Below are 66,944 nucleotides of genomic sequence, written 5' to 3'. Positions count from 1 at the left end.
AGTGGGAAATCATATTTCTGGTGGGAAAAGTGCCGTGTGTTCCAACTGGAGGACAGGGATGGGACCAGAGCTGCTGGGGCAGGGCTGGGTGAAGAGAAAGGGGACAGAGGAGGAGGCACAGTGAGGTGAGGACCATGGATGGGAGGCCCCAGGCCACCAACGCGCTGTGAGAATTTGGGTCTCTGGAGAACACGATGAGATGGGGTTAGGAGAGAGGATACCTCTCCAGGCTTGCCTTTTAAAAGCATCCCCTGTCATGGGTCCGGGAGATGCTGGGTGAAGGCGTTTTTGTTCCCGCACGGTAAAGCTGGTGAAGGCAGGAGCAGTCCCTCCAGCGCCGCCTTTGCCCTCGCTGCCGTGTTTGTGAGGTGCAGGCACGTGCCTCTTCTCAGTCACAGACTGCCTGTCCTGTCCAAAAAGCCCAGCTGTCTTTTGGAGGAAGGGAAAACTTCAGGACCTTCCCATAACCCACCTCGTGCGGGGTTGTTGCAACTAACTGAATGTGCGAGCGGCTAAAATGGGATGTACCTTGGCCGTTTGGGTTCCCTTTTTCATTTCCTCTGCATCCAACTGGCATGGAAATAGATGCCCTGAGCCAAAAGAGCAATCGCTGCACTCCGCAGCGAGCCCCTAGACCATGGTGTGATGGCTCAGAGGAGAAGTGCTCAGCAGCAGGGAGCCGGAGGTGCTCGCAGGTCCATCCTGACCTGTGTTGCTGTGACCGGAGGAGGCAGAAGCAGCGCGGGCTGTCACAAAGATGTGGTGGCTATCGTTTCTAGAGCTGGTTTCCCAGCACAAAGTGCCACCAGGCTAGACCCGAGGGAGCTTCTGTGCGCTGGGAGTGGGATGTCCAACGGAAAAACATTGTTTCTAGAGAAATGAGATGCCTGCCTTCTGTTTTGAAGGGCTTAATTGTCCTCCTCAGTGGTTTTTTTTTCCCTCCCTACAGCAATTGTGGGCCCCCCCAGGTTGTCCTGGCTGCTCCAGGGTGACGTCCTCAGTGTAAATATCACCATGCCGCTCACTCCCTACCAAAGCAAAACCGGCTCTTACAAGCCGGTCGAACAAGTGCTGCGGAAGCTGTGGTACTGGCTGAGCCTGTACGAAGGGGACGCGCTCGTCCAGCAGGTGCGCGGCCGGGTGGGCAAGGCTCAGAGCGCGCGGGGCCCGCGAGAGCTCTCCCGGCGCAGGGAGGCTGCCCGTGCCCAGTTGCATTGGTGCGGTGGTGCCTGTGCCCGCGGGGGGCCCCGGCCCTGCACACACCCAGCGGCGCAAGCGCGCGTGGGATGCTTTGCACAGCCAGTTCAGGGCTCGCAGCTGGGGGGCAGCAGGGGATCCCTTTCCTCTTCCAGACTGCAGGAATAAGAAAACCCCATAATGATTTCTGGGCAGTAGGTGTTTAAAGAGGTGCTCTGGGACCCGAACGCCTCCTGGGGCGAAGAAACAAGTGTTGGAGGTGCTGGGGAGCAGCGAGGGAGGTTCTGTGCTCCGCACCGAGGGGCAAGCGGGGCGCGGAGGCTGCACTGGGGAGTGGGGCACCGCACAGACCCCACCTCCAGCCGCCTTGGCCACACGCGCCCTCTGCTTCCAGGTGCCCTGCAAACGCGGCGGGGAGGAGGCACCGTGCACCTTCAGGTACCTGAAGCCCAGCACGCAGTACTGCGTCCGGACGACGGCCGTGGGCATGGCCGGGGAGCAGAGCCGGGAGGCCGAGCAGTGCCTGGTGACACCAGCGGGCCCCGCAGGTGGGAGCTCTCTTGCCGGCTCAGCCGCTGCGGTCACATCTCAGGTCCCGCTTGTGGCATGGACACGTGTGGAGGTGTGGGTCGCTCACCCCCTCACTGTTCTGGTCAGGGGTGGTGGCCCAGTAATGCCCTGTGGACACCTTTCCTGGGGAGGTGCTCTCTCACCATCCACCTTGGGCTTGCTCCACACCTCCTCCTTGAACGTCCCAGCCTGACACGGGGGCTCTGGGGAAGCACTGGTGTAGGGTGGGTTTGGGGGGGGACAGGGGGGATGCCGGCTGGGGTCCTTCCACCCCTAAGCCTCTGTGACCTCCTGGCAGGCGTTCCCTGGCTGCTCCTTGCCACGCTGAGTGCCACCTTCGTGCTGCTGCTGAGCGTGGCCGGGCTCTGCTTCATCCATCTCTACGTCTTCCCCAGCCCCTCGGAGACACACCTCCCGAAAACACTTGTGAGTGAACGATCCTCCCCCAGCCTCCTCCCCGCATGTGCCGCGGCCGAGCCGGCGTCCCCCACGTTTGCAGGGGGCTCAGCACCTCCTTCCCTCCACCTCTTGTGCCACCAAACCCCTCTCGATGCCCAGGTGCCCCCCCGTCACCCGACCCCCCGTATCCCCAGGCCTTGCTGCGGGGGAGAAGGTACTGGTGGGATGCGTCCATCAGCCATGGGTAGCGCTGGAGGAGGGTGTCTCGGGCAGCACGTAGCCCGCGAGCTCGGCCCCCGATGTTAGGAGCCTCCTGCTTTAGGCGGCAGGCTTTTGCTCGGCTGCATGTCCGCCTACAACAGCTTGAAGGGGAGAAGGAGGGGAGGAGAAGGGAGCAGTGGGGCTGCTGTCCGGGGGCAGTCTGGCCCGGGTGAGGTGCAGCCCCTCGCTGCTGCTCTGCCCTGGGATAAAGGCAGCCCCGAGGCTCAGGGAGGCTCTGCGGGCTGCAGCCCTGCCGAGCTGATCCAAAACACGTCCTGGTGGGCAGGGCTGAGCCCTGTGGGAACAGTCACCAGGACAGCCTTTCCCCTGAGTCCCAGTTTCCCCCCCTGCGTCCCAGTTTCCCAGTGCTGGGGGTGGCAGCAGCCTGGGCTGAGCAGCCCTTTGAGCTCTCTGGGGACAAAACCAACTTGCCCAGCCAACGCAGTCCCCTGTGCCGGCCCGGAGAGGGGGTGGCAGGCTGTCCGCTTGCCCTGGCCCCGCTCAGAGCCAGCGCCCTTTGCTTCCCGATTCTTCTGGGCTTCTGCACGGGGAGCGCTTGCATCTCTGAGCAGGCGAGAGCGCTTCCACCAGCCTCTGACAGCTTGAAAAGCAGCGGTGGGATAGCTCCCGCGACCGTCCCCCGCCTCCACAGCCCCATGCCGTAGTGAGCAGAGCCCTCCCTGCGTTCGTCCCGGGTGTGAGCGTGGCGGACGCACTGCCCAGGACCGTCCCCTTCCCCAGGACGCGCGGTTTATCACCTCAGGGCTGGCAGAGGTTTCGGCAAGCTGAGGCTGACTGCCTCCCTGCTGGTTTCCCCGCAGGCTCTCCTGAGCGGGGAACTGACTGTGACCATCAGGGTGCCCACCCTTGAGCTGGAGGAGGACTCGTTCGCCCGGCTCCTGCCGAGCGCGCTCCCCTCCCGCGGGCCGCCTGCAGCAGAGCAGACAGCCCCCGCGGTCCCACTGCTCCTCGGAGAAAGCCTTTCCCAGGACACAAATGGCTACTGCGCCAACGGGTTTGGGCCGGGCTGCCACCAGGGAAGTGACGCGTCCTGCACCCACAGCCGGCTGGGACATGCCTGGGGCTCCTGGGACCCATCGCGGCCGGAGGAGGATGGGGAGGCGCGTGACGGGGATGATGTGCTGGAGCAGCCGGTGCCGGTGGCACCGACCAGAGACAGCTACGCAGGGGACAGGGACTACCGGACATCCGAGACGTGGCTCTCCCTGCACCGCCAGCTCTATTCTAAATGCCAGAGCCCGGCCCTGGGAGCAGGCAGCTGCCTTCCTCTGCCCACACCGGGCAGGAGCTTCAGCCAGGAGGACCTGCGGGAGAGCCTCAAGGTGGCAGGGCGCTGGGTGCCACTCAGGTCTGTGAAGCTGCCGGCCAGCGAGGAGGAGGATGGAGGGCAGCTCCTCTGTGCTCTCCAGCCCCTGCACGGCCGTGGGACTGAGCCACAGCCGGGTGACAGCACGGTGCAGCAGGATGGCTCGGAGCGGGCAGCAGCGGGTGTCCCCAGCCCCTGCCAGCTGCCCCAACTGCCCCCCGACAGCCTGCGGGCAGCTGCCTTCTCCGGCTACGAGCTGCGTCCCCCGGCTGACGCTGGGCTGTAGCAGGCAGGAGGGGATGCGCCAGGAGCTCCCGGCACCCGGATCGCAGCATCCGTCAGAGCTGGATGTGCTCCTGGTGCTGCCCCGGCCACGGCGACGGCGTGCTGGGACCTGCCTGGGCCTTGCTGGGGACAGGACGGGGGCAGGCGCCCGTGCGGGCAGGCTCGGGCACGGCTGCCATGGCGGGGGGTGACATCAGTATCTTCAGAGCTTCCCGCTGTGGTTTTGGTGCTCTTGAACCAAAGCATAAGGAATACATACGAAAGTTGAAGCCCCAAAACTTTCTTCTATTTATCCACCTATATGTGTGTGTGTGTGTGTACAGTATATATACTAATGCAAACTTATGTATATACTCATAGATAGATATATAAAAACCTCTTTAATGAAAGAGGAGATTTATTTTTTATTTTAATTGTCTGGAAATACTGCACAGGAGCTGTTTTTTATATAACACTAATTTATTACGGAAAACTGCCTTCTGTGCTTATTCTTTCTGCGTTACAGAACCAGCGCTGCCGGGCAGCATCTGGGAACGGCATGAGGAAAACCTGGGGTTCCCCGGGAGAAAATTGCACCCGCCGCTGGTGGTGTGGGGAAAGGCTGGTTCTTTAGCCAGGGCTGCATAGTTCTGTTATCCCTTCCACCAGCCCCGGGGCTATTTACTGCTGGGGAGCCCGGCACCGCCCTTGTCTCTACCGGGTGTGTTTGTGAGGATGCGCCTGCGGCCACAGAGGCCAGGGGAAGCCCTCTCCCCCGGTGTCGGGCAGCGTTGTGCTTTGCGACGGGCGGGAATCGGTGGATTCCAGCTCTGGGAGACAAATCCAGGCTCCGGGACTCACGAGATTTAAGCCGGGATTGGGAACAGGTAAGGAATTGGTGTCCAGCATGCAGGCATGTGGTGGAGGGGACAGCGGGGGCAGCGCTGCCAGCCGTGGGGACTCTGTTGGGTAAAGCAGGGCTGCACGGGGCCACCCCGCGCGTCGTCCCCGACACCCTCGTCCCCGACACCCTCGTCCCCTGCCGCCATGGCTGACAGCCGGGGACCTGCAGCAACACCAGCTGCGGCTTTCTGGCAGCCCCGTTCGAGTGCTCCCGAGCAGGGCAAGGGGATGTCCCCGCGCCGGGCGGCGATGCCGCTGGGACAGCTTGGTCTCCGCTCCAAAGCAGGCGGCGGTGCGCCGTGCATCCCCTCAGCAAAAGCGCTCTTAGCGAAGGTGTGAGGATACGTGGACTGTTAAACAGGTGGAGCTGAATTCTTGAAAAAAGGAGAGAGATGGTCCCGAGAGCTGCTCGAAGGAACAGGCGTTACCCACGTGCTGTTGGCTGAGTTCCTCTCGGGCTCAGCTGGAACATGAGTCTGATTTTCTTTACGTTGTTTCACTTTCTCTTTTTGATAAGATGAAAATTAGGGGCACAAGTATCTGCCATCACTTTGGGACACGTGAAATGGCCTTTTTAATTTTCAGGTGTTTCTAAAGCGAACCAAAAGCCAAGCCGGAATAATTGCCCCATGCTAAAATCGGGCAGAATTCAGAGGATTTGCGGTTTGGAGGCAAACACAGGAGCCGACACACTGTGATCCGTAAGTCCTCGAGCAAAATGTTCCACACTGACCTTCCCTCCTGCCATCCCAATTCTAATTTTTTTTAAACTTGAAGCTTTTTGAGGCATTCAATCTATAGTTGTGACTGCTCTGCCAAAGCTCACGGAGCCAAAACCATGCGTCTGCTCTTCCTGGTCTGAGGCCCCGCGGCCACGCCATCCTTCTAGCAGGTGAGCAGGAACCTCAGGGTGATTGGTCTCCTTGAAAAGTGCCTGAGATGTGTGTCCTGCTGCTGTTTCAAGACCTCTGGGAGCGGACACCCCGCTCTTCCCCTGCAAATGGTCAACTTTCTCCACTAACTGTTTCCCCAGGGATGCGCGGCACTTTTCCATGTTGTGGTTTGTCATCCTGTTCCCCAGGGAACAGCTTATTGCCTTTCTCATCGCAGCTCTCTGCACCTTCCTTTGGTCTCTCTTCTGGCCTAACCTCTTGATCCTGCTGGTCTGGTCTCACGAGCTGTGTTTGTTATGAGCTGTATTGGAGCGCTGAGCTCTTTCCGAGCTGGACCACTGCGTTTCCTTTGGCCACACGTGTGCCCCCGCAACAGCCTCAGCGACGTGCGGGTTTGCAGCTGGCCAGCATCGCAGCTGCAGCCCGGGATGAGCCCGCAAAACCACTTTACATCTGCGCCGGGGAGTGCGCATCTGTGCGTCCCTCACCTGGAGGTGGGTAATGCCGAGCTGTCTCCTCGGGGGTGGTGGTCAGCAGATGTGGGCTTTGCGCTGTGAACTGAGGTTCGGAGCAGGGCGGTGCTGCGGCTGTGCAGGAGGGCAGGCGAGTTCCTACTGCCAGGACGCTGCCTGCGGGCAGCGAGCTCGGTAGAAGCAGTGCTGTGTCCCCTCGCAGCTGGTCATGGGGCAGTTCGGGTTGGAAGGAAGCCTTGAGAGCAACCTTGTACCTCCTCCTGCGCAGAGGAGGGTCAGCAACCTGAGGCCAGGCCAGGTTCATCAGGTCTTTTCCAGTCTGGCCTTGAAAACTCCTGAAGGTGGAGACCGCACAGCTCTGAGCATCCCGCGGCAGTCCTGGACTGCCCTCGGTGATGGGAGCGCTTGGCCAGCAAGACGAGGAGGTTGGGGCCGCAGTGCAGCAGCGGACAGAGATGATGTGCCGAGGGCTTGCGCTCTTCCCATCGCTCCTTGTGGCGCCCGGTGGCCATCCCCTTTGTGATTTATAGTCTCTGATGTGTCTCGAGGCCACAGTCAAAACCCGACACGGTGGCACTGGGCACTGGGCTGGCTCCCACGGCCGCCCTGGTGCTGGGTGCCGGGCTGCGCCGCCGCACAGCCCGTGCTTTTGTAACACCCCACCGGGTCTTTTTAAAGACGAAAACTAAACCAGCTCTTTTCTGAGTTTTTGGCAGGGCGGCCGTGCTAGGATCCCCGTGGGTGACTCGGGCGAGTCACTCACCAGCAGCGGGGACTCACCCTGGCCCAGGGGGTGATTGAAGCAGCTGAGATGTCCCCGTTCCGTATGAAACAGAGAGGTTCATGCAGAGTGGAAAAAGGCAAGAGGCTTGGTGACATTTCAAGATGGCATTTTAGCAGCTGAAGTTTCCGAGCGGATGGGAGAGGGTTTTTTTTGCTTCAGCTCAGAGGTGTGAGCAGCGTGCGGGGGGGCTCTGCAGAACCACAGCAAGAAGGTGCGATACTACTCGCTGCGGGGGCGAGGTCCCGGCGTGCCCCGATGGAGACCTGCCACCAGTGTGCACAGCTCAGGGTCTGGCGGCGCGTGTCTGGATCACTCCCTGCCCCAGGCTGCCTGGCCAGGCGTTACGCACTGAGCGGGACGGGGATGTGCCGGAGGACGGAGCTGGGTCCGGACCCCCGGCTTCAGCCAAACCCGAGCAGCAGGATGCCCTGCCAGGTCCCTCCATCGCTGCCGCAGCACTCGGGGGTCTGCAAGCATGCCGGCTCCCACCTCATGCCTGCAGGTGTCCCACGGTCCCTCCGCAGCCCGGGGACGGGTGAGCCAGTGATGGGTCCGACACCCAGCCCAGCCCCGCGGCGCCCATCACCTCGGCGTTCGGCCACTGTTTCTCATGCCGACCTCAGGCCCACAGCCACAGTGCCGTGCCCGGAGGTATTTGGTGCGGGGGTTTGCGAAAGCTCTGACTCACCGTGATCGATAGGCTCGTTCCTGGCTGCTCTCTGTGCTGTTGGCGGTGTTTTCAGCTTCTGCTCGTACCAGATCAAAGCAATGAGAGGAATGCAGCCGAAAACAGCTCTTTATTAGAAACAGCAGTTTTAGGACTATGCAAGAGGGTAATTTTTATTACTAATTCTCAGAGAATCGAGCTGCCAGCCTATAAAATATTGGGGAGTGGAAAATTGCTATGCGGGGGCTAATGGGACTTTTGCAGCTGCCACATAAAAAACATAGCACCTAACAAACACGAGGGAGATGGCGGCTCCTGAAATGACGGGGAGAAATTAAGGTCTGATATTTTGCAGGCTGCCAGGAGAAAGGAAGACCCCTATTTGCCTTTGAAAGCCATGGGAGGCAGAGACGCAGAGCATATTGCCCGGGGCTGCAGCGCATCCCCTGGATCTGCCGTGCCCCTGTGCCCACCCCGCTCTGCCCCGCTCTCCGTCCTGCCTGTCACCGCAGCCGCCCTGCCAGCGCTCCGGGACAGCCCAGAGCCACCCTAAATCCTTGCAGCCATCCCGAGCACTGTCCGGCATGTCCCTGGGACCGCGGGGCCCCAGACTCGCTGAGCCTGTGATCCAGCCACCCCGCACACCCAGCCTGTGATCGCACCCTGGCGATGGCTCTGTAGCTCCAGGTGGGTCCCCGGAGTGGCATGGGGCAGCAGCGTCAGAGCCGTCCTGCCAGACCCCCTCCTTCAGCCCAAAAAAGGCTTTGTGGTTTGATAGGTCTGAGCCACGACGTGACCCAGGCCACCGGCTCTCGCTGCATCTCTCCGTGGAGTGCTGGGCCAGCGGGTCAGGGGATGGCTGGTCATAGCTGCTTGGCGTGGCCAGCCCCAAAAGCTGGAGACTAAGCACAATATGTGTTTGGAGCACGAGCATGGAGAGGGCTGCAGGGCTGATAGAGATGGGAACTTGTTGGTCCAGAGCTGTGTGATTTCTCCCCAGGCAGGAGCTTTCCCGCGGCTCAGCAGGTTGGGACCCAAGGTGGGCAACAAGGATGCCCGGGTCACCCCAGGGCCGAGCTCTGGGGCTGGGAGGCCACAGAGCGAAACACCACTTCATGAGCAGGTCTGGGAGTGCCCTCGTCTGGGGGTGTGTGGCAAGTGTCTGCATCCAGGAGGTGCCATGGGCGCTCTGCTGAAGCCCAGCTGACGGAGCCGTGTGTCACCCAGCCCTGTCACCAGGTCCCCTTCCTCCACCGGGTGAAATCCCCTGAGTTGGATGGAGGACCCCAACAGCACACCCCTGCTCTTCCCAGAAACATAGAATCGTCTAGGTCAGAAGTGATCATCGAGTCCAACCATCGACCTAACGCTGCCAAACCCACCACTAACCCATGTCCCTCAGTGCTACGTCTGCCCATCTTTCAAACACCTCCAGGGACAGCAACTCCACCGCTGCCCTGGGCAGCCTGTGCCAGTGCTTGACAACCCTTTCAGTGAAGAAATTTTTCCTAATATCCATCCTAAACCTCCCCTGGCCCAGCAGCAGGCTCAGACAGGGTCTGTGAGATACAGCGAGTCCTTGTGCTCCCCATCCTCCTGATGCGTGTGTCAGGGGATTTCTGATCTGTGGACAAGGAATGGACCCGGTGGCTCAGCCCGATGCCTTCCCGCTCCCGTTGCGCTGCTCCGGGCACACCGGTCTGTAGCTCTCTGCCCACAAAGACCCCTCATGCTCCCAGTGGTACACGGCTCAGGCAGAGCTGCCCTCTGGGCTGCGCGCACATCCTTGGTGGCACGCAGAGGTGAGTCTGGAGGGGGTTTCCATGCTTTCTCCCCGTGGCCGCCGTCCCAGGGCTGTGCTTCCTACCCGTGTCCTGGCAGCAGAAGTGATGAGCCTGCCTCCAGGATTTTTCATTATATGGCATGAAACCTGGCATCCAGGGGATGGGAGCAGCTGGGAAATAGGCTAGATATGGATTTTTATCAGGAGACAAGTCCCAGCGGAGCGGTGTGCCCAGTCAGGATGGATGAAAGTTTCACCTCATCTGTCTCCCAGTCTGATCTGTGCCTGACAGACAGGGATTTGCAGACAGAAGTAATGATCTCTTGTGAAAGCACCTTCAACCACTTTATGAAAAATGAGAGCCCATACCTGGGCATGCAGACACTGTTTGCTCCCTGTTTTGTGGTCACCGGGTTCGTAGTCAGCCTCTTGGTTAAAAAAACAGAGGCTCAGTCTCCCAAGCATCGCGTCCAACCTTTCTCAGGAAAGGCTCCGTGACACCCCACCCCACAAGAGGAAAGGATGCAAGAGATTGAGAAACAGATCTGCCACTGAGATTTCAAAGGGACTTTCCTCGTGGCACCTCTGAAGCAGGTGCTGCTCAACCTGGCTGAGCCCCAGCGCTGGTAGGGGCAGGAAAGGGCACCAAACAAACCCTTCTGTCTCCTCTCCCCCACGAATAACACCCAAGGTTGATTTGCAGCTCTTTAAAATCTTCTCCTGTCCAACAAACTCTTCCTCGCTGCTCTCGGGAAGCATGGCACTGTATGAACAAGGGCACGAGCTGCTGTCACAGCCAAGATGGCCTGGCTGAGGTCACCAAAGGGACCAGGTTCAGATGGGTTTCTCTGAATTAAGCCTCCCAGGCAAAGAGATTTGGTTAGGAGCAATTCCAGCTGGCTGATACTATGGTAATTTGAAAGCGAAGTTTGTGAATAAGACGGGATCTCAAATGGGAACAGGAGAAACCTGGACATGGGAGAACTGGACCAGGTCCCTGCTGACACAGGGAACGGTCGGGGTCTGCCTCTGTACCTGCAGCTTTTGAGAAGAGAGTGCACCACCCCTGCATTATTCTCTCAGGAAAGCCACTTTTCATGACCCCGTCTCATGGATGCTGGTTTGGGACACTGGCTGCAAGGCCTCCATCACTGGCTACCTTTTTGTTCCAGACAGAAAAAAATGGGTATTTAACTCTAAGCCAAACCTACCCAGACTCCAGCGCTGGCTCTGAATTGCACCACACTCCTGTTGCTGTGAAACCCAACCTGAGGCCCTTCAGTCTGCAGTGACTTCCTGGCCTGGATGTCCACAGCCGAGCAGAGTTGGGACCCGCGTCAGTCGCCTGGAGCCCACAGACGCCTCCTCTAGAAGGGGAACTGCACTGCCAGCTCCTGGGATAAGGACAGAGGCTCTTCTGAACACCAGCAAGGTCAAATACCATTCCAGCAAGGAAGCTCCGGCTGCTGCCAGCTGCAGAGGATGAGCCTGGCCACTTGCTGAGTCCTGTCATTAGGGACCAGGACACCTACTGGGAATCATCTCGGGATGCCTGGGTGGCCGAAGGCTTTGCCACTGCCCACATCTTGCCATGAGATGCGAAAGAAGCAGAAGACGTGGTAACCCTTGGTGAGGAAGTTCATGCAAAAAGGAAGGGTGCATCCACATGTTTCATCCAAATGTTGGCCTCGTGTTGTCTTCCGATCCTCCTCCAGACCCACCAGAGGCCTGGTTAACCTGTCCAGCCTTCGGTATCTCTTCCTCCCCCCGCACAGCACAGCCACGGTGAACAGCAGAGCTTCTGAAAACCTAGCCAAGCATTTGTCAAGTATCCTCACTCAAGAGTGACAGAGATCGAACTGGGGGGAGAGCGGGGCCAGTCATCTCCTGTCATCAGGATGGATGGCCAACCCCGCAGAAAAGACAACCCACCTGATGAGAGCACATTGATCGCAGAGAGCTGGAGGACATAAAAGAGAACTGCCTCACACTCCCTCACCCACAGGCTCCAAGGAAATTGGTCAAGGCTAGGAGAAGGAGAGAAGATGCCTTCCCAGAGGATGGCCATCACCTTGGCGGTGCTGCTGGGCGCTTGCTGCATCAGCGCGTATCCTGTCTACCCTGAAAGAGACAGTGCCCGAGGTAAGGACAACTGACTTGGGTGTTTGTGCCTGAGAGCCAGGTGGGGTTTGTCCCTGTGCACCACTCTGTGACCAGCACTGAATGCCGGCTCAAACCATGTGGCTCTTGCCCGGTGTTTCACGGGGGCTTGGCTGCTGCAGATGTGCAGAGCAGCACAACTCCCCTCAGTTTCTCTTTGGGCAGAAAGACCTTCTGGCCTGGGGAGGGTTTTCCCCAGTATAAGAAAGACGTGGACCTGCTGGAGTAGGTCCACAGGAGGCCATGAAGATGCTGGGAGGGCTGGAACCCCTCTGCTGGGAGGACAGGTTGGGAGAGGTGGGGGGGGTCAGCCTGGAGAGGAGAAGGCTCCGGGGAGACCTCAGAGCCCCTTTCGGTGCCTAAAGGGGCTCCAGGAGAGCTGGGGAGGGGCTCTGGGTCAGGGAGGGGAGCGATGGGATGAGGGGGAACAGTTTTACACTGAAAGAGGGCAGATTTAGATGAGATATGAGGAAGAAATTTTTTCCTGTGGGGGCGGTGAGCCCCCGGCGCAGGGTGCCCCGAGGAGCTGTGGCTGCCCCATCCCTGGGGGTGTTCAAGGCCGGGATGGACAGGGCTTGGGGCGACCTGGGCTGGTGGGAGGTGTCCCTGCCTGGGGCAGGGGGTGGAACTAGGTGATCTTTAAGGTCCCTTCCAACCCAAACCATTCTGTGATTCTATGATTGTTAGGAGTAGTGTATGCCCAGCGGGGTTAAACCCATTCCTAGTGTGACCAGGTTGGACAAGAGAAGACCATTCTGTACCCAAGGGACTGCTTTGGCTGTTGTGATCTGCAGAGAGCAGAGTTTGGGTGACGTGTCCAGCTACTCTGGGATGACAGACAACGTTGCCCTGGGCGTCAGCCAGCCTCCCTCAAAACAAAGCATCCTTCTAGACTGGATATCCCTCTGACACCTTACCTGGAGATGAGGGAATTGCAGCTCACGTGCGGACGAGTGGTGTGCAATGGGTGGTCTGGGATGGGCTGAGCTCTGCTCATGGTCACAGGGCTGATACAAGCCTCGAGACTGGGTGCTGCTCCGCCGCCAAGTGCTGGTACCGACCAGCGGGGTAAGCACCAGTTTAGACCCTCTGGGCTTCCTGATGCTGGAGAAAAAGTCACTCGGGCAGAGCTTGAGCCCTGAAGGGGAGCATGACCCCAGCCCTGCGATGCGCCTGCGCAGCCCCTGCGAGCGGCCCCGGCACGGCACGCTGCCCGCTGCTTCTGGGAAGGGAGCCGGCACGAGGGCTCCTCTTGTCGCTCGCTGACTCACGGGGACTTCCAGAGCTTCAGCAGCTCAGCCGCGTGCCCGAGGGAAAGGAAATACAAGGCCAAGTGCTTGGGATTGTGCAGCGCCCAGAGCTTGGTGGGACCTTGCTGGCGGCTGTGCACAGGCAGGCACTGGGGGAGGGATGGGTCGCAGGGTGAGATGCTGGAAAGCCCCGGACACACCAGCTGGTTTCCAGTTAAACACAGTCAGACAGTGAGGGACTCGTTGCCTTAGCCGTAGCCATGTGCCTGACATTTGTTTTTGTGGTGACCTTAGACTACCCTTCCCTCAGAGCATGGCAGATCTGCCGTGGGACCGACGCACCCCAGCAAGATTTCGGGATAACAGGGGTCTGGACTTAACCCTTCGCAGCTCCCACTGGTGCCGCAGCCTGGCTAAGTGAGGCCGGGAAGGGGAGCTGCGGAGCTGCCCTCAGAAGGGTCTTTTGTGTCAGGGAGTACGCCGGTGGCTAATGGGGACCTTCGCCGCCGGCCTGTTGCAGTTATGCAGGCAGCAGAAGTCGTTTGCCCCGGCTTTTGGCACTGTCTCCCATAGCATCCTCATAGATGGGATGACAAAGTCCAGGATAGATAAGTGGGCAGTGAGGTGGGTTGAAAACCGGCTGAATAGAGGGCTGTGGTCTGCGGCACAAAGCCCAGTCACCAGTGGTGCATCCCACGGGTCGGTACTGGGGACGGCTCTGCTTAGCATCTTCATTAGTGACCTAGACGATGGGACACAGTGCACCCTCAGCAAGTTTGCAGTTGACGCAAAGCTGAGAGGAGTGGCTGATAATGCCAGAGGGTCGTGCTGCCATCCTGAGGGACCTGGGCAGGCTGGAGACATGGGCTGAGAGGGACCTTGTGCAGTTCAGCAAGAAGTGCTGAGTCCTGCCCCTGGGGAGGAACAACCCCAGGCACCAGGACATGCCAAGGCTGTCCTGGACAACACCACATTGACCGTGAGCCAGCAACATGTCCTTGTGGCAAAGGTGGCCAACAGTGTCCTGGGCTTCATGAGGAGGAGCATCACCGCAGGTGGAGGGGATCCTTCCCCTCTGCCCAGCGCTACTGAGGCCACACCTGCAGTGCCGTGGCCAGCGTTTTGACTCCTAGCCCAGGCTGGCACACATGGCCAGACGAGGAGACGCATTCTAGTCCCTCTCAAACAACCTGCCTGTCATTCACGGGGTCTGAGACCTTGCTCAGGCTCTGCGTCCCATCACCCAAGGAACAAGCGCACCTCGAATGAGCCGCTTTGTCCTTGTCACTGTCTCCCCATTCAACCCAGACCTCATGCCAACAGATTTTAACCTGGCTGACGGTGCAGTTGGCTTCGTGGCTGACAGCAAGCCTCTAGCAGGACTCCAGCCATCCAGGAACCTGGACCAGGCTCTGCCTGCACCGGGGGAAGGAGCGAGCCACGACCAGAAAGCAGCTCGTGGCAAGGGTGAGTCCCAGCGCTCACGGTGACCTGGACCCGAGGATGGGGCTGGTGTAGGGGCACGCATGGAGGGCGGCAGGCACTAGGGTGCTCTTGAAGAGGTGAAGGGTTGCATCCAGGACAAAGGGGTGCTGCAGGTTAGGTGCCCCCAGGGGAGCATGTAGAGAAGCAGGTGATGGTGCTGTGTTACCTCTCCTTCTGACATATCTTCCCTTGGCTCCTGACCCCACACTGGACCCATAGCCCCTGCATGCTCATGGCATTTCATTTTTATTTTTTTTTCCCAGGAAATAAAAACACTCTCCAGGAGGATGTCTCTGACCACTCGGTGAGTGGGGGTGCCTCTCTGGCCTAGGGGATGGCAGCCCAGGGAGACGCCGCTGTGCAGGAGACTCCCATGGGCCAAGTCCCTACGAGGCCCCAGCAAACCCCATCCCCGTTGGCCAGTAAATGGGGACTGAGACAGTCCCGCTCGGGTACCGACACTGCTTCCCTGCCTGGTCCAGCAGTGAGGGGAAGGGGGTTGGGGGCTGGTTTTACCAGATGGGCACTGCACAAGCGATGGGGCTGCTGTGCCACGGCAGGTGGAAGACCTTGATACAGTCCTCTGGAAGATGGTGGCAGTGGGTGACTTCCAGAGCCAGGGATTTACCCAGTCAGACCAGGACCCTCAGCAACCCCGCAAGAGAGGTGAGTGCCCAGCTCCCAACGGGTCCTGGGACCCGAACCACCACTGACCTGCAGAGGCCATGGCAAGCAGGGGCTGGGCTTCGGGTGGAGGATGCTCATGACTTGGGGTAGAGGATGCTCATGACTTGGGGTGGAGGGTGCCCATGGTTTGGGGTAGAGGGTGCCCATGGTCTGGACTAAGGCATTCAGCTCCCAGGCTGTGCTCCTAGAACTGACTTCAAAGCCGAAGGAGAGCCTGGGAGAAGAGATGGATATCTCCCTTCCTTTAAACTTTTCAGCTGTAGCTAAGCACTGCTGCAGCCCCTCACGTGGGTGTCTTTTCCTTTTTCTCCCAGCATGCTTCTGGAAATACTGTGTCAACAAATGAGGGGTACGGGAGGAGCTCTGCCTGCCGCCTGCCTGCCAGCCCGCTCCCTGCCACCGCTATCCCAGGGCCTCCTGGTGGCCCCATCCACGCGTGACCCCACACCGCGCTGTGGGCTGCTTTGCACAGAGCTTTGACAGGTCCCCGGTCCCTTGTGGGGAAAAGGGCAGAGGGTCTGCAGCAGAGGAGGGGTGTCATGGGGTAGGGGGAGAGTCCCATGAGGATCCGGGTGCAGAACAGCGTTTCTGCTGTACCAGGGGACCTCCAGGGCCCATGACAAGGCAGAGCTGCCACCAGGAGCTGAATAAACCCCTCACACTGGAGCAGAGTCCTGTGGTTACTCCATCGCCACACTGTGCAGGGTCCCGCATCTTCCCACCGCCGCGTGTGCGGTCTGGGCGGACCGCAGAGCACGTGCTCCGGGGAGGGGACATCTCTCCTGCGGGCAGGGCAGGAGCTGCCACGTGCACCCAGTGTTCCAGGGCAGCAGAGACTGGGGGCTACAGCTTCACTTATGCCAAGTCTCAAAAGGGTTTCCAGCGCTGGGAAGCCCCCTCCACCCCCTGCAGCACCCTCCGTGCCGGCGGCCGTGGCCCGTGCACTGACAGCACACAAGCGAGGCATATTAAAATATAGTTTATTGCTGTTCTTACTTTAAAAAACCCCAACAAACCAAAATCCATTAATAACAAAACCCGTCCCCAAACCCAGTGCTATCAGAGGCAGGCTTGCGAGGACACAGCTTTTAGTGCAAAGAGGGAAGTGGCAGTGAGGGCTGGAGGGGGGTCTGCCGCCGCCGTGTCCCCGCAGGACCCCCCACGCTCACTGTACAGTATTTTTCCGCCCGCGGGGGTTGGCTGGGGGGGGCTGGCTGAACTCGCAGGCACAGGCAGGAGCCCTTGGGGGAGCTGGGGGCATGGGACGGGGGAGGATGGGATGTCACAGCTGTGCAGAGCGGCTTTGACTCCTCTTGCACCAGCGGCACTGGACAGGAAGGCACAAGGCTGAGCCAGGGGGCACCAAACCTGCCCACGTATCTCCTGCAGACACAGCGCTTTGCAAAGCAGCTTTTGCGTGCTCTCTTAGGCTGCCCGGTACTGCGGTGTGGAAACCAGAAGGGTGCCCTACCCCGTGCCATCTCCCAGTCAGGCACCTGAAGTGTTGGTGGGGACCGGGGAGGGGTGGTGGAGCTGGAGCTGCACATGGCTGCACCTCCTGCAGTGTCCTGCGAGGCAGGGAGAGGTTTCTTCGCTCACAGGAGCCAGGCAGGACCTCGCAGGCAGCAGCACGTGGCCCTGGGTGCTGGCACGCGTGGGAGGGATGCCCTGACCCTCAGCCCTCCATCCTCAGCCCTTCACCAGCCCCCGCACCCCTCCTTCCCCCCAACAGCAGGTCCTGGCACTTTCCCGCCAGGCATCATCCCCACCCCCATTCTAATGGGGATTTAATGCACGTTACAGCTCTCTAGCAGTGAGAACAGTTTGTCACTGCAATAAACTACCGGGGCAAAGCCTTTCGGTGGCTTCAGGTGGAGCCTGGATGCCTTGGTGGCCAAGAGGGCTTGCTCAAACGCAGGCTGCGGGGTGCTGTGCAGAAGGGCGAATTCAAACAGCTCCATCCCAGGCGATGCGCTGGGAGCCCGGGATGGCTCTTCCCGAGCGTACGGGATGACTGGGACCGCGCAGCGCTGGCAGAGCAGAGCGGCTCCAGCAGCAGATGGGGCGGCAAGGCTGGTCCGGCTGTCCGGGGGGTCTCAGCTCTTCCATCCAAGCACCGCTGTGGAAGGCTAGTGCTCGGCTTTTCCCACGACGCGTGGTCACAGGCCGAGACCCGTTTTCGGGGAGCAGGGATGCAGTAGCCACCGCAGCCAGGCAGGGACAAGTCCGTAGAGGCGGTCAGCGCTGACGGCGCCGGGGCTGCAGCCGGCGGAGGAGGAGGGAGCAGCAGGGGGCTGGGAAGCAAGGCACTATTTCTGAAAGGCGGGGGGCAGCGCTGCTGTATACCCCCTCCAGTCCCTCCCTCATCCGGGGTTTGGTTGTGTCAGGACTGCGGAGGTGGGGGGCTCGGCCGGGGCAGTGCTGCCGGCGCACCCCGCAGCCGGGTTAGGTCATCTTCCTGGCGACGCTGGCGTAGGTGTGCTCTATCTCCTCGTCCGCGGGACACGTGTGGCTGAACTCATCGCAGGCATAGGCGTTGTTGAGGTAGCGCCAGACGCCTGTCATGTCCGCTGGGATCTCGAAGTCGCGGTACCTTTTGGCTGCGATCTAGGGAGGCGAGAGGAGGAGGAGGCTGAGACTTCCCAGACCTGGGGAAGATTCGCTCTCTGGCTTCGGGGGAGGGGGGGGGGGGGTGGGGGGGGTGGATGACGACAAACACAGGACCCCCAGCCCCCTGTTTGCATCCCCCCCACCCTGTCACCCCTCCCTTGGAGTGGGCGCCCCCACCCCGGCCCTGGGAGCCGGTGCCATTACCTTGATGATGTGCAGTTTGGGCAGGAGGTTGCAATCAGCCAACGTCAGGTGGTCTCCATCCAGGAATTTCCTCTTGGAGACAGTGATGTCCTCCACGCTGTCCTGGTCAATCTCCTCGGGGAGAGGCGTGTTTAGGTAGACATCCAGGCGCTGAAACTCCCGCAGCAGGGCCTTCTCGAAATCTGGGCGGGCAGGGAGATGAGTGCGCTTAGCCCGGTGCCGGGGGTGCCCGAGCCTCTCCCAGGCTTCCCACCCAGGGACCACACTGGTGGTGCGCAGCGCTGGACCCCGGCCAGCGTCTCTGCTCCCAGGGGGTCCCAGCAGCATCACCCCCATGCTCCCCTCCAGGACCCGCTCTCCCCAGCGCCGGCACCCGGGGCCGTCTGCCCCGTGGAGCACAGGACTGCCTTCCCCCGTCCTGCCCGCTCCTCCGCCCGCCAAGGAGGCTTTGGTGGGGAAGGCAGCAGGAACCCTAACCTGGTACCTCGATTTGCCCACAAGACGAAAGCATCTCTCCCCCAGCCCCAGCATGGCCGATCACAGCCCCACAGCCCCCACCCGCATTTCTTACTGATATTCGCTTCCTTGCGCGGGTTCTTGATGTACGCCGAGAACTTGGCAAAGATGTCGCTCCCCACGTCGAAGGACTCCTTGTACTTGGGGCTCAGGTGCGGATACCTTTAAAGAGACACACGTGTGAGCACAGGCAAGGATGGAGGCAGAGGTTCAGCTGCGTTATCCCCTGGGCCGCGGTGCCCAGGGCTGGTACTGGAGCACACAGTGATGTTCAGCTGGTTGTGGGAGAACGGTGACGCTTTAAATTACTGCAGCTGCCACCCTGGGAGCTGTATGATCTCGGGTGTTTGCTACAGGGGAAAATCACAGCGCAGGCACTCCATGCTTTGGGGACACTGGTGGCAGCAGAGCCCCCATGCAGAGGACACGGGAGGGGTGCGGGGAAGCCCGGGGCTCCTGTGACTTCCTCAGGAACAGTCTCTTGTCTGCTGAGGCGTCCCAGGGCGCACCGCGAGGGCAGACGCGTCCTAGGAGGCAGATGACGAATGCATTTGAAGCTTCCTCTTTTGGATGCAGCAGAGGGGGACATTGCAGCTGCACAGGGCACGGGGGGGCCGGCAGGGCAGGCACAAGCTCGGGGGGTCCGCTCCCCCCGCAGCCCCCGGGCCAGCTGCGCCGCTGCATTCCAGCAATGGCATTCGCTCGGGCTCAGCTGAGCGCCCGGGACAGGAGCGGGCACAGGGGGTCTCGGTTCCCCCTCTGCCTCGACACCGACTGCCGCGGGCAACAGCAAACCCCCCGCTCCCAGGGGGTCCCTGCGCCCGCGGGGCCCTCCCCACGCTCTCCCCCCCAGCCCTGCCTGTGCCAAGGGACTGGTGCGTTTCCTCCCATTGTTTTCCATCCTCGCCCGTCCCCGTCCCCTCGCAGCCCAACCCACCGCCTTCCCCGGGGGACGCAGCCCCTCAGCATCGCAACCCCTGACTGCGCCGAGCACAGCGCAGGGCGCTGGGTGGGCAGCCAGCCCCCTCCCCGAGCTGCTCTCGGGCACCTCCTGCCTCGGTTTCCCAACCTGCCGAGCCGTACGCAATGCTGCGGCGTGCCCGCCGGGCCCCAAAAGGGGGAAGGAGCGACATTGCAATTACATGGGTGGGCCCAGGGTCTGCTCCAGGAACTCCTCGATCTTAATGAAGTCCGTTTTCAGCTCCTTGTTGAACAGCAAGAAGGGCGGGTTGGTGCCCGGCGCCAAATCCTTCAACTCTTCGGGTTTCCTGTGGTGGAGAAAAACAGCGGGCTCAGAGCCTGTCTGCACCCACCAGCCGCCCCGGGGCCAAGGGACGAGGCCGAGGTGGTGTGTGGGAGCGGGGCGGGACCGGGAGCATCCCCATGTGTGCGCTCTGCTGGGTCTGGGGGGGCTGAGAAGTGCCCCCCAGCCTCTCGGTCTGCCCTGTGGTGCCTCGGACTCGACAGGGCAGGGGGTCCCTGTGCCCTGCACGCGTTGGCACGCGGCTGGAACTCCGTGCTGGCCCACCCCCTGCACCCCAGGGCGAGACGGGCAGTGTGCGGGCAGGGACGGTCACCCCGTCCCTCTCGCGGTGGCGCGCTGGCAGCGGTGCGGGTGGGAGGGAGGAAAGCGCTGACGGGGGGAGCCGAGCACAGGGCTGGGCCACGGTGCTGTCTCACCTGGTCATGTCCACTGTAGTGACGTTGAACTTGACCCCTTTGAGCCACAGCACCATGAAGAGGCGCTGGCAGAAGGGGCAGTTTCCGATGTTTTCTCCATCCAGACCAGCCTGCCGGGAAAGCAGAGACACGAGGACTTAACCCATCGTCTGGGCTCGCCCAGCCCAGAGGAGATGCCTGGAGGTGAAGAGCCACCAGAGCCCATCTCGGGAGGAAGGCACGCGGAGGGCTTGCCCCGGCAGCCCGGCGTTGCATGCGGCAGGGGGTCCCTGCTCGGCTGTAGGATCCCCTCCCCGAGGCGTGACCCTGCTGCCACTGGAAAGCATCGGAGAGCGTCCTCAGGATGTCCGGGGTCGGGTCCTTCCCAGAAATGTGAGATAAAGCCGGGAGGAAGAGGAGAAGGAGTCAGGGGAAGGAGGTGGAGGGTGATTGCTGATGGATGGGGAGGAAGGGAGGGCCCGCTTGGCTGGGAGACCAGGCTGGAGCGGGCGGCGAGAAGGGAAATGTGCTCATGTTTGCCAGGAAAAGAGCAGTTTGTTTTCGTGAGCTGTTAGTGTCTGCCTCCGGTTTTGTGTGCATTTAACGAACCCAGGCATGACTTCCCCGGGCTGATGAGGGCCAAGAACCACCCAAGCAGGATCCTCGGCCTCGGGGAGGAGACGGGGCGGGGGGTGTGCAGAGGTGGGCTCGCGCTGGCCTCCCACCCAGCATCGGTGGGCAACGGGGCCACACGTCAGCTGCTAAAGCTTGGATCATGTGCAGACAGGCCCTTTCAACCCCTCCGCATGGGCACAGCCACGGCGCCCCAGCACTCAGGGGGCTGCTCTGTCACCAGGATGGGGTCAAACGGCAATGGGGACACGGGAAAGCCAGGAGCTTGGACAACCTGCCCGAGTCCCAGCAGGGCTTCCTCATCTCACCCAGATGATGCCCATTCAGCAATCCCAGGGAAAGCAGCAGCAGGTGGAGGGAAGCTCGTTTCCTCGCTATGTAGCAGCTGAAAATATCCTTTGCAAAAAGGACTGAAACTCCTTATGAGGAGTTTGGCCAGGAGGAGTGGGGCAGGTTCCCCCCAGCGCATGAAAACTGGCACGGCTGCTGCTCAGAGAGGGAAGTTGCGCTGTGGTATGAGGGGTAAAATGGCTCACAGGAAACTCGACTTCTTTTAAGAGAATTAACTGGTTCCTCAGCTGCACGTGAACCATAGTCCTCCGGCGCGTGTGGCAGCCCTGCCGCTGCAGGGAGGAGCCGCACGGCTCACACCAGCTCCTTCACGGAAGGATGCTGCTCCGCGGAGCCGCTTGTGTCGGCGCGTGAGCCCCGGTGGGACGGCTTGTGCCCTGCGGCTCTGCACCAAGCCTTGATATCAGTGGGTGAGCTGAAGTCCAGAGGCTAAGCAGGAGGGTGATGAGATTTGGGAGGATCTGGTGGTGCACAAGTCAAATAGCAGCAGTAACACCCAGAGTTGGCAGCTGGAGGTGGCTCCAGAGCGCACACCTCACTGGGGCCCCAAAGACAGGATGGCTGAGGATGCTTCACTAGCGGAAGGTGCAGAGACCTGTGCCTGGCTCTCCTGGGCTGGAGGTAAGTGCTGTGAATCACCTGGTGCCCAGAAAGCTGTGGACTCTGGAGTGCTCAGCTTCTCCAGGAGAGACACACCAGCCTCAAGTTCACCCTAAGGGAGAGATAAACTGATCAAAACAAAACCCCTGCGCTCTGAGTGGTCAGCTGGAGGTGACGGTCTGCTTTTCCACTATGCCAACACCTTTTAGTCCTTCCAGAGGAACAAAAATTGCTTTTAATCAGTATTTCCTATGCTCAGCTGTCATGAAATGATGCTCCTGAGAAAGGAAACGGGAATTGAGAAATGTGTTGATTCTCTGGGGTATACCCAGAAGTGAAGCTGAATTCACTCGTGAGGCTTTTTTCCTGGCTATCAACAAGAAATGCTGCTGGGTAGCCGCTGCTCAGTGTCCCGTGTCAGCGTCTTTGGTAAAGGGTGAACCGGTGTATGGGATGTCCCGGGAGGGAGCAGGAGGGGAGTCAGAAAACAGCCACGAGGGCTCCCCGTTGGCATGAGGGCAGAGCATCTCGGCTCCCCTTCCCCTCTCCGTCACCACTGGCACCTACAAGCCAAAACTAATGCCATCCTTTGGAGCATCTCCAACACCAACAGCTCTGGTGGAGCCGCACGAGGGGCACCGGTGGAGATGGAGGGGACGGTTGGTGGGTGGGATGTCCCTTCCTGGGGCTGCTCTGGACTCAGGCTGTGCTGCTCCGTGCTGGCCTCTGAGCAGCCCAGGCTGGGTTTCCCCCTCACCTTTTAAAAACAGAGAACTGGGGAATTTTGGACCAGAGTGAAAGGAAAATCAGGATGGCCTTTGCGGGAGGAAGAAAAAAAAAATTAAGCCAGGCCCATCCAAGGATGCTCAGAGCCAAATCCTTATCTGGAGGAAGCGGAGAGCAGCTCCACCAGCGCCCGGGTGCTGCTGGGGGGGGCACCGGGCTCTGGCATGGCCCTGCTGGCAGCCGGGAGCGATGGGGAGAGCCCTCCAGGGCAGCCCAGGGGCAAGGGGCTTGGGGAGACTCGTAGCCACGTGCCCTCCCTCCCCTGCAGAAGCCACGCAGCACGGCGGGGAAGTCATCGCTCTTCACTTCCTTCTTCCCCTGCTCTCCCCGGGCTGCGGCGGGCACTGGGGCGGGGGGTGCAGTGACTTTCCTCACTCTTTTCCCCTCTGGATGGTGGAGGAACCCAGCGTGGGCGAGCACAGCATCTCCAGGGAGGTGCAGGGGTTTAGCCCCAACTCTCCGAGGCCTCACGGGGCTGCATGAGGCATTAAAACCCCAAAGTTACTGAGCAGTTCCTGTGGTTTCCCCCTCAGCATGAAACGAGTGGGAGGAGGGAGCAGCTCTGCATGCCTGGGGCACTGCTAAGTGCTCGACACCCACCAGGACCTGCCCACGGACCCTACAGCCACCCCGAAAGCCGGGACGCAGCCTCAGGGGCAGCTAAATGCTTTGTGGGGCTGAGGGCCCCCCCCAGCCGGTGGGATGATGCTCTCACTGGGGCCACGACAGGGTGAGGCATTGTCAGCCCTTTGGGCACCGTCCGCCCCAGCCCGAAGGTGATGCAGGAGCTGCTTCGCATCCTCCCCATCCTCACCAAGTGAACGTCAGCATTTCCCAATGTGAAAGCCGGGCAGGGGCAGCGTGACGGAGCACCAGCTCCCCCCGTGATTTACGGCTATCGCGGGTCACACCCTGTCCCCGGGCAGACCCCGGCCCCAGAGAGGTGCGAGGTGCCGCTGGCACGTCAGGGTGCCTGTCTGCAGCCAGGAGCTGCCGTGGTTTCAGTACAACTGGGTCCTGAATGGTGGGAGAAGGAGGCACAGCATGATGCAAAATTGAATTTGTCTGTTAACAGGCAAGACAGAAGGGTTTTTTCGCGCTAAATTAAGGCATAGGGGAAGTCCTGACGACGCTGCTGCTTTGTTTTCTGTTTCCCTTCCCTCTGAAAACCCCCTTGAACGTGCTGCCGCCATTGCAGTCACCTCATGTCTCGTTTTCCTTTTCTCCCCAGCCATCCCGGGGAAGAAGTGGAGCCAAGAAGGGAATTCAGGACCCGAATAACTTTCACCACAAAAATACACTTGCCTGGATTCAGCTCAGCCGAGCTCGGTGCCTGGCAAGCACCGCCGTGGCCACAGTTTTGGCAAAGGGATGGGGGAGATCCTTCCTGCGAAGGCTCAGATAATCCTTTCCCACACCTATTTCCAACTACGACCCGAGCAAGGAGCTGCGCGATTCCCGGCACTGCCGAGTGCCTGCGCCAGGGACGCCGCTGCCTCCGGCCAGGCACCGCGGTCCTTTGGGGCACCGAGCTGCCCGAGGAGGAGAGGAGTGAAGCCAGCGGGGCTGAGCGGCTGCGGGGAAACCGCCCTTAAAACCTCGACGTGGAGGCACAGGGAGGCATCTCTCTCCCTGGCCACTGTCACTTGACAGCGTGTCCCGGGGCCCCGCTGGCATCGCTGCTGGCATACACAGTTACCAGCCGACTGTTTCGGCTCCTCTCTTTCCACACCCCACATGTCCGCTGCAGATATTTAAAACTCAAGTGTTAAAATGTTCCAGGGGAAGTGTTTGGAAAGGAAAAAAAAAGACATTTCCAGCCAATAATCCCCCCGGGCGGCTCTGCGAAGCCGCCCCATCCCGCCCACACGCGGGCACCCGCGACGGCTCCCCGAGCCCGCTGCGCTCTCTTTCGCAACGCCGGCTCGCAGGAGCGGCTGAAGTGGCTGCTCTCAGCCCTTCCGCTTGCTGTTCCCAGGCTGCAGCTTGTCTTATCTGGGTTTCGAGAGCCACTTGTGTGCCCACTCCTTCGTTACACCAGCTGCCAGCAGCGCCGTTGCCCCGGGGTACGCGACCACCACGATACCAGGGCATCTCCTAGGATGCTGGGCGTGACACCCCTCCGGTCCCCTGCGCCACCACCCGCCCGGTCCCCTCCTCTGAGCACTCGCTTCGCCAGCGATCCCAAACTTGGTACCCATCTCCAGCCTCCCAAAACATGAAGACACCCACGAATTTCCACCGCCTCCACCCAGCTGGAGCCTGGTGAGGTTGAGCCCACGGAGCAATCGTGTCCCCTGAGACCCACCTTCACAAACAGCTCGATCTCAGGCTCCTTGGTGGCGTTGTGCTGCCGACTCTCCATCCCGGCAGCGTGGGGAGGGACCGCCGGCCGCTCACTGCTGTGGTGAGTTGGTCCGTCCTTTGTGGAGCTCCGACAGGAGAGGCTTTCGGAGGGCTGGCAGCTCAAGCACCTCGGCTGCGCTCGCGCCCCGCGGAGGGCTGGGGCTTGCCCTTTCCTTCCTTTTGAAGCGGGGAGGAGCGATGGGGTTTGTGCCGGGACCTGACGGCGGGGAGGGGGAAGCTGCGGGGCCTCCCAGCCGTGACTCAGCACGGGTCTATCTGGACGCGTTCACGGGTCCCCTTCCAGTCTATCGCACCCGCCCAGGCGCTGCTCCGCTGCCTCCGAGCAGCGGGCTGGTGGCCCAGGCGGCCGCGGAACCGCTGCCGTCACCTCCCGGCTGGGAGCATGGAGGGGGGGGCGGTTTGCAGAGGGAGCATCTCGCCTGCTGCTCCCTGTGCTGCTGCAGTCCGGTCTTGCCCCTTCGCCATCCTCCCACCCTTGCGCCCGGACACCGGTGCCCCGGGGATCGGCTGCTTCTTTATCTCTTTTGGGGTGAACCACCATGACCTTCCCGACACCTTCCCCCTCCTGCTGCAGCACCACCATGGGTCCAGCTCCTCTCCCTCCCACCGCCCCGGGGGTCCCCCCAGGCGGGCTCCTCCAAGCAGCCCCGTGCCGTGAGGAGCGGGGTCTGCAGGGGGGAGGGTGCCGGGGAGCCGAGCGGGGCAGCATGGCCGCCTGCCACCGGCTCCTCGCTGCCGGCCGAGCGCTGCTGGGGCGCAGACCTTGGGCGGGAAGGATTGCAAAACGGCCAAGGAGGGAAAGCAAAGTGGCTGGAGCGTGTCGGGGTGCAGCAGGGAACCCCGGAGCGCCGCTGGCAGCAGCCCAGCCGGGGCGGTGCGTGGCGGGGTGATGGGAAGGGATGTCTCTGGGGCTGACCCCCGGCAGGGCCCCCGTTCCTGGAATTTGGGCTGTTTCGCAGGAAGGATGACCAGCTTGCTCTCCTCCCCAGGATGGGAGGGAAACGTTCGCCGTCAGATCATCCTGGCTGCCGTCCCAGCAGAGACGGCTTCCCGGCACCCACGGGTTTAACTCCTCTCTTGGGCAAGTCCCGTCTCGCACCTTGGGACCCCATGGCTGGCACCCAGCTTTGCACAAAATGGGGATCCTGATTGCTTGAGTCAGCCCCACCCCAGCTCGGGTAAGCTCCGACTTTCCCAAAAATAATGCAGCCCTGATAAGAAAGCATCCACCCCAAGGCAATTAGGCTGGGAAATGGTTTTGCAGGCGCCCGGAGGACTCCCCCCAGGGAGGTGGTTCTCCTGGGTACTGCTGCACAGCCCAGAGCGGTGCTCACACCGGCGGCTGCACAGGAGGAGCTGGGGGCATTTTTCTTTCTGCCCCATCAAAGTTTTTGGAGAACTCAAAACTCCACCTGATGGGACGGGAGACTCTGCCTGAGCTGCTCATAAGCCAGAGGGATGAATTCATTGCGTTGTGGGTGCCAAGCGGGGCTGTGGCAGCACCCTCAGCACGAGCTCAGTGCCCGTCTTGCTCCCGCTGCGGACCCCCAGGTGATGTGTGCCGGTCCCTGCTGCCGCCCCGGCCCCCCCTTGCTGCGGCTCCCGCGGCGATGCCGAGCCCGGCCGGCTCCTGGCACTGCCGGCTGCCGCCCTCTCTGCTGACCTCAGCCCCGGGCACAGCGCGCAGCTCCTGCCCCTTGCGTTTCCCCCCAGCTGAAGCAGCAGGCAGGGATTTAACTCCTGCGGGGAGGGGGGCACGGGGGTGGCGCGGTGCCCTCCTCGTGAGAGGTCAGAGCACCCGATACCTGGCCCAGCAGAGGCTGTGGGGGCAGAAGGGCGGCAGCAAAGAGGTCTCTGTCCGCCGTGTTTGATGCAGGGACAGCGTTTGCCTTTTCTGCAGGAACAGCCGCCTTGGGAAGCTGCGCCGGCAGCCCTTCCCTTCCTCCTCAAACGGTGAATGGCCGGACATTTGCCGAGATGGAGATTACGGCACACGTGTATCCGGATTTCTGCCTCACCGTGTCCGTGAGAAACCAGGGGGCACGTTGGAAACCTCACCAAGCCCCGTCCCTCCGCTCGGGGGAATGGAGGTGGCAGGGAGGGGGCTGCCAGTTTCTCCGCCAGCGACGGCGATGCCAAGGCACAGCACCCACTCACCCGCCGTGGAGAGCCTTTGGAAACACGTCCGTCCCTCCCCGTGGGAGGTGTCCCTGCACTGAGAGTGTCCCAGCTGCCCAGAGCAGCCCCTGGCCCCGGGCAGCAGACAAAGAGCGGGTACGCAGGCGCCCCGGCGCTTTGGCAGGGCAGAGAAGTGAGCCATTGTCCCCGCACGCTGCCAGCCCCGGCGCCAGCCGCTGCCAAGGACCGTACCGGCGGAGGCTGCCTGGTGGGACGCAGCAGAGCCAGCAGCGGTCGCGCCATGGCCGGGCTGGTGGGGCCAGCAGCAGCCCTGGTCCTCCTCTGCCTGGCGGTGGGGCTGGAGGCCAGCCCGGAGCTCTCCGGTGAGTCGGGGCGCGCGCAGGGCGACGAGGGATGCCGGGGACCACTCCAGTGAGAGGGGAGGGTGAAGGGAGAGCCGGTTGGTGGGGTAGGGACAAGTGAGGCACAGACCAGGGCAGGCCAGAGGGAGTTTGCTAAAAAAAATGGGGGGAGTTTATCCCCACAGCAGGGCTGGGATCTGAAAACACCCCATGCATGACCCGCAGCCCCAGCGTGAGCGAGGGAGCAGCTTCCCTCGCTGCTGCTGCGCTCCCTTGGACAGTTTGGAGGCAGAAGTGCAAAGAACCAAACCTTAAGACAGTCCCTGAGCTTTCCTGAGACCCCCCTGGCCACGACGCTCATGCCCTTGGTGCTGGGCGGTGTGTGGAGCTGACGGCTCCCGGAGCACCCAGGGCTCTCCTGCGAGCCTGCGCTGCCCTGAGGAGGTGAGGGAAGAGCTGGGCTGAAACTCTGCCCAGTCCCTGGCCGGAGCCGGTGGCCGCTGTCCCCGGCCAGAGGCAGCCATGAGCAGGGCAGCTGCGGGTGCAGTGCCACGGGGCACAGCGAGGGCCGGACCCTCTCCCTGGCAGCAGCACCTTACAGATGTAGCCGAGGCAGGAATTTGGGACCCCTTGTGCCCCAGGGCTTGGGACAGTCAGGAGGGGTGCAGGCAGGCTGGGCTGCCGGGGGCTGCCCTTCCTCGGAGGCATCTTCTAGAAACAGCCACACGTACCCTCCACCCCGCTCTGCCGGGCCCGGGCGGTGCGAGAGCCCGGCACGATGCCGCTGAGCGCGGCAGGGCGGTCTGGGTGGGGAGGATGTGATTTCATCTGGGCAGAGCTAACTGCACGACTGCACCAGCGCGGACTGAGTCAGCGGCACCAGCAGGCGACCGGAATCACTCGCAAAATCTGCCCGCAGCCTCCTTGCCATGGTTTCACCCAAAAAAAAAAAAAAAAATCTTCGCAATTGCTCACTGCCCCAAAATGGTGTGATGGAGGAACCTCTGTCCCTGAGGTGCTGTTTGAGCCTCGGTTTTAAAATACAAACCGTCGGTGCTGCCGGCCGGCAGCGCAGCAGAGGAGGGTGCCTGCGGCAAGGCGGGCTGGGTTTGGGGAAACCCATTTCTCCCCCCGTTCCTCCCCCGTGTCCCCCAGCATCCCCAGGATTTGGCTCAGCCCTCTGTGCCCAGGGCCGGCCCGGCAGCGGGGGTTTGGGCAGCCCCACCGCCAGCTGTCTCGGGACGGGCAGGCGGGTTTGGAGTCGGTGCCGGGCAGACGCCGAGCCCCGGCGGCTCCGGAGCTGGCACGAGAGCCTGGCTGTGACAAACAAGCGCCCAGTGACACGGGACAACGGGAGGAGAGGGGCAGGACGGGGCTTGTCCTGCCCCCCTCTGTGTGGGCACTGCACCCCACGGGGCTGATCCAGCTCTGTGTCCTCCAAGCAGCATCCCTGCCTCTCACTGGAGCTTTGATCCGGCTAAAACAGCTCGTCCGCTCCCGTCCGCCCTCCTCCGCCTCCCTGTGCTCTCTCCCCGGCGCGCAGAGGAGCGAGGGCTCGCCTGCCCAGGCTGTGGCCCTCCCGCTCCTTCACCCCACGCTTGCACGGAGAAAGGAGCCGAGAAATGCCAGCGGCTGCCCGTGTCCGAGGGAAGGATTAACCCGGAGCAGGGGCAGCTCCCAGCGCGTCCGCGGATGTCTCCCGGGGAGGGATGCTGGCCGCGGGTGCCAAAGGGTTAGCGGCGGCAGGGAAGGTGAAAGGGGCCCTTTGTGCAGCTGAGCCTGGCACCGGTTTGCGGAGGGACAGAGGGAGAAGCACAGGGACAGGATCCGGCGCTACCGCCTTCTGGTCTCGGTTTGGGGGTGTGACATGCTGCGGGCTGGGGGACAGGGTGCAGGTCCTGCTCCGGCCCCCAGCTCTGGGCTGGGGCCAGGGTGCGAGTCCCTCCAAGGGCCCCAGAGCTGGGAACTGGGGTCCGCAACCCACTCGGCAGCCCACGCTCCTGCCTGGCAGGTACCGGGTTCCCCTGTCCCCACCTCCCAGCCTCAGAAGGATGCTTTCCCTCTGCTTTTGTTTTATTCAGAGGCCTGATGCAAACTGCTCTGTCCAGGGCCCTACGCATCGTTTTTTGTCAGCTTTTCCCGCTTCCTCATCCCCCTCCAGCAACCGGTGCCTGCTCAGAGCACCCCCGGCAGCCTGCAGAGCTTTTGCTCAAACAGCTTCGCTCACCCAGCACAGCTGGTACCAGTCAGGGCTGATGGCTGCGTGTTAAACCCTCTTAAAGGCTGGGCAGGACAGCCCCCCCTTACTGTCCCCTGTGGGGAAAACAACAATGTAAGTATTTTGGGACACAAACTGGGCAGGATTAAAAGAGAGGAATACCCCGCGCCAGGAATTCAGGGAGAGAAGGGCCAGTGCCCATCAGAAAGGCCGTGGGCTGGGAATGGCTCGCACTGATGCACCGGGCTTCTCCTGCAGAGAGACCCGGGTCGGCTGGGCTCAGGTGATGACTTGGTGGCTCACACCCATCCCTACCGACCCATCCATACCGACCCAGCCGGCTGCGGGAGCTCGCAGCAGCCTCTGGACCCTTCTCTCCTCCAGCTCATGGCTCGGCATCATGTCACAGAAATCATCGTCCTCTCCCCAGCTCCGGGGATCTTCCCTGGGGGATCATCTCTGGCTCGTCCTTGCTCTCTTCTCCCCATGTCTCCATAACAAGCCTGATCTTCTCTAAACGCTTGACTACTCCTCCTGGGATCCTTCCGTACGTGTTTTTTCTGACCTGTGGTCCTGCCCCCAGCTTTCGCTTCCCTTTGCTAACCAGCTCGGCTACTCCATGCTGCTTTCCAACCTCCTGGCTGCAATGCTGGATATAAGATTTGCTGCAAGCCTGCCTTCGCTGCTGCAGCCCTACTCTGGTCCCATTTGCCCCATAAATGCCCCAGCCCAGGATGTCCTCACTGCCACTGGCTGTCAGGATCCCATACACCGCCGCTGCCGTGGTCCCAGTGTCTCCTCTGGCCAACGCCGCCTGTGCTCTCCCCTTCCAGGGTACCTGCGCAAGGTGCTGAGGAACCATACTGTCCACACCTGCGACGGGGAGCAGCTCCTCATCGTCTGCCCTCGCAAGACCACCATCAGCATCCTCGGTGCCTTCTACGGGCGTCGCGTGCCCAGCCCCAACCTCTGCCCCAGCCCTGGCAACGCCTCCCAGGAGAGCACCGAGTGCATGTCCACCACTGCCCACCTGGTAAGGGCCCAAGGGACCGGGCTTCCCACCCCTCCTTCCCCAGGTCACTGGGCTGCCTGCTCAGGCTGGGCGGTGCAGGCAGCACAGCCCCATCGGCATTCACCCTTGGGGTCCTTTTCCCAGAGAGTTTTTGGGAGATAAGGGTGGGCGAGACCTTCTGCGGTGGGTCCCAGGGTGGGACGGCCCTCCAGAGGAGCCTGGCAGGAGGCACCCTGCGTCCTGAGCTGGCCTTTGGAGTAATCCCGCAGGACGCAGCAGGCTCGGAGAAAGCGCTGGCCGCTGGGGCTGGGTGCCGGGAGAGGGGCCGTGCAGCAGCCGGGGTGCCGGGCTCGGGGAGGGGGAGAGGGGCCCCGAGGGATGCTGCGCTCAGCCCCGCGGGGACATCCCCTGGGGGTAGCACAGCGCTCAGCTCTTCCCCAGCCAGAAGCACCCATCCGTGCTGGCAGCTCCCAAGAAGCGGATTAATGAAGCAGGCCCAAAGGAGGGTCTGCTGATGGCAGCAGCCAGCACAGGGAGAGGGGAGGGAGGCAGTGGCTGGCAGAAGGGAAGGGACCTTCCCAGAGCCGGTGCCTGGCTGGAGGAAGCGCTCGTCGGGCTGCTCCAAAAGCCCCACAGCCTGCGGCTGTGCTCAATTCCTCTTTGCGTTTGGGGGAAAACCCTGTGCCCAGTGAGGACATCGGCCTTCCACCAGCCCCACGCATGAGACATCATGAGCAGCTTGAGGAACGGGGCAGAGAGGAGCCGGGAGGGATGTCGTCCATTGGCGTCCTGCAGCTTTACCCTGGCTTCTGGCTCTCCGTGCCGGCACGGCTGGCCACAGCATCCATGGCTTTGGGATGCCCTGGAGCAGAGCGGCTGTCGCAGCTGGCAGCAGCCCCGTCCAGGCATCATAGTGGTCACCTGGGAGGGAGCAAGGAGAGCAATAACACTTGTTCTGCAGAGCCTCAAGCGTGTGTCCTTTGCCAGCCAAACTCCTCCAGTTCTCAGCAACTTCAACCTTGGCTGAACACTGGAGCCCGATCTCCCCGGGGCTGCTCTGGCCCGTGACCCCCTCCTCCCGCAGGAGCGCCTGGGGCTGCAGCTGGCCTTGTAGTCACCAGAGCCCAGTCACTGCCTTTTCCAGAGCCCTGCTCAGCCAGGGAACGCTCCTCGGCTGCAAGTCCCTGGTCCAGCTACTCAGCTCTAACCATGGCTGAGGAGACGCTGCACCCGCTGGCTGCAGGCCAGCGGGCGAGATGGGCAATGAGCCGTGCCAGACGCAGCATGCCCAAACCACACCTGCTTCTCCTTCCTGGTCACAGGGCTCTGACAAACCCAGGGCAGCCGGGACGTGTGGTGGGGGCCGGCAGGAGGGTCCTTCGGTGGGGACATGTGCTACTGTTCTATTCCTGTTCCAGCCCCGTGCTGGAGCTGGGGCAGAACCGCAGCAAACCCAGCTGCATGCAGCTGCCCATGGGGAAGGGGAACATGGAGCCGGAGAAGAGGAACAAGAGCTGAGAGGCCAGTTCCCTGCTCTGGGAGCTCGTGAGGCACTGCTGCTCAGTCCTGCCCCAGCCACAGATCCCTTCACAGCATCCTGCATGCCCCAGGAGCTCTGCCGGCACCACGCCGGACCGCGCTGGTGTGGCACCAACCCGACCCTGCAAACCACCCTGACACAGGTCAGGGTCCCCAGAGCTTGTGTGTTGAGCACAGGATGGAGGATACAGCCCGGCACAGACATTTGGAGACTGAAGGGCAGGTCTGCAAGCAGGATCGGTGCCGCTCAGGTTTGCAGCGTGATGGAGCCACTCCACCCAGGGGACGGTGATCGCACAGGGCTGGGTTCCCCACAGCCCGGAGGCTGCTGCGGGAGGAGAAGGGATGTTTGGAGATCAGAGAGCAATGCTGCTGCTGAGGCTCAGCTTGGTTTAGGCAAAACCTGGGGAGAGAGATTAGTTGCATTTCCTCCTCAAATCTCACCTGTAGCAGCCAGCGAAGACCAAGAGGAGGCTCAGCCCTGGGCTGGGGGGGGGGGGGGACAGGGACAGAGGAGGGGGAGGAGAGACGGAAAGGGGCTCCATCGCCTCAGGTGGTGGGATCCCAGGGCAATTTCCCAGAGGGGCGGCAGCGAGGGTCGGGAACACGCCATGGCCCCCCCCGCACCCCGCCAGCAGCCTCTGCCCAGGCTGGGGGTCTGCTGCCGCTGGGGCACCCCGCGGGCCCGGCAGTGCCGCCCCGGGGCCGGCGGGGACAGCGGCGAAGCCCCGCGGGGCGCGGAGGGACGCGGCGGTGCGACCCCGCGTCCCCATCTGGCGGCCGCGCCGGGGCGGTGCAGGGGGCGCGGGGCCGCGGCGGTGTGCGGGGTCGCACGGCTCCGCGCCAGCGTGTGCGGGTGTCGCATGGGGCCGTCATGGGGGGGGTGTTGTATGGGGCCGTGTCAGTGTGTGGGGGTGTTGCACAGAGCCGTGTCAGTGGGTGCAGATGTTGTATGGAGCTGCGTCAGTGTATGTGGGTGTTGCACGGAGCAGTGTCAGTGTGCACTCCTGCTCAGGTGTTGCACTGGGCCACGTGCACATGCATGCGCTCATGGCTGTTGCACAGAGCCATGTCAGTGTCCACCCCTACATGGGTGTTGTGCGGGGCTGTGTTAGTGTGTGTGCCTGCATGGGTGTTGCACACGCGTGGCGTGGTACGGTGCGGGCGTGCGTGCGGGCACAGGTACTGGCACACAGCTCTGTGTGAGTGCAGGGCAGGAACTGGCTCAGGAACCAGCACGTGAAGCGGGGTGACTACAGCAGGGGCGTGAGCAGCCATGGGACACCTCTGCGGGGTGAGAGGCCGTTTCCCTGAGCCCAGTGATGGTACCAAGGGAGAGGAGGTGAGAACAGCCTCAGGATTCCCTGCCCATCATCACATCCGTCCCACTTTGCTCTCCAGAAGCTGCTGGCTGAGTGTCAGGACCAGCAGTGGTGCCAGTTCTCCGTGCACAGCCAAGTCTTTGGGCCAGACCCGTGCCCTGGGACACACAAGTACCTCATCGCTTCCTACAAGTGCCGGCCAGGTGAGATGGAGTGGGACCCGGGCAATGCTCCGTGGGCTCTTCCCCAGCCTCGACTGCTCAGAAGGGGGCAGAGAGGGCAGCCGGGCTGCTCCTGTACCTCGGAGCCCTCCTCCAGCCCTGCCCTTGGCAGCTCGCAGACCCTTGGCTGGGCTAAGGGAGGAGGGGGCTGCAGGTGATTCGGGATGCCTTGTGATGCTCTGCGGTGTCACTCCCCAGGGAACCATCGGGTCAAGACTGTGTGTGAGAACGACAAGCTGAGGCTGCAGTGCCGACCAAAATCCATCCTGGCCATTTATTCTGCAAATTACGGACGGTTTCTGCGGGGCAAACCGGAGTGCGATGCCCTGAACACTGAGGGACCCCATATAGGTACGCCGAACAGTTCAAGCCAGAAATGGGGCCAGGGGCCGTGCAGAGAGCATGGCACAAGTATGCCATCGGGCTGTACCTGTGCCCTTGGCCGGTGCCTGGTGGGCAGGGTCAGGCAGGTCTGCCCGCGGGTCCATGCCCCGGCTCTTTGCAGAGTGCTTGGCTCCAGATGCCCTGCGGAGGGTCTCCAAGAAGTGCCACCGCAAGGGGAACTGCACTGTGGCTGCTGACAGGGCCACCTTCGGGGACCCGTGCCTCCCCGGCATGAAGAAACAGCTGCGAGTCTCCTACACTTGCGGTGAGAGCCACTTGCAGGGCTGGGGGCACGGGGGCCACTGGCTGAGCCCCCGCTGTGCCCACCCCTTGCCACACTGGCAGGGGTGCGGGGCACCCTGGGGAGGCAGAGGGCTGCTGGGGACGAGCAGAGTGGTGATGCTTGGCGTGCGCTCTCCTTGCAGTGCCCAAGCAGCTGCTGGAGGAGGTGGGCACTGACACCTCGGACCCCTTCCTGCTCTCGGACTACATGCACGGTAACGTGGGGGGCAGGCTATGCCAAAAGCAGCGCAGCATCGTGTCCGCAACCGGGTGACCCACCCCTTCCGTGGCCTGCCTGCATCCGTGGTACCCACCGCTGGCATGATCCCTGCAGCTCCATCTCAGCATCACTGCCTCACTGCCCCATGGCTGAAGCCACCCATCGGTCGGTGCCCATGCCTGAGGGGCTGGAGAGATGTGGTCTGCTGGGAGCAGAGGAGAGGAGGACCCGCAGGAGAGCATCCCCGCGGGCAGAGGAGCGCTTATGCAGGAAGGAAGGAGTGTGGCGTGGGGAAGGAGTGTGGCAGGGCAGGCAGCCGGGCAGCGGGGCGCTGGGGAGCACCTCATGTCTCAGCCCGCATCCCCTTGTTCGCTGCAGGTGGCTGGTACAAAGGGCCCAGGTTCTCCAGGCTCCGGGAAGACCGGATGATTTTTACTAGCTCTCTGGCAGCTTTTGCCCACCTTTGGGGTACGTGCCCTCCCCGGCTCTCACGCAGCACCCGGGGGAGCAGGATGGGCTTGGGAGGGTGGCTCAGGTCCCGTGATGGCCCCCGCTCAGCCCGGGGCTCAGCTCAGAGGCAGCCAGACCCCTCCGGCAGTGTCAGCAGGCACCGAGCACCCATGTCAGATTTGGGGGGAGCCACGTAGTGTGGGAGCTTGAACAAGCCCTGAGGTCCCACAGCATCGGCGGTCGCAGTGCTGCTGTGGTTCTGCCTGCAAACCTTCCTCCTCCGATGGGCTGAATTACGCGCTGGGTCTCTTTCCTTCCTGCCCTGTCTGCAGGGGCACTGACGGAGACCACACCTCTGTGAGCAAAAATTTCCCTTGCCAGGGGAAATTACTCATTTAAATCCCTGGCGAAATGATTCCTCCCCCTGCACTGCCTACCTTGCATCCCAGTGGGGGTTTCTTATGGGAAAAGGGGCATCTGGGGACACTGGTGGGTGCTGATCAAGCTCTGTGTGAAGTTCCCACAATCATCCACTGCAGTCTGGGTGCTGAGGACATCCCTGCTCCCCTCCCCTCCTCTCCCTCCCACGTGCCCGGCAGAGGGGGTTTTCCAGGCAGTGGTACCCCGCAGGCTGCGCAGGCGGTTTGTACCCTGGTGTCTCTCTTTGCTCTTCACCCCCCAGGTGTCCCAGAGAAAGTTGGCCTCTACTTCCTTTGCGGGGTCTCAGGAGGCCTCATGCTCCTGCTGTGCATCATCAGCCCCAAAACGACCTTCCTCCAGGAGGTGGGGAAGGCTCTCAAAGACCCGGAGCTGGGGAGCAGCTCAGAGCTGAGCAGGACCAAGCTGCGGGACGAGCAGGACGAAGACCTTCCTGATGACAGCTCCTCGGACTCCTCCTTCCGACGCCTCACCCGCACCTACCGGGCCACCGACAGCATCTTCGGCCCTGAGCTGACGGCAGCCATGGAGGGAGCAGTGGAGCACCAGGGCCGGGGCGGGGAGGAGATCTGGATGCCCAAGGAGTCGAGCCCATACGCCATCCAAAAGATCAAATCGGCCACCAAATAAGAACTGGAAGAAAATGGCCAGAGAGCAGCGGAGGGTGGAGACTAAGTGGGAACCAATATTGGAGAGACACAAGAGTTTGGGCTCCTCGGGGTGAGTGGGCATCCCGAGTGGCAGCAGGGCCACGGCAGCCCCAGTGTGGCCATCAACCCACTGCTCCACCAGCCTGGAAGCTTCTAGCACGGGGGTAAGATGATGTCCCTGGGTGTGATGAGGGGCTGCAGGATGGCTCGTAGGGCCGCTGGCTCCTTTGCCGCAAACACGCCGCTAACCCTAAGCTAACCTCCCCGTTCTCGGCTCACATCGGCTGGCTCTAGCACTTAATCCTGCCCAGCCACGCCGAGCCCACCCTCAGCCTTTCCAGGCTGTTTGCCCCTCTTTCTTCTTGGGCGATGGCTCCCACCCCTGGTGCTGCAAACATCCGCCGGCACTCAGGCAGCGTGCCGGCGGCGGAGACACAGAAACGGCCAGGACGTGGGGAGGATGCAGACGGAGCGGGTGGGAGAACGCTGCGAGCATCACCCAGTACAGCCCTGCCACACCGCGTGCCTTGCAGCCCTGCTGTCCCCGGGGGAGCTGCGCCCGGGGCTGGGGCAGGCACGGCGCTGGCTCTCACCTCCCTGCGGGCATTCGCGAGCTCTGCCACCCTGCGTGCCTCTGTGCTTTCCTTCGTGCTTCTCCCACTGGCAGGAGAGCCCCGGGGTTGACTTGCTTGGGGCTTTTTCCAGTAAATAAATGCAACATCTCGTAGATGCAACTGTCCCTCCCTGACCTCTGCCATTAGTAGTGAAAAGGGAGGAAAAAGGAGGCGGCAAAGTTCAGCCCTCCCTCTGCGGATGAGCTCCTTGCCTCCCACCGGTGTTTCTGGCGCTGGGCCATGGGGAGCAACAAGTTGGGCCTGTTTTAGCATGGGAAAGGATAAGGATTTAGCCTGGGGAAGGGAAAGGGGGGGAAAAGCAGTCTGTGTGAGTCCCATGAATGGCACTTCCCTGCCCTTGCTCCTTCTCTTAAGCCTGGGGCTCTCTGTCTGGTAAGCAATCCTGGGGCCAATGTCCCCAGATGCCATGCAGAGGGGCTTCTCGGCAGCCCCACGGTGCCAGGGAGCGGGGCTGGGGCTGGGGGTGCCCTGGCTCTGAAAGTGGCTCTGTAGTGCTGTGGGAAGGGGCTGATGGAAGCAGCGACCCAGCTCTTCTCACGACAGGGACACTGCAGGCACTGACGCTCTTGAGCTAGCACGTAGCAGGGTCTATTTTTGCATCCACCAACGCACGTGAAGTGCCTGGGCTGGGTGCAGCCAGAGAGGGCTGTGGGCTACGTCAGTGCACCCCTTAACCCAGCTGCTGGCGTTGGTGCTCTGCTGGGGCCCGGGGAGGCACTGGCCCCACCTCAGCAGCCAGAGCCAGGCTGTGGTCGGCGGTGGATGCTCTCCCAGTGCAGAGCCGAGTGCCACGGCAACGCTCCCCTGCTCCAGTGGGGGGGGGCAAGGACTGGTGTCCTGCCTGATTTGGGGGTTTGCTGAGGGATGCCAGAGCCCAAGGAGAGTTTTGGAGGCTCTCATCTCAAACCAGCCTCCAGCATCCTTAGATGATGGGCCGGACTGAGACCACAGACTTGCCTCCATGCTTGGACAGCTGGCACAGCTCCTGCTGCAGACACCTTGCAGGGTCCACTTCTTGCTCCCCCCATCTTTCCTCCAGTACCCCTTGATGGCCAGGTGGGATTTTTGGCATGTGTGGTGTGAGCTGCAGCCCCTGCAGAGGGGCCGGGCTTCCCGAGAGCCTCCCGACAAGCCCCAGCGCCACAGTGCCCTGGGGACTGGAAAAGCCGGCTTCCCCCTGCCAAGCCTGGGCAGGACGGGCAGACGTGGACCCGTCCCAAAGCGGGCAGCTTGCCCAAGCCCCCGCAGAGCCACAGGCAGTTTTGAATGGGGGTTTTTGGCTGGGGATCTTATCCCACAGGCTGATGCACCATGTTTCCACCAGCGGTGGGATGTGTCCCAGCTCTGCCTGGCAAGTATGCACCCAACTTGTATTGGAGTGTGCGCTGCCCCAACACGCGCAAGGAGAGGCAGACACCTGCATCCCACAGGGATCCCAGACCGACGGCGAGCAAACCTCAGGGACCTCCCAGGCCAGGGACGGCAGCGGTGGCACCAGGGGAGCCGGGGCTGGAGAGGACAAGTGGCCGAGGAGGAAACAAGATGTGCTGGAGGCACAGCAGCCCTGACTGGTTTTGGGGACCGAGATTTGTGGGACCTAGGTTTAAACCCCCACCAGCCCTGTGAGCACCCCTCAGCCGTGCCGCACCCCAAAGCCGTTCTGCTGCTCTTGGCTGTCAATGGCCCCAGGTCTTTCTGCTAGAGACACGGCAGAGCTGCCCGCACACAGCCCGAGCCGCCCTGCCTGGCAGCAAGGAGAAAGGACTGATCCTGCCCGCACAGCCCCTGGGCAGCAGGGTTAAGTCCCCTCGGAACCTGGCACTGGGATATTTCCCTAGCAAGCGGTTCATCAGCTCCACCGGCAACAGCGGTACGTGGGTATGGGATTATCCCAAAGGATTTCCTTGGGTTAAACTTAGGAATCGGAAAGGTTTTGCTGGGAATCTGCTGGCTGGGGGAGGGAATGTCTCCTCTGCTGCAGTGCTGAGTTCTGCCAAGCTTACCTCGACTTGGGGGGGCAGATGTCCTCTAAGCCTGAAGTTGGCGTGGTGCTAAAAGCCTCCAAGAGCTGGAGAGGAAAAGGGACCTCTGCATGGTAGGGAGCACACATGCCACCCGCCATCCCAGTCCCCAAGGCAGGAGGGGGGGAGGGGGGGCATGGGAGACAGACCCTTTCTCCCAACCATGTTCCAAGGGTTTTTTGGGGCAAGGGGCTTTCTCCTGGTCGGCACATTAAACAGCACCTGCTCACGCCCCGTTTGCAGCTGTGTCTGCAGCAGTGGGTTGTAGCCCTCCAAGCTCAACCAACAGGGATGAACTGGTGGCTACTGGTGCCAACCCCGCCTGGCCGGGTGTGACGGATGCCCTCAGCAGTGGTTTGGTGCTGGCTCTGGAGGAGGTAGTGGCCTGAGTCATAAACGAGCCAAAAACTCCTCTGGTTCCAATCTGTTCTCTGAAAACCCACAGAGGAGCAGAGTGACACCGTAAGCATCGATGCGTATGAGCTTAGAACACCGATCATGCAATTAACACATGAAAAGGGGGTGGCTTTTCCAAAACTCATTTGTCAAGGAACAAAGAAAGTCGTGGGTACACGGAGCCTCACGCCTACCTTTCCTGTCACATGTCATTTGGCTACAAGCCAACCACCTTATCCCATAAACGCGACAGGCTAGGCGAGGCGCAGCCGTGGGGCAGCGTGGCAGTGACCCCCCTCCAGCCGGGCCGCCCTCGCGGCAGAGGGACCTCTCACCAACGGTGGGGCTGTGGTGAGCGGCCGATGCCGCCCAGAACCCTCTGTTATGTTAACTCTTGATTTGTGCCCTGGTAACTTTGATTTTGCCTTGGTAACTTCGACGCTGCCCTGGTAGTTCTGAATCGTTGTTCAAACAATTGCGCAGCACACTAACAGAGCGAAACTTTTCATTGAACTTTGTTAAATCGCACAACATCACATTATAAAACACTTTTGCTGATACCTTTGATGGTGTCCTTGAAGCCACCTGAATGGCCCATTTGCGACACTGGGTGAGAGGAGCTGCCCGGCCAGCGCGGGGTACACACTGCCCCCCAACCCAGAGACCCCCAGCCCGGTGCCGGGGGGCCGCGGGGTGACCCACCACCCAGCGGAGGCAGGAGGCAGAGGGCAGCGGGCCAGGTCGAGGCCCCCGCGGGGCTGCCAGGGGCACAGGCCTGCGGTGGCCGCTCCATCCCCCCATGAAGGGCAGGAGAGCCGGGGCTGCTCCCCAGAGCCCAGCGTCCCACCAGGGCATGACGGGGGGTGGCGAGGAGCGCCCAGCACCGGGCCGGGCCCGATGGCCGCCATGACAGCCTTCTCAGCAGCCCCCGCGAGATGGATTTAAACGGCAACCCGTCCCCACCAATCACCGCCCGCCTCGGCCGCCCCGCCCCGCCCCCGCCGCAAATCCGCCCTTCCATTGGCCGCCGGGGCTGAATTTTAAAAGCTGCCTCCCCGCCCCTTAGCAACCGCATCCCGGACCACTCGCCGATTGGCCTTCGCCTGGCCCCGCCCCGCGTTCTGATTGGAGGACGCTCGGCCAGTGCCGGCCGGCCGCTACCGAACTGCTACTTTCAAAAGAGCCGGGGCCGGCAGCGGGGCGGCGGCGCAGGTGACCGGGTCTCGGGCCGTGGGGGTGGGGGGCAAGGGGCAACCGTCCGGGGGTTTATCCCTTCCTTCTCCCCGCCATAGGGTCATTCCCGTGGGTGGGCAGGGGCGCAGGCCCCTCTCCCGGGGGCTCCCCGGGGGTGCGGAGGTCCCCCCGAGCACGCTTGCCCCGCCTGCGGTAAGGGAGCGGGGCACCTTACATCCCTCTCCGGGATGCAGGGAGCCGGCAACGGCCCCCCTCCGTGCTCCTAGCAGGCGGCTCTTGGTGGGGGCCGCGGGGCGCCATGTCACCCGTTGCCTGGGGGAGCACACCGCCCCTTCCCGCACCCTCCCCCGGGCACCGTCCGCTGCCATGCTGAGGGCTGCGGTCTGTCCCCGCTGCCCCCCGGGAGGGAGAAGCACCCCCCGGCCCCCGGGGGCGTCGCTGGGGCGGGCAGCTCCCCGCATCAAGCCCTGCTCTGCCCCAGGCTTGCTCGTCGAGGCCGAGGGAGAAGATGCCGTTGCCACGCGCTGCCAAGATGCTGAGCACCAAACAGCCCCGCGCCGTCAGCCTGAGCGCTGCCGCGGAGAACGCCAACCCCGAGAAGGTGAGTCCCGATCCGGGCGAGGTGTGCGGGGGGTCCTGCGGGGCAGCTGCCCCCCCCATTTTCTAACAGCCTCTCTTGCAGGAGGAGAGCTCTCAGGCCAAGCGGTCTCCATCCTCACCCCAGGGAGGGCCCAAGAAGAGGTCGGCGTTCGGGGACATCACCAATGTGAGTGCTTCTGTGCACCCCCCCGGGAGTGGGGCTGGGTATCCCCCCCAGCAGGCAGAGTCCTGTGCCCCATCACAGGTCTCCCTGTGGGGCACACCTCACTTCCCTCCGTACACCCTTCTGTAAACCCCCCTTCTCACCCAAACAGGCTCACAAGAACCAGTTGGTGCCCGGGAAGAAGGAGGCTGTGAAAGTGGCACCACACAAAGCACAGAAGGCCCATGCTGGCCTGGAGGTGGCCAAGAACAATGAGATCAACCTGAAAAAGTGAGTAGTCAGGGGAGATGGGGACAGGGACTAGCACAGGGGGTTGTTGCAAGCCCAAACCTGTCTCACGGGGAAGAACAAGCAGTGGTGGGGGCTTCCTTTGGACAATGGAGACCATGACCCAGGTGGGGGGGGCAGCCAGTAGATAAAACAGCCTCAAGTTGCACGGGGGGGGGGGTTAGATTGCATATTAGGAAGAATTTCTTCACCAAAAGGGTTGCCAAGCACTGGAATAGGCTGCCCAGGGAAGTGGTGGAATCCCCATCCCTGCAGGTGTTTGAAAGACATGTAGATGTGGCACTTAGGGACATGGCTTAGTGGTGGGCTTGGCAGTGTCAGGTTTACAGTAGGACTCAATGATCTGAAAGGTCTTTTCCAGCCTAAATGATTCCAAGAGTCTCTGTGGGGATGTTTTAGGGGTGGTTTAGCCCCTTTCTGAAGCAGCAAGGGGCCCAGGAGAACCGCTTTCAGCCAGGAGATGTGGCCTCCTCCCAGCAATGACTTATACTTTTGTCCTGTCCAGGTCAATGAGGAAAACTACCCCAACAGAGCCTCCTGCAAAGACCAAGGAGGATCCTGTGCCAGAGGAACCAGCGCCTGCTCAGGTACCAAAACCCTCTGAGAGGGCAGGGGCCCTGGCCCCCAGTCTCGTCCTGATGGTGTTGGTCTGTGGCTGCCACTGGTCATACTGGGGCAGCAGGCAGTGCTTTGGACCTCAAGCCAGTGTGATGGGAAGCTGGGGAGGGGGGTAAGCCCCCCCACCTTCTTCCTACACAAGAACTCCCATTGGAAAGAGTGCTGTGAGGGCTGCGGGGTGATGGGGGTAGATGGGGAAGGGGGGGCAGAGGTGCAGCAGCCGTGCCCTGAAGGGGTGACCAGCACCCGCAGAGCTCAGGACCTCCCCCTTACCGCTGCCTCCCTCATCCCTGCAGGTACCAGCAGTGGAGGATGTAGACAAGGAGCAGCTGGGTGACCCCTACGCCAACGCAGAGTATGCCAAGGACATCTTTGAATACATGCGGGGAAGAGAGGTGGGTGATGCCTGGCCAGGGGGTGGCAGCCCAGTCTGGGGAAGGGGTGGCCATGTGGGTAGGGCCACCCACTGCCCAGAGGCTCCGAGCGCCTGGTGGGGGCCTGCATGGGGCAGGAGGGGGCTCGTTTGAGAGTGGTGGTGTCCAGTAAGTCCCTGACAGCTGGTACCTCAACAGGAGAAATTCATGCTCCCTGACTACATGGAGAAGCAGCCAGACATCAGTGGGGACATGCGCGCCATCCTGGTGGACTGGATGGTGGAGGTGCAGGTATGTGGGCATGGGGAGAGCACGTCAGCCTTCTGCAGAGCAGCTCCCACCCTGCCTTTGGCATGTGGGACCTCAGTGTGCCGGCAGAGGCTCCTGCAAGTGTCCCCAGTGCAGAGCTGATCTTCCTTTCCCCAACCTGGGGATGAGCCTGGTCCTGGGAGCACCTCTGGCCCCTACTGAGGGAACCTGGGGGGGCAGGCGGGCCTAGCTTCTTCTTAACACCCCCTTCTGTCCCCCTGCCCACATCCTTGCAGGAGAACTTTGAGCTGAACCATGAGACGTTGTACCTGGCTGTGAAGCTGGTGGACCACTACTTGGTGGAGGTGGTGAGCATGAGGGACAAGCTGCAGCTCATCGGCTCCACTGCCATCCTCATCGCCTCCAAATTTGAGGTGACTCCTCGTGCATTGTCTCGGGCTGCTGGGGCAGAGGGAGCTGTGCATTTTTGGTCCCCATGGGTGGCTGGAGAAGGCCAGGTCCCCGCAGTGCCAGGCCACTGCCCTGAGAGCTGCTGGGGCAGCATGTCTGTCCTTGTGTTCCCCTCATGCAAGAAAGGCTTGGAGTTAGAGCCGAGGGCTGGGGCAATACAGACAATACACAAGCCCCACTGGGTGTTGTAATAGTTCTTTTGGGGTCTGGCAGGCCACGAGGGCCTGCAGACTGGTAGGCTTTCCTGAGCGGGGCCAGGATGAGCCTCCATTAGGGTGCTGAGCAGTTGTGCCCCGGCAGGAGCGGTGCCCACCATGTGTGGATGACTTCCTCTACATCTGCGACGATGCTTACAAGCGGGAAGAGCTCATTGCCATGGAGATAAGCATCCTTAGCACCCTCAAGTTTGACATCAACATCCCTATCGCCTACCGGTTCCTGCGACGCTTTGCCAAGGTGGGCGCAGAAGGCAGGCGGGCCAGTGTCAAGGTGCCTCCAGGCACCCCTTGTGTTGGCTCCCTGGGGTGGCCACGTGCATCCCTGGGGCCCTGGGCTCCCAGCTGGCACCAAGGAGGCTTTGGCCAGGCTCTCCCGACAGGGCTAAGTGGTTAAGATGCTGGTCTGTGGCAGGCTGGGGGGGTGGGCAGTGTTGCTCAAAAGGCTGAGCCTTTCCCTGCCTGCCCGGCTGTAGTGTGCCCGTGCCACCATGGAGACTCTGACGCTGGCCCGATTCCTCTGTGAGATGACCCTGCAGGAGTACGACTACGCCCGGGAGAGTCCCTCCAAGCTGGCTGCCAGCTGCCTGCTGCTGGCACTCATCATGAAGAATCTTGGTGGCTGGGTAAGCGCCTTCCGAACCCCCTGTGTGTCCCCCCACCCCGAGGCACCCTGGGAGGCACCACGGAGGGGCAGGAGTGGATGGACTGTTGAGTGGGGGTGATGCTCTGGGGCCACGCTCGGATTTGGGAGGCCGGAGAGGGAAGATGATGGCTGTACCACTGCTGAGAGGACCCAGCTCAGCCCTGCTGTCCCTTTGCAGACCCCCACGCTGGAATACTACAGCGGGTACCACTCCCAGGACCTGCATCCCCTGGTGAAGAGGCTGAATTTCCTGCTCACGTACCAGCCCCACGACAAGCTGAAGGCCGTGCGGACCAAGTACTCACACAGGTGAGCGTCACGGGGCTTTGCCTCCTGCCTGTCCCCTCTGCAGAGCACCCTTGGGTGCTGCTGGGGGCCCCCCGTGGGTGGGTGTCAGGGCTGTGGCTGAACTCTAAGCCAACGTCCTTCCTTCCAGGGTTTTCTTTGAGGTTGCCAAAGTCACCCCCATGGACATGCTCAAGCTGGAGGAGATACTGAAGAGCTGCTAGCCCTGTCTCTGTAAATAGCCTGTAAATAGCTGGGTGCTCTCTGGCAGGGGAGCACTATGTACATAAATAATAGCAATTTTAACTGAAGGGGAGGGAGGGGGGAAAAAAAGTCATGTGAATCTGTTAATAAAGTGTTCTGTTTGTCTTAAGTGCTGGTGGTGGCTGCTGAGATGGGTAGGGAATGGTGGTGGAGATTGAACCGAGCCCCTGAGCTGTGATTCCCTTTGCTGTGTTGGGTGAGTGGGGGGGTTCTGCATGATGGGGAGCAGGATGGGGTGAGAGCAGGACACTGAGGGGTGAAAGCTGGAAGGGTCCAGGACTTCTTCACCCTCCCCGCACCCCTGGCCCTCCCCCAAGTAATGACACTACACGAGCAGCAGCAATGAGTATCTCTTCTCCAACTATTTACACAGCTTAAATACCCATGTGGGGAAGGGGGATCTCCGCTTTGGCCCCAGCCTGGGCACACACGGCAGCCCAAGCTCCTGTAGTGACCCTGCCGGGGCTGGGCTGGGCGTCACGCCACGCTGCCTACGGGGCTAGACCTCTGCTTTAGTGTTTCCAGCCCCACAGGCTTGGGGAGAAGCAGCAGCTCCAGGGACACTGGGGGGGACAAAGAGACAAAGCGAGGCAAGCAGAGGGGCTCCGCACACATGAGGCATGGTGGGGACCAGGAGCCCCCCCTGCCTGACCCCTGGTCCGAGGGGCAGCGCTGGCCTAGGGCGGGTTGCTGAGCTCCTTAATGGCCTGGAGGATTCTCTTCATGTGGCCCACTTTGGTGATCCCCAGGTCCTGCAGGGAGGAGAGAGGGAAGCCGAGGTGCTGGGGGGGGTCCAGCCCGCGGCTCTCGCTGGCAGGCAAGCTGTGGGGCAGGGGATGAGGCTGCAAAGCCCGGCTCCCCATGCTCTCCCTGCCAGGGCACGGCAAGCATGTCCCCGTGCCGGGGCTCAGGGGAGGGCATGGCGCTGTTGATCCCGCTTTGGGCAGGCATACGGAGCCTCGCAAGCCAGGGGGCCAGGGCCACCCCCCTCCCCTGCGTGCAAGCCAAGCGAGCGGGGCAAGCTCAGCCGGGGGGGCTGTGGATGGGTGCAGGGTCAGCACCTGACTTCTCCCCGCCACGAGGGATGGGGAGAGGAGGGATGGAGGACACCGTGTTCCCCAGGGCCGGGGGTCCCTCAGGGGGCACAAGGAGGGTTGTACCTTCAGGTCTCTCCTCTCCAGCAGGATCAACTCAGAGCCCTGGATGTCATGCCGGACAAAAATGTCTCTGTACTCCCCTAAACCGAGCGCTTCCAGCCAAGCTGCCACCTCCTCGGAGCCCCACTTGTCCGCTAGCAGGGAGGAAAACCACAGAGGTGGATGGGGCTGGGTGCAGGCAGCCAGGGGCGGCAGGGTAGGCAGCAGGCAGCCCAGGGCAGCGGTGGCGGCAGGCTGCAGCCAGCACCCCCCCTCCCACCCCCAGCTCCGGCAGGGCCCCAGAGGCCACAGCAGGCTCAGGCTGGAGACGTTTCTCCTCTCCTTAGCTTACTTACGGAGCATCCGAGCTTCTCCCCCTCGCCCAGACCCCCAGCCCTGAGGCAGGGACTTACCCAAAGGGCTGAGCGGTACCATAGCCCCCTTCTCCCCCTCGCAGTGGTGGTGGAGTTACAGGGCTGGGGGGGCTCCGTATGTCCGTTAGCAGAAAATATAAGCTCTAAGGGGCTGTTGGTGACAAAGGGGACATCCCCAGGCAGCCAGGACATGCCCTCTAGCCCTCCCAGAGGGTCCCTCCACAGCGTGCCCGGGGCAGGAGGCCGATGGATAGGTCAGCACGTGGGGGTCACTACCAGCGTGGGCTGTGCCTGTCTCCCTCCCTGCCATGCTGCACGCTTTACCTGGGAGCGCGCTGTTGGTCTTCTGCTTTTGCATCTTGTCCTTGTCCTTCCTGGGCTTGGGGATGTTGAGGCGAAGCTTGAAGCTGCCCTTGTTGGCGCTGCCGGAGCTTTCCTGCAAGAAGCCAGGCTGAGAGGGGTGCTGGGGCCCCCTGGTGGGTCATGCTCCCCCTCCCCAGGCCCTGGGCACCCACCTCCTCGGCAGGGTGGGCAATGGGCCCCAGCCAGTGGATGTCCAGCAGCCTCTGCAGCTCCTGGCCCAGCACGTTCAGGGGACCGTGCAGTGCCTCCTCCTCCTGTGGCGAGTCCAGCTGGAGGGGACAGGGACCATCCCCAGCCCTGCTGCCACCGGCGAAGGGCATGGGACCCTCTGGTGGGGGGTTTGGGGGGCTCTCCAGCCCCCCACTCACCGCTTTCCCATCCAGGAACGCCCTGGTCTCAGCGTACAGCTCCTTGATGCTCAGCACCACCTCCACAGCCGCATTCCTGCTGAGAAACTGGGGGGCACGGAGGGGTGACCCCTTGAGCGGTGGGGCCCCGGGGCAGCCGGGTGAAGGTTGCCTTGCACCCCCAGCCCCAGCTCACCTCCGAGGTGCCAGCGGCTTTGTTGGAGAGGGCTTCGCTCAGCGCCAGGGAGCTGGTGTTGACAGCGTGTGCCAGCTCCTGCTCCACAGCTTTGTGAGCCTTGGCTGCCTCATGGATCCTGCAGGCGAGAGGGGCTGGAGCTGCTGGGGCTCCCCCAGGACCAGGAGACCTCCGGAGCTCTGGGTGGCCACAGCAAAGCTCCCCCCCAGCCGTGCTCACCACATCCCCCATCCCGCAGCCTGACCTGGCGATGAGGGTCTCGGCGACCCGCGAGACCTGCTGCAAGAGGCTGCTCTCCTCCTCGGTCAGGTACTCCATGGACTGCTGAGAGCTGAGCCGTGGCCGGGCGGCCGCCCGGTAGCTCTCCCCCTTCTGCTTGTCCTCCCAGGACTTGAGGGTGCTTTCAAATGCCTGCGGGGACAGAGATGACCCCCTCCCTCAGCCTGTCACAGCTCCCCGTGCCCCAGAGTGGCCCCACTGCGCGGGCTGTGCAACCCCGAGCTCACCCGGTCCCGTGTCAGCATCTGGGCTCGGTTCTTGTGCTGGATCTTGATGATGCCGGGCGGCTGGATCCAGGCTTCTCCGTCCACCTGCACGGGGACGCCCTCGTCCCCCCGGATGGTGATCTTCACCACGCGGCACTATGGGGCAGAGAGCCTGGGGTTGGCATGGTAGCTGGCACTGCACCCGTGGCTTCAGCCGCAGCACTGGGGCCAAAGAGCCTCCCAGTGCCATGCCAGTGCCAGCCAGGAGACCCGCTGAGCCGCACTGCCCCAGGCTCCACTCACACCCCAAAACCTTTCCAGCACCACGCAGAGTCCCTTGCCCCTACCTGCGCGATGCGATGGTGCTGGAGGTTGATGACCCGTGACACAGCCATCTGGATGCTGCCAAAGACAGCCACCACCTCCAGCTTCTTGTCATCGAAGGATGGAGCCCCAAAGTTCTGTAGAGAACCAGTGAGACCCCCAAACTGGGCTCGTTTAGGGAACCAGCTTTTTTCCCCATGTGTGCCCAAGGCAGGGACACCTCAGACCCCTGATCGAGGGATCCTTGGGACCATGGGAAGGATGTCCTGCCCCCTCCCCACCCCGCGGCGCTGGCACTCACATTGTCCTCCTTGGTGCCTCCCCAGAAGTTGATGCCCCCGGCGTAGCTGGGGATGTTGAGGACAGCGATGCCCTGCAGGCTGGGCAGCGAGATGGGCACGCCATCGCACTGCAAGAGAGGGCTGAGCCTGGGGGGCCGCAGCACCGCCGCCCCCATGCCCCATCCCTGCTCCCTCCGGCCCCGTACCTCCAGCTGCACCCGCTGCTCCAGGTTCTTGTAGGTGCGCTGCAGGAGCTCCTTCGTGCCCAGCACCCCATACCACATCATGTTCTTGGTGCGGCTGCTGCAGGGCGAAGCGGGTCAGGTGAGGGGGGCTGCAGGTTCCCCCCTGCCTGCCGCAGGCTCTGCGCCCTCCCCAGGACACTGGGCTGAACCAGCCGGCCCGGACCGCTGGCCCTGCGCCTGCCTCAGTTTCCCCACTCCCAGAGCAGGGGGCTGCCTGCTGCCTCGCAAGAGATGCAGCCTGCAGCACGTGGTACCCAGCTGTGCACCCTTCCAGGCCGGCATGCCGTCTCCTCTATCCCGGTGCGGAGCGGGTAAATCCCACCAACCCCTCCCACACACCCGGGGGGCATCGGCAGCAGGAGACTCGCAGCAGCCTTCCCCCTTCCCCGGGGTGTTTGCAATCTGCCGCCCACCCAGGGGTGCTCACCCCAGCACCACAGCACTGGGCGCAGGCAGAAAACCTGCCATAGGAAGGGGTTCCTGGCCAGGCACGGCAGCCCCGAGCCAACCCCATGGCTCTCAGCATCCTGACGGTCCCTCCTGGTGCGGGCATCAGAGAGCCCGGGGTGGGGATGGGGGGAGGGTACATGTTTTCCCAGGGGAATCTGGTGGGGGGCGTTCAGCCAACCTGCACTTCTTGGGGTGCTCATCCCGTTTGTTGTTGAACTCCAGGGAGATCTTCGCATCCAGGCCGATGCCAAAGTAGTTATTCATGACACATTTCTCCGAGAAGAGGCTGAAAGCGGCAGACAGGGCGGGCGAGTTGGGAGGCAGCTGCACGCGGGCAACTGCTGGGCTGGAACCAGGGGACAGGGTATAAAACCCGCCGGAGCTGCGGTGTGAGCCCCCAGAGGGGCTGGGAAGCTGGCAGGGCTGGCTGCAGCCCCCTCAGTCCCCATGGTGGGACACCCGTGGCACAGCCGGGACCTGCCCATGCCGGGCAGGGGGGCAGCCCCCCGCTCCCGTGTGAGCACGGTGCTGGCCAAGGGGCTGGCAGCCACAGATCCTGCACCCCGCACATGCGGGCTTCCCCGGCATGGCCAGGCCAGGGAGGGCTGGGCACCAGGGATGCCACGCTGGTGGGCAGAGGATGCCCCAGCCACCATCTCCAAGAGGCAGCATGGTCCCAGCTCTGCTCCTGCTCCATGATGGTCAGAAAGGGTGGGCCAGGGGCCCCGGGGCAGGCAGGACCCCAGACTCACAGGGCACTGGGGTCTTCGGGGAACTGCAAGGTGCCGAAGGTGTCCGGCCGGTCCAGGATGATGGAGGAAGACGCGGAGGTCACCGTCTCCCGCCGGGAGCCTGGACAGCGGGGAGAGGAGGCAGCTGCTGAACTGGCTCTTACCCTTAGCCCATCCCACAGCTCAGCCCCATGCCCCCCCAAAAAGCCACATGCCCCATTGGCAGCTTACTGAGCCTCTCCTCCTCCTTGTTGAGCTCCTCCGAGCTGTCCTTCCTGCTGGGGCCCGCACTGCCCCGGTAGGCTTGGGTCTGCTTGTTCTGCTCATCCACAGCTGGATGCAAAGAAGGGCATGACAGCGCGTCCCGGGCAGCCCCGTGGCCTTGTGCCCCCTCCCCACGTCAGCCATGTGGGCTCATGCCAGGCACTGCCCAGGGCAGCACCTCTGCCCTGCGCTGGGGACCTCCCTCAGCCACACCACGCATCAAAGGCTGGTGCCCACAGCACTGCTGCCACCCCAAGGACTCAGATGGGGAAACCAAGGCACGGGTCCAGCACCAAGCTGCGGTGGCTCCGCAGCCCGTGCCAGGCTGCTGCAGCGCCATGCGAGCTGCCAGCCCCCACCACCCCCTCACCTTTCTCCGCCTGCTCGATGATTTGCCGCAGGGCTTTCTTCAGGCTGTTCGCCCGCAGCATGAGCTGCTCCTTGGATTTGAAGATGCGAGGCACGGGGCTGGGGTTGAAGCTGCCACCTTTCTCCTGGTCCTTGGTGTCGGCAGGGGTGGCCTGTGCCATTCCCTCGGGGACCACGATGGCCTGAGCCTCCTCATTCAGCTCCCGCACCAGTGAGTCCAGCTTCTCATTCAGCATGGCGCACTGCGGGACACCCACCACGCTCAGCACCCGCTGCCCGCTGGGTGCCTCCCTGGGCACCCCGTGCTTGCCTGGGCATCCCGAGCACAAGGGCACCCCGTCTTTGCCTCGACACCCCATGTTTGCCTGGGCACCCCAAGGGCGCGGGTACCCCAAGCACAGCACACCCTGGTGCACGTGTGGGCCACTGGCGCAGACCGCCCCACCCCTCCCCTGCCCGGGGGCTGCGCGACCCACCCCAGCCCCCACGGCATCCCACCTTCCGCGCCATCAGCTCGGCCTCCTGCTTGTTCTCTGTTGCCCTCTTGTAAGCCCGGCCAACTTCGGCCACGAAGTCGTTGACGGTGCCGCAGAGGAACCTGCCGAGGGAAGCAGCAGGCACGTGGAGACCAGCCGGGCACTGACGCCAGCCGGGGGGTGCTGAGATAAGGGCCCCCTGCACCGGGGCGGCAGTGCCGGGGTTATCTGCCAGGCACCAGCACAGCTGGCAGCCGCTGGCGGTCAGACAGGGAACAGCCTGACCTTGTGGGGGGCTCAGCACCCCTGGGGACATGCCCCCCACCCGGCAGAGGGGCTCCGGCACCCCCATGGCCAGCCGCCCCCTTACTTTGCAGATGAGATCACCACCGAGTGCTTGTCCGACTCCAGGATCTTGGCCAGGTGGAAGGCAACAGAGTCGGCGTAGTGGGAGATCTGGGCCTGGGGGGGGGACAGGGGAGGACAGCTGGAGCCGTGACACCCCCCCAGGTGCCCTGCTCCAGGATGGAGCCTTGCCCGGCCAGCCCTGGACCGGGGATGAAGCGTCCCCGAGGGCGGCCGTGCCCACGCCACTGGGCAGAGGGGATGCGCAGCCACAGCAGGAGGGAAACTGAGGCACGGGCTTGAGGGGGAGCACACGGCAGAGTCCAGAACAGCCTGCCGGTAGCATGCCAGCTCCACCCGCCCCCGCTGCCGCCTCCCAAGCGCACGTGCCAGGCTGAGACCTGCCAGACTCATTGCCTCGCACGCAGCCAGCTGCCAGCCCCCTCGCAGCCCCAGTCCCCAGGCACCCCCTGCGCCATCCCACCCTGCGTGACCCCCAACCAGCTGACGGGGTGAACGGAGACCAGGCCACCAGCCTCTCCATCCCCATCTCAAGCCCTCAGTCCCCAACAGTGCCCACCTGGATGTTGGAGTCCCCATTCTCCTCGTCCTTCAGGGCAGGGGGGGACTGCTTGGGGGCCTCGTAGGTCAGCACACTCCACCTGCCACGCAGAGACCTCGGCTGCCTGCCACCTCCAGGCACCCCGGCACGGGGACACAGGGGCAGGGGACGAGGACTGGCTGCCTGAGAGGTGCTGAGGTGGCGGGGGGGAGCAGAGAGGCTCGTGCCCCTGCCATGCTCACCGGTCCAGCATCTTGGTGGTGGCCCTTTCCAGCTTCTCCAGGATCTGCAGCAGCTGGGTGTCATCGTCACACAGGCTGCCCCAGCCCAGCACTCGCGCCAGGTCATTGCCGGTCCCCAGGGGCAGGACGCCCAGCTGGCACTGCGGGAGCGGGACAGGGTGGGGGGGTTAGAGCAGTGACACCCCACCATGCCCATCGCTTGCAGCAGACACGGGGCAGGTCCTTGCTGCGGCGGGTGCCGGTGCCGGTGCTGGGGACGCTGCCAGCCCCCGCCGGCAGTGCCAGGTGCTCTCACTCACCTGCTTGTGGAGACCCAGAGCATCGATCTCGGAGAGCACCCAGCCCACGCTGCCGTCCCCCCCACACACCAGGATCCGGAAGGTGGAGAACTTCTGGAAGAGGCGCAGCCTGGCAGGGGGACAGGAGACAGGGGCTGGGGGCTGTGCCGGGACCCCTCCAGGGCCACCCCACGGTGCCCAGGCCAGCGCTTACCCCAGGTGTGGGCCACCGTTCATGAGGTCAAAGACTTGGGCTGGGTTGAGGAACTGCTTGAACTTGCGCAGAAACTTGACGCCCTGGTTGTCCCCGCTCTTGGAGTTGACGAAGGCCAGGAGAGGGCTGGAGCAGGTCGAGGGGCAGGTGGCCTTCCAGAAACCTGCAGTGAGCCCAAGCGCATGAGCCTCCAGCCCCAGCTCCCACCCCCCAAGGATGCTGATGAAGACACCTCAGGACAGCAGAGGCCACGTGGACACCCTGACTGTGCCGTGCCTGACCCGGAGAGTGCTGGGGCCGGGCAGGAGGGACAGTGATCGGGGGGCCCAGAGGATGGTGAGGGGTGGGAGGAAGAGTAAGAGATGGCAATGGGGATGGGGATGGGCAAGGCCAACACTAGGGCAGATCCAAGTTAGGCTCCTGCTCCTTCACTGTCCCAGCAGGCACGAAGCGTGTCACCGAGCTGACTCCTGTTCCCGGCCTGCCACTCCAAAAGGGGCAGCGGTGGTGGGCGCACAGGAGGGTCTGTTCCTCGCAGCAACAGCCCAGCTGGGACCGACCAAGCCAAACCACACAGGAATGGAGCACGCTCCCACGCGGGGGTGCTCCCAGGGGTGGCACTGGCAGCCGGCGTGACCACAGGGGACCAGCCACAGCCGGGGGGGCTGCGCTGTCACCCCCAGCTCCTACCGGGGCTCCGGCGGGGTGGGTGCAAATGACACAGAAGCCTCGGGAGGCTTGGCAGCCAGCACCGTGCTTTTAAAGAAATGAGACGGGGAATGAAATGTGCCTGTGGCAGAGGAGGATCGATAGCTGGCCCACAGCCCGCACCCGCCTCAGGCACATCTTGGCCATCCCGGGCCACAGGCCACGGGCCGGTGCCCGCTGGCTCCTTCCTTTGGCAGTCGAGCGATGCTGCGGCAGGGGAAGCATCAGCCCTTGCCCCAGAGCCCCGCGGGGTGTGACTGGGAGCACGGGGAGCAGCATCCCCGCAGCCCACCGCTGCCGAGCCCCACATCGCTCGATCTCTGCTCCCAACACGGCTGAGTGGAGCGGATTGGCAAAGCAAAACACCGGGGGCTGCTGAGTCAGAGCGTGGGCTGCACGGAAGAACCCGCTGCCAGCGGCACCCGTCCGCCACGGGGGGACAGTGCGGCAGGAGGAGGGGGGCCGAGGCCTCGCCGGGCTGCTTCCCGTGGTAGCAGAGCCCAGTCAGGCTCAGCCGCGGTCACAGCCGCTGGCCCCACAGCCACGGCAGCGTCGGTTGTCTGGGGTGCCGCGCAAGGGACAGGGCAGAGATGCTGCCGGGGAGCCAGCCGCGAGCAGCCACGGCTCGGAAGCCGGAGGAGAAGCCGCGTGATGGTTACCCTGACAGCATCCCGATGAGTAACGAGAAGCAGATGAGCCACCGGCTGAGCCGAGCAGTAAAAATCATTAAAGAACGAGGAAAGAAATATCCGGAGGAGAAGAACAGATTTTGCTCAGTGGAGGCCAGCTGGGCCCCTCCGGAGAGGGCGAGGGAGACAGCGGGGGGGGTCCCCCTGGGCGGCGCATTGCTTCTCCCCCCAGCACCCTGCAGCCACCCGCACCGGGGGGAAGCTGTGCTCTGCACTGCCAAAAAGCCAGCTGAGGTTCGGACACTGAGAAATAACCCAAGCAAGGGCCTCATCCTGCCCTGCAGGGTGCTGAACCATTGGGGTGCAACAGGGGGCACCCCACGTCAAGGGCTCAGAGCTAGTGCCGCTGACCCCAGCACAGAGGGCCATGACCAGGGCCACCGCAAGAGGCAGCCTGGCAGGAGGAACTGAAGCCACACGCGGGGAAGAAGTGCCACCCCAAAGCATGGCACCGCCACAGCCCTGGGGCAGAGCGCAAGGCAACAAGCACTCTTCAAACCATGGTGCGGCAGGGAGGGGCGTTGACTCTGGAGCCTACTGATGGTGGTGTTCCTGGTGCCCCACAGGTGAGTGGGCACAGTGCCACAAGTCAAAGCCTGCAGAGGAGCTCAGAGAGCTCAGAGCCCTGTCCCAAACAGCCTGTCCCCCCCACCTGCAGCCCAGCCCTGTCCCCTCCATGGCTCACCATCCGAATCGATGCTGTTCAAGGCAGTTGGTGGGATGATGGACACTTTGTACTGGCCCAGGGGGCACCTCTTGCCAAAGAGCTCCTTGCAGGCGCTGTGAACCTGGGGACACAGGGACACATGCATAGGCAAAGCTAGGAGACGCAGCACCAAAGCCCCCAGCCTCAGTTTCCCCAGCACTGCACCCAGGAGGGGCAGTGCTGCCTGTGCCGTGGCGGGGGGGGAGGGACAGGGACAGACACATCCTTACAATGGCCTTGCACCAGAGACACCGCCAGTCCTGCAACCTCCGGACGCTGCCACAGGTCCGGTCGCAGACAGCGCAGCGCGCGCTGACGGGCAGGTTCCCCTCCAGCCACTGGTGGGGCATGGCCACCTGTGGAGAGGGGCAGTCACCAACGGCCCATCACCCCTGCCACCCCCACACGCTTGAGGGCCATGGGCCACCCCCTTTCCCAGGTACCACAGAAGAGGTGGGCAGGGGATGATGCCCCACAGCAGGGCAAGGCAGCCTTGGGACCCCTCCGTGCCCCCTCGTTCCCACCTGCCTGGCTCCTTGCAGCCGCCGGCGCGTGGGGCAGGGCAGGGGTGTCCCCAGCAAACATCTGGGGGTGGCCCCACTTGGACAGCAATAAGGGATCCTGATGCCGGGCGGCAGAGGAGGCATCCCCAGGCCACGTCCCCGCAGAGCCAAGCCCGGAGGCCACACAGTGCAGGGTACAGCTCTGCTGGTGGCTCTGTCCTGCCAGAGGTCCCCGCGGGGACTCCCCTGCTTACCCCATCCTCGTCCTCAATGATTTCGGTGCCGATGGAAGCCAGGGTCGTCCACTTGCAGTTGTTGGTGGCTCTGACAGCGCAGCGCTTGTGTGCCTTGAACTTGCAGACTGCGCGGTAGGGGGGGAGCAGGTGAGGAGCAGGGACGGTCCCCATGGGACGTGCGGCCCCAGTCCCCAACCCCTACGCCACTGGTGACGGTGCTGTCCCTGCAGCCGGTGGCCATCACCCCGCGTCCCTCCTGCAGCAGGCCAGCCTCGCAGAGGGTCCCCCAGCCCACCCCCCAGCAGGACCCCGGCGCTGACCTTCGCAGGAGAGGCCGTGGGAGGTGACCCCCGGGAGGGCTTCGCGGCACACGTTGCAGAAGGTGGGGCGGGCGTGGGAGCAGGCGTACCAGTTGTGCATGCCCGAGAAGTGCTCCATGTTGAACTGTGTGGCCTGCTGGGGGGCACAGCCCTGCCCCGTCAGTCCCCCGGGACCCCCAGTTGGCACTCGTGCCCTCCTGGCCCCCCTGCGTCCCCCCAGCCCCGCTCCCGGCTCCTGCCCTCCCCGCAGGCCATGCCAGGGGCAGCAGCTCGGGCCCGGCAGCCGAAGGCGCCCCCGGCGCCAGAGGGGAACCCGCTCCCTCGCAGCCCCCCGCCCACGTCACCTCATGGATCTCCCACTTCTGGACAGATTTCAGGGCACTGATCCAGTCCTCCATCTCCTTCCGATTCTCCGCACACAGGATGAGCTTCCGGAACGGCGTGATCACCTGCAACAGCCACCGTCCCCGTGTCCCCTTGCAAGGCCACCCCATGGCTAGCCACCTCCGGCAGCACCAGGCCACGCTGCGGGGTGCCCCACAGCTCTGTGGGGAGGGAAGGGGCCTGGGGTGGCCCCCGCCAGGACCTGAGGTGGAGGGGCACAGCGGGTCGCCCCGCACCTCCCTCACCGTGAAACTGTTGTTGATGTTCTTGGTGCTGGTCTCGGCCACGCTGGCATCGGACAGGTCCACCTCATCGAAGATCAGGGACTGTGGGGGAGAAACCGGAGCCCCAGTCCACCAGGCAGGGATTTCGGGCTCCCCCCCGGGCTTGCAGGCTCAAGACCCCTGGCTGAGCATGATGGAAGCCCCCCTCCCAGCCTACCTTGGCATCCTTGGCGTAATAGAGCGTCCTGCCCCGCAGCTTGAAGTATCGCCTCTTCCACCTCTGGAAGGAGCTCGTCTGCTTCAGCAACAACCCCTCCTTCACGCTCTTCTGCAGAGACCACAGGGTCGTGAGCTCCCACAGCCCCCAGGACCCCCAAAGCCACCCCCCCTCCGCCAGTGACGCTGGTCAGCGGTGCCCAGAGCACAGATGGGACGTTCTGGGGTTCACACTGCGCTGGACGTAGCAGGGTAAATGATGTCCATTGCCCGCCATACCCTGGGCATTGGGCACTTCACGTGATTCGGGGAGAAGCTGCCGGGCACAGTGGTGCCGCCGGTTGGAGGTCTCCAGCAGCACAGAGCCACCGCTGCCGGTCACCGGCGCCCAGGACAGCCTCCACCTGCTGCGGCTCCCCGAAAGCCAAGGGCAGATCTGGAGCCAGGAGAGCTCCCTTGGAGGGGACACCGATGCCCCAGAGCCACTAGAACTGTGTCTTGGAGGTGGCATTACCCGGGCACTGTGGCCCCAGAGAGGACAACCTGGGGTCGCGGGCAGCCCACGGCCGGCAGAGCATCTCCTTGCAGCGCAGCGCAGCGCAGCGCAGCGCAGCACACCCCTGCAGCCCGGCCGCCCAGCCTCTGCCCTCCCCGATCCGCAGCACCTGCCAATATTTACCCTCCTCGCAGTGGTGTTTACAAGGCTCAATTAATTAGTGTTTGCAACGCAGCTACGAGCCTGTGCCGAGCGGGGTGGCAGAGATGCTCTGGCACTGCCTAATCTTTGATTGTATCTTCTTTAAACACTGCCGGCAGCCCCATTCAGCTGCTCCTCTGCAATTAGCCGCAACAGCGGTTGTCTCAGATGCCGGCACACCACGACAAGGCACATTTAACGGCGAATTAGCACCGGGCACCGAGGGTATCGTAAGAGAACCGTGGCCCCAGGGCTCCACACTCCCGTGCCCAGCCCGTGTGCTGCAAGCGGTGGCACCCAGGCACCCGCCAGCCTGCAAACACACCAGCCCCTGTCCTCGGCGTTAACCCGCTGCCCCACAGCTCCGAACGAGATGGCTGGAGCACCAGGAGTAGCAGGAGGTCACAAAGAAGCCCAAACCCCACCTGAGGTGCTCCCCGAGCCTCAAACTCCCCAAACGCCTGACCCCTCCCCAAGCCCCCCAGGGCACACACCGGGATGTCCCCGGCTCTCTCCCAGCTTGCAGCCCTGCGTTCAGAGGAGGACGCTTTAAGCATTTATCATTTCCTATCGATGCATTGTCCCCCTGGGACTGGCACAGGGTTTGGCTGTGGTTGGTCCCCACGCTGCCGGCGAGTGTCGGTACGGGTCCAGACAGCCATGGTGTCCCCAGTGCCATCAGCCAGGCACTGGGGACAGTGCCATCACCCACCGCGTCCCCTCCCCAGCCTCTGGGCCGTGAAAGCACAGAGACGGTGAGCCCAGTGCTGCCCTGAGCCCAGGCTGCGACACAGCCAGCGAGGGCAGCGCGAGCTCTCGGGGAAGTCCAGCTGCGACCCCCAAATCCACCAACAAACCATGGTCCCTAGCAGGCCTGCCCCACGTCGGTAGGGGAGGACAGGGCAGGGTCCTGCCACGGCCAGGGGGATCCAGCCACAAACGCCACTTCCACCACACTTGTTTGGATGCAGCGGCCGCAGGCACAGGCTCTGGGTTTGCTGCACTCATTGCTTTTGCTGCGAAGGACAGGCAGTGTGTGACAGCGCGGAGCGGCGTGGGGGAGCCCGTGATGGCGAGGAGCGGGAGAACGTGATGACAAGGAGAAGGAAGAAGGTCCGTGACGGTGGCTTGGGGCCACCACAGCAGGGGCCAGAGCCAGTGCTGCAGCGGGGCGCAGGCGCTCAGCTCTGCCTGGCTCCAGGGACACCGTGTTGGCAGGACTGGGCCAGGAAGGCTGCCCGGGGGGACGGCATCCCCTCCTGAAATGCCCCCAGCCACGCCGCTGTGGCCGCTGCAGCAATTTCTCCTGGCAGCCAGAGGCACCAAGGCATTGTCTCGCCCTAGGTTGTCACAGTCCCGGCCATTTTGGGGACAGCGATGCGGCTGCCAGCACTGTGCCAGCTGCAGGCTAGGGCAAAGCCCAAAAGGCAGAGCCCCCACCACCTCCACCATGACACCCATAAGAGTTTTACGACACCCGCAGTGCCATGTCTGGGAGGGCTGTGCCTCAGTTTCCCCCCGCTGCAGACTAACTCATCACCAGCATCCCAGCGTGGGGCGGCAAAGCTGGTGCAGAGAAGCTTGGGGGGCACCTCTCCCCAGATCCACCCTTGAGTGCTTCCCAAAACATGTCCAGGCTGCCCCAGGCACAGCAGCAAGGCCCAGGTCCTCCCCCCCGGCCACGCACAGCATCTTGCCGCACAACCCCTTACGCCCATGGTTGCCCGTCCAGGCTCCATCACCCCCAGCACTGACATGATGGGGCACAGGTTCAGGCAGTGCCGGTGTTGCCAGCGTGGGGCCGGCCAGCCAGCCCTCTCCCTGGGGAAAACGAGGCAGGTCCCCTCTCCAAAATGAGCCATGGAGCCCATCTGTGCCACGCTGCCTGGGCAGGCACACGAGTCACTCTGTCTGGGGTGCCGGAGGGCTGTTTTAGGGTCTCACTGGGGTGAGCCACCCACACACATGCAATTTTTTGTCCATGGGACTCAGCCAGGAGCATCGGTGTCACCCTGTGCTGGGAGCAGCTACCCAGTGGTTTTGGACCCCTGCATTTGGTACCGGGGACAGGAGGAGAACTGGGAGGAACCCGATGTCCAAGGCCACCAGCAGACCCGGCCGTGCAGCGGGAAGCCGCGCCGCAGTGGGCAGGATCGAGTGTGCCCGTCGTTTCCCCTTCGCACACAGGAAAGGGGCGGGGAGGGCAAAGGCCGGCACTCGGGGCGAGCGGGATGTGCCGGGGTGGCATCGCCCCTGCCATGCTGCCTCTCCCGCAGCCCCAGGCAGGGCTCCAGGGCCACCACAATACAGTCTCCGACAGCAAGTGGCTATTAGGTACCCCATAGCTCCCAGGAACAGGAGCCGCATGCCCACCACACAGGGTAGGGGCTGCCTCCTCCTCCCGGAGAGCTTTCGGGGACACTGACAGCCACTGCACAGCCCCGAGCGTGGGGCGCCACCCGCACCCCGAACCCAGCCCTGGCCCCTCCGCTCACCCCAACCTTTCTGGTTGGCAAGCCCCACCAGCGCTGCAGGCAGCCACAGCGGAGCCAGCGCTGGCTCCGTCCCTGCACTAGAGGCGGTGACGCAGCACGCCGATGCCCTCAGCGATGTGCCCGGCCACCAGCCCGAGGCCGGCTCCCCTCTGCGGGACCCTGCCACAGCCCTCCCCTGCCCCATCTCGGGGACCCCCCCTGCTCTCTCCAGCCCGGGGGGCTCAGCATCACCTGGGATGTGCCCGGCACTGGGGGGGTGCGGAGACGCAAGGGGGTCAGGCGAAGGCAAGAATGAAGCCACCCGGGGTCTGCGGAGAAACTGCCACCTCCGGCTCAGCCACAGCCAGCAGAGGGCAAGTGGCACCGGGGCCTTGGAGGGGACACGGCTAAAAGTAGCCCTGGGAGGACGGACGGCCACCGGCAGTGTGCCCCACCAGGATTGGGCTGGTGCCCAGGTGCCATCCTGCCGCGGGCTGGCTGTGTGCTCGGCACAGGCAAGGGGGCTCAAAGCACAGCCCCGGGACCGCACCCCAGCAGGGCACCCCGAAATGCCGGCTCTTCCCTCAGCCCTACGGCAGAGCCCCCAGTGCTGCTGTGAACCCCCACCCCACTCCCCCGGCTCTGCCACCGCCATCCCCGGGCAGAGCCCGTCACGCAGACAGGTTTGACCACAGCAGGGGCGGGAGGGTTTTCCTGCTGGGATCAGCTTGGGCAGCGAAGGAGCTGCTGGAGAAGAGCCGGAAAGGCTGAGTTACTCAGGAACGCTGGCCCATATGGCTGGTGGGCACCACACTGGCTGCAGCCCTACACCGCTCCTGACAGGATCTGCTTGGCTGCGCGGGGACACGATGCCTTGCCCAGGGAGGAGGAGAGGGGACCGAACGCCCGCCAACACACCGACCTGCATTGCACCAGCATCATCCCGCGCACCCGCCCTCCTCCAAACGCAGCAGCCCACCGGGTCCGGTCGGGCCAGAGCTCAACCCCGCCTGAGCTGGCGGGTGCCGGCACCACGGGGGAGAGCCGGCAGCCCTGCAAACAGCCCAGCCACGGGGCCACCGGCATCTGCTGGGCACCCTGTGGGCTGGAGTCGGTTGGAAACCTTATCAGGCTCTGCGATATGGCAGAGCTCTTCCGGCATAGGGCAGCCGGGGGGCTCGGTGCCTGGGGGGGAACACAGCCCCGTAGGCTCAACTGCATCTGCGCTCCCCAAGGATGCAGACTGCTGCTGTTGGAGGACCTGATTCCCCTCTTCCCAGTACTGGGGGAATCCTTGAAAGGAGAATCCGGCTCTGATCCTGACATGCTATTACGTGGTGCCGTGAGGCACCGCTCAGGCCATCAAAAGGAGACGAAGGATTAACAGGGAGGAGAGGAATGAGGGAAGGAGCCCCCAGAAGAAGGGTGATCCCCCTACATGTCCTCCTCCAGCAGTCACAACCTTCAGCTGTTTTTCAGAAATGAGCTCATGCTTCCCTCTCTACAGCCACATTGGTCCTGAGCATCCTGCCAGCAGGCATCCCGCACCAGCCCACCCCGTGCCAGTCCCCCCCACCCCCCGTGCCCGGGTACCGGTGGGCACTGCCGCAGGTCTCCCACCCTGCCCAGCCGCTGACAGGCCAAAGCAGCTCTTGCATAATGGAAAATGTGAGCGGGGAGAGGGCAGCGCGTCTGAGAAACCTCACAAACATCCGGCTGGCGACACTGGGGCTATCTTTACACCCCAGGCAGCGGCTCGGCGAGCCCTGATTAACGGAGCAAGCCCAGCCTCCCCTGCCTGGCCGCAGCCTCCTCAGCAGGGACGGCCCCAGGCAGCGTCACTGTGCCCTGTGCCACGGTCCCATTGTGGGGATGACCCAGTGACCAGCCGGTCCCCTCGCCAGCCCCCCGCAGGCCACGTGGGAGGGCCTGGGAGCAATACGGCGCACGGCTGGGGTGGAGGTGGGCTTTGGTGTCGGCTGGCTGCAGCGTGGCTGGGGCTGGCAGGGAGCTCTGGGATGGAGCCCGGGGGGGGGTCACCTGGAGCTGCCCAGGATCATGGAGATACGCAGTGGAGTCTCCGTGGATGGAGACTCCACATCCTCTCTGGGCAGCCCGTGCCAGCGTTTCACCAATCTCACAGTAGAAAATGTGTTTTCTTGTGTTCAGATGCAATTTCCCATTTTTTCATCTGCACCCATTGTCCCACTGGCAGACACCACTGAAAAGAGCCCAGTTCCTTCTTTGCCGCACCTTCCCCTTCAGATATCTATCCACATCGCTGAGGACGCCCTGGCCCAGCCTCCCCTCCAGGCTGAACAGCCCCAGCTCTCCCAGCCTCTCCCCATACAAGAGATGCTCTGGTCCCTCACCAGTGTCAAGCCAGGAGGACACGCTGCCCGGGAGCCACGTGCCACCCTCCCGCTGCAGGAAGGAGGTTTCCAGGCCTGGCCCCGGGGGCCCTACCTTGCTTTCCTTGTCTTTTGGCCAGGATGCGTCCCTCGGTGGGCAGCCCTCCCCACAGCCTGGCTCTGCAGCGCGTCCCTCCCAGGCCTCCCGCGGCTGCCCCAACACCCCGACACCCACGGCACCGCTCACCCCACCCCTGGGGCACCCCGAGCCCAGCGTAGGGCAACTAAGATGATTAAGGGAGTGGAGCATCTCCCTTATGAGGAAAGACTGAGGGAGCTGGGTCTCTTTAGTTTGGAGAAGAGGAGACTGAGGGGTGATCTTATTAGCGTTTATAAATATATAAAGGGGGAATGTCATGAGGATGGAGCCAGGCTCTTCTCAGTAGCAACCAATGATAGGACAAGGGGTAATGCATTCAAGCTGGAACACAAGAGGTTCCACTTAAATTTGAGAAGAAACTTCTTCTCAGTGAGGGTGACAGAGCACTGGAACAGGCTGCCCAGGGAGGTTGTGGAGTCTCCTTCTCTGGAGACATTCAAAACTCGCCTGGACGCCTTCCTGTGCAACCTCATCTAGGTGTTCCTGCTCCGACAGGGGGATTGGACTAGATGATCTTTTGAGGTCCCTTCCAATCCCTAGCATACTGTGATACTGTGATACTGTGAGCCTGCGGGCTGCCCGCTGCTTCCAGCAAGGACCAGGAGCACTTGTCCCTTGGGGTGCCGACAACCCCACTGACGTCCCCCAGCCCCACCGCGCGGCTGTGATGTACCCCAGCATCAGGAATTTGGGAACATAATCCCCCTTTCTAAATGGCAGACAAGCCACGCCCCTGCCCACCCTGGCCATGCACGCCGTGCCCACCCCATGGGCAATGCTCCTATCCCCAGCATGCACCCCCCCAGTCCCCCTTGCTGCCTGCAGCCCCCCGGCTCCAGTGCAAGCACCACAGGCCCAGTCACTCGCTGCAGCTCCTTGCAGCCGGAGCCGAACCAGGCTGAGCTGCCGGATTGCTCCCCGCCTCTGCTCAGCTGCCGGGAGAGCCCGTGCCGAGGCAGTGCCGGGAGCCAAACACCCGGCCCACGCAGGCAGGATGTGCCCCCCCCCCCGTTTGCCAGCACCTCAGACGCCTTGACGCACCCTGGAGATAGCAGTGCCTCCTTCCCCACCGCCCCTTCCCTCCATGCCCGACCCTAAGGGGACCAGTGCCGGGATGCAGCGCAGCATCCCCCTCCCGCTCTGCCCCTGCAATCCCAAAACCTGCGGCAGGCAACTGGCAGCCCCCAGCCGCAGTGAGGAGGAGGAGGAGGAGGGGGCGGCAGCAAGACCCCATCCGTCTCGGGGCCATTCAGCCCAGTGGGGGCACCTGCGCCTGGCAGCTGTCATTGTCACCGAGCACAATGGCCTCGCCGCCTCCACGCCGAAGCCGGCACAAAGCGCCCCGCGGGGCGCCCCGGCAATTACAGCCCGGAGAAAGCCAAGCTGAGGGTGTGGAGTGGGGAGACGTGATTGATGGGGAGGTTTGAGGAGGGGATGGGTGAAGTGGCACTTTGGGGTGGGTGCTGGGAATGGGGAGCGGTGATCAGGAAGGATTCAGCAGATCCCAAAATGATCCTCAACCACTCCTGTCCCCGTGGGCCTGGACAACACCCTGGCATGGGGGAAGCTGCTCGTTCCCATCACCAGGGCCAGGGTACCTCCCAGTCAGTGGTGGGTGGGCAGTGGAATGGGGGTCCCGACCCTTCCCAGCTCCCCAACATGGCAGGCTCCTATAGACCCCCCCTCCATCACCCCAACCACCACCGATGGCCAAAAAATAGGCCAGTCTCCCCCCCCCCCCCAACCCAGTTATCTCTCGGGAGCTGCAGCCCTGGCACTAGACTCTCCCCCACTCATTAACTGTGTGCTAATTAGGTACCTGCCCCAGTCTCTGGGGTGCAAGCAATGGTTCCCCGCCCCCAAATCCCAAACCCACAGGGGTGCACAGGGATGTCGAAGCGGCTCGGAAAGGTGCCTTCTGTGGCACGTGTGCTGCCCGTCCATCCGGAGGCAGCTGTGGCCACGGCCAGAGGGACAGGCAGCACTTGTGCCACGACACGGCTACGAACCCGGGACAGCCCGACCTGGGGGGCAGCAGCAACCGCATCCCAAAATCCTTGTTTCTGTAGGGAAGAAAGGAACCCATCCGGCAAGGAGTCAGGCTGGCAAGCGTGGTCCTGCCTATTCAGACCAAAGCAAAGGAATCCTCAAGGAAAACCCTGAACCCCAACACTGAAAACACGTAGATTTCGGGGGGTGACGCACGCACAGCTTGCTCTCAGCCCCCTCCAGCACCAGCCCTGCCTGGCTCTCACCCCTCTCTCCTCCCTCCCAGATCCGTGGGCCATTAACCCAGCCGCGTCCTTTCCGCCTGTCCATCCATCGCGCCGCCCGCCTCCCCCCGCACGCTGCGCGGCATCACCTCCTGCATGGCTAATTGCCGATGCCGGGCAGGATGCGGGCAGCGGCCACGGCAGGCAGGGAGCCGGCAGCTCAGCCTTTCCCCACGCGTAGCCTGTAAGCCGGCGAGAACGGACCCGCTGATGGCACCGAGGGGCTTTGAGGCCTGGGCTGGGGGCTCAGGGTGCGCTCGTGTCCCTGTGCTGCTGCCGCTGCAGGACATGGGCACAGCCCGGACATATGCCCTTTTCTCTTGGGTTTTCTGGCACTGGCAACTCCCTGCGATATCGCCCATGCTGTGCCAAACCCCTCTGGCATGGCAAATGCTGCGTGGCAAACTCCAGTGGCTGCTGCCGCCCCTCCAGGAGTGTGCTGGGGGCTCGCACACAGCGCTAAGCATCCCCAGGATGCTGCCCACCGGCCTGGCTTCCCACCATGCCCCCTGTGCAGCACCCTGCGCAGCCCATAGCACCCACCTGGCAGCCAGGCCGGAGCGGGCAGAGGAGGTGCCAGCCTGCTCCAAAGAAGGGGAAACTGAGGCACGTTCCTTGAGCAGCCAGAGGGACTCGGCAAGAGCCCCCCCCAGGGCTGTCTGCCCTGGAAACGTCTCCTGCCAAGTGGGAAAACCCCACGGTGCCGGGTTGGGAGCACGGGACTTCCGCACCCCCGGGCAAATGCCCTTTGCCCCCCTCGCGCCCGCGCGCCAGGCTTGGCACAACAGCCAGGCCCGGGCCAGCGGCAGGGGAGCTCGCCCCAGCCCCGAGCTGCCGCCGGACCCAGCACACCGCCCCATCCCCGCTGCCTCCCCCTGTGCCCGCGGTACCCAACACCAGAGCCCGGGGGGAAATTCCCCCCCCCTCACCACAACGGCACCCCCCCGCCGCATTGTCTCAGCTGTCCCCCTTCCCCGGGGTGGCACGGCCACCCAATCCCCACCAAGGGGTGGCGGGGGCTGGAAGCCGGCCACGGGGGGCGTTTCTGGCACAGCCGCATGGCGAGGGTCCCCCCGTGGTGCGGCAGCCCCCGCTGGCACTGCAGGCACTGCCTCGGCTCACACCGCCGCCTCCTTCCCGCAGACGGGAGGTGGATGCACAGGCACCGCTCACCGGCACATCACCCAGAGCATCCTCCCCGCATCGTGCCCAGATCTCCCCTCCCCAAAACGCACCCTCCCCCCCCCCAACCTCCTCTCCCCACTTCCCACCTGGCCGTTCAGCCCAGGCTATTCCTCCCTGCGCTTCAGCCAGGAGGTGCCTGGCCATCTCACCATCCCCACCCAGGACACCTACGGCCACCCACTCCTGTTCGGCCAGAAGGCGCTGCACCCGGTGTTTTTGTAGGTCCTACCAAAATAGCTTCCTCTGAGCAAGCTGCACTCACACGCACACAAACTGCCCTCGTACCGACAGCCAGGAGGCAAAAGAGTGTCACGTCCAACCTCAGAGGTGTCTCCATCCGCCCAGCAAACCACCACGGGGGACTGGATCTAGGGAAGGCTGCGGGCGCGGGGCCCACGGGGGAGCTGGCACAGCCAAATTAATCTGGGGCACCGGGAAAGATGCCAGCTCCATTTTGCCGCCCACCCACCCCACATGCGCGCTGCCTGCAGTGGGGTGCGGGATCCCAGGAGCCTACGGCACCACAGTGACCCTAAATCTCACCCCCAGAGCGTTCATGAGGCAGAGCCGTTCTCAAAGAGCCCCCTTTCCCCAGGGGCAGGGGGTGGGGGGCACCCAGGGGATACAAACATTGGATGAAGGCAACGGGGGGGCGAGTATAGGAGAGACCCTGTTCCTGAATGGTGGGCTGCAATCCATGCTCCACAGCCCCACGGGACCAATGCTGACCCTGCCACCGTGGGGTGTGCGCCTTCGCACGTGCCCTTACGCAGGGCACAGGGGGCCAGACCCCTCCTTGGCACTGCCCCGGGCACTGGCTGCGTTGGGTCTGCAAGCAGCAAGTGCCTGGCACTGATTTACTCCCCAGAGCAGGCAAACCCCCCCACACACACACCCCTTCTCAACAGAGACCCCGTGCGCCGGCCACCCCCTCGCCCCAGGCCCCCGCGCCCCTGACCTTGCTTCTCATCTGCCCCGAGGTGGACACCTTCCGGATGAGCTTGTGGGAACTGTCCTCCTGCTCGCCCTCGCTGTCCGACGACTCCTCGCCGCCCGCCTCGGGCGAGATGGGTGCCAGCTTGTCCGAGTCCAGGGATGACACTGACTCCCGGGTCTTCCTCAGGAACAGGTCCCCAGGCACCAGCTTCTCGGCCATCTTCCCACCCCAGCTTGGCTCAGGGCTCCGCCGCCTCCTGTGACAGCCCTGGGAGGACAAGGATACACAGGAGTGGAGGAAGAGCCCTGAAAGGGGTGCACGGCCCCTCACCCTCTACGGCTCGCCCAGCCGGGAGGTGCAATCCTGGAAATCAGGGGAGATGGCGCTTCCTCACCCAGGAACGCCGCTCGGGGTGGCTTCCTTGCAGGCAAAGTTTCCTTCCTTGCCTTTTTGCGGTGTCCCAACTCGTCCTCACCCTGCCTGGCATCCCAACGCCGTCCCTCGCTCCGCCGTGGGAGCCTGCGGCCACCCCATGCCCTGGCGTTGGGGTGCACCTCCCGTGCCGCAGCCTGCGCCAGCGCCCCCCCCCGCCCCCGGTGCCCATCCCCAGGGTGGTGGGCTGCCCTCATTGGCGGGGGGAGGGGGGAGAGGGGGGGTTCTGCAGGACAAGCAGCAGCCGCCTCCCGCCGCCGCCCGGCTCCGGCAGCCGGGAAGGGCTGGGAGCATCTCCCGGTG

The 66,944-nt window shown here is 63.2% G+C and overlaps 4 protein-coding genes and 1 long non-coding RNA gene across 5 annotated transcripts; 3 read left to right on the top strand and 2 right to left on the bottom strand.

Moving 5' to 3' along the window:
* The first annotated feature begins 14,370 nt into the window (after nt 1–14,370).
* Nucleotides 14,371–15,227, top strand: LOC309675717. The gene is made up of 3 exons (XR_014269524.1): nt 14,371–14,398; nt 14,680–14,720; nt 14,977–15,227. It is a non-coding gene; the product is annotated as an uncharacterized lncRNA (long non-coding RNA).
* An 839-nt stretch (nt 15,228–16,066) lies between these two features.
* Nucleotides 16,067–24,968, bottom strand: LOC309675913 (chloride intracellular channel protein 2-like). The gene is made up of 6 exons (XM_082488339.1): nt 24,771–24,968; nt 20,114–20,223; nt 19,576–19,701; nt 18,489–18,595; nt 17,918–18,099; nt 16,067–17,710 (listed from the first exon to the last, which is right to left on the bottom strand). The coding sequence occupies exons 1-6, from the start codon at nt 24,825–24,827 to the stop codon at nt 17,549–17,551; spliced, it is 744 nt and encodes a 247-aa protein (XP_082344465.1). The 5' UTR covers nt 24,828–24,968; the 3' UTR covers nt 16,067–17,548.
* Nucleotides 24,969–26,881: 1,913 nt separating this feature from the next.
* Nucleotides 26,882–36,768, top strand: LOC309675966 (protein eva-1 homolog C-like). Its single transcript, XM_082488400.1, has 8 exons — nt 26,882–27,330; nt 30,361–30,560; nt 33,480–33,603; nt 33,820–33,972; nt 34,127–34,270; nt 34,431–34,502; nt 34,886–34,975; nt 35,640–36,768. Exons 1-8 carry the CDS (start codon nt 27,249–27,251, stop codon nt 36,023–36,025), a joined length of 1,251 nt encoding a protein of 416 aa, XP_082344526.1. The 5' UTR covers nt 26,882–27,248; the 3' UTR covers nt 36,026–36,768.
* Nucleotides 36,415–44,492, top strand: CCNB3 (cyclin B3; the record flags this gene model as incomplete). The annotated part of the gene is made up of 14 exons (XM_082488432.1): nt 36,415–36,520; nt 38,383–38,550; nt 38,945–39,078; nt 40,773–40,892; nt 40,974–41,057; nt 41,206–41,324; nt 41,848–41,929; nt 42,257–42,355; nt 42,533–42,625; nt 42,880–43,017; nt 43,355–43,510; nt 43,746–43,895; nt 44,094–44,224; nt 44,352–44,492. The coding sequence occupies 14 exons, from the start codon at nt 36,415–36,417 to the stop codon at nt 44,422–44,424; spliced, it is 1,653 nt and encodes a 550-aa protein (XP_082344558.1). The 3' UTR covers nt 44,425–44,492.
* A 312-nt stretch (nt 44,493–44,804) lies between these two features.
* Nucleotides 44,805–66,428, bottom strand: DGKK (diacylglycerol kinase kappa; the record flags this gene model as incomplete). Its single annotated transcript, XM_082488216.1, has 29 exons — nt 44,805–45,216; nt 45,625–45,755; nt 46,299–46,410; nt 46,490–46,606; nt 46,706–46,792; nt 46,881–46,998; nt 47,125–47,291; nt 47,387–47,521; nt 47,713–47,826; nt 47,991–48,098; nt 48,177–48,273; nt 48,844–48,951; nt 49,418–49,517; nt 49,628–49,729; nt 50,031–50,271; nt 50,528–50,627; nt 50,876–50,967; nt 51,431–51,512; nt 51,655–51,794; nt 51,954–52,062; nt 52,147–52,309; nt 54,229–54,331; nt 54,480–54,605; nt 55,007–55,113; nt 55,309–55,444; nt 55,653–55,757; nt 55,938–56,018; nt 56,134–56,244; nt 66,231–66,428. The coding sequence occupies 29 exons, from the start codon at nt 66,426–66,428 to the stop codon at nt 45,142–45,144; spliced, it is 3,465 nt and encodes a 1,154-aa protein (XP_082344342.1). The 3' UTR covers nt 44,805–45,141.
* Between the last annotated feature and the right edge of the window lie 516 nt (nt 66,429–66,944).

This window comes from Vanellus vanellus, assembly GCF_965231255.1.
Source record: "Vanellus vanellus genome assembly, chromosome: 10".
Classification (NCBI taxonomy): Eukaryota; Metazoa; Chordata; class Aves; order Charadriiformes; family Charadriidae; genus Vanellus; species Vanellus vanellus.
Note: the sequence above shows the minus strand (reverse complement) of the source record. Positions and strands in the feature narration are given on the sequence as shown.

Coding starts and splice junctions, on each gene's coding strand:
- LOC309675913 (XM_082488339.1), bottom strand. CDS start 24,827: ATGGAGAGTCGGCAGCACAACGCCACCAAGGAGCCTGAGATCGAGCTG. Junction 20,224..24,770: donor AGATCGAGCTGTTTGTGAAG/GTGGGTCTCAGG, acceptor CTTTCCCGGCAG/GCTGGTCTGGATGGAGAAAA. Junction 18,596..19,575: donor CAGACCCTGGGCCCACCCAT/GTAATTGCAATG, acceptor GTCTCTTTAAAG/GTATCCGCACCTGAGCCCCA.
- LOC309675966 (XM_082488400.1), top strand. CDS start 27,249: ATGGCCGGGCTGGTGGGGCCAGCAGCAGCCCTGGTCCTCCTCTGCCTG. Junction 27,331..30,360: donor GGCCAGCCCGGAGCTCTCCG/GTGAGTCGGGGC, acceptor CTCCCCTTCCAG/GGTACCTGCGCAAGGTGCTG. Junction 34,271..34,430: donor GCGAGTCTCCTACACTTGCG/GTGAGAGCCACT, acceptor CTCTCCTTGCAG/TGCCCAAGCAGCTGCTGGAG.